Source organism: Onychomys torridus, chromosome 19 (assembly GCF_903995425.1).
Source record: "Onychomys torridus chromosome 19, mOncTor1.1, whole genome shotgun sequence".
Taxonomy (NCBI): Eukaryota; Metazoa; Chordata; class Mammalia; order Rodentia; family Cricetidae; genus Onychomys; species Onychomys torridus.
Window position 1 is genome coordinate 53,576,851 of NC_050461.1, and position 72,089 is coordinate 53,648,939.

The 72,089-nt window shown below is 43.4% G+C and overlaps 2 protein-coding genes across 3 annotated transcripts in view; both read right to left on the reverse strand.

Annotated features, from left to right (window-relative positions):
- Window positions 1-2,290: 2,290 nt before the first annotated feature.
- Rsph3 (radial spoke head 3) lies at window positions 2,291-50,319 on the reverse strand. Of its 2 annotated transcripts, XM_036168521.1 has the most exons (9): window positions 49,578-50,319; window positions 39,147-39,234; window positions 31,394-31,535; window positions 28,792-28,937; window positions 27,637-27,840; window positions 25,806-25,968; window positions 22,675-22,761; window positions 22,209-22,330; window positions 2,291-2,399 (listed from the first exon to the last, which is right to left on the reverse strand). In XM_036168521.1, the coding sequence occupies exons 1-9, from the start codon at window positions 50,105-50,107 to the stop codon at window positions 2,346-2,348; spliced, it is 1,536 nt and encodes a 511-aa protein (XP_036024414.1). In that variant the 5' UTR covers window positions 50,108-50,319; the 3' UTR covers window positions 2,291-2,345. The 2 variants fall into 2 exon arrangements, with proteins under 2 accessions (XP_036024414.1, XP_036024413.1); XM_036168520.1 differs by lacking the exon at window positions 2,291-2,399 and having other exon boundaries at window positions 21,326-22,330.
- Window positions 50,320-68,082: 17,763 nt separating this feature from the next.
- Window positions 68,083-72,089, reverse strand: part of LOC118570485 (T cell activation RhoGTPase activating protein) — an 8,980-nt gene continuing 4,973 nt past the window's right edge. Inside the window, exons 8-10 of the mRNA XM_036169012.1 lie at window positions 71,359-71,554; window positions 70,671-70,785; window positions 68,083-70,016 (exon numbers count right to left, since the gene is read on the reverse strand). Of these exons, the coding sequence (XP_036024905.1) occupies window positions 68,809-70,016; window positions 70,671-70,785; window positions 71,359-71,554 (1,519 nt within the window). The 3' untranslated portion in view covers window positions 68,083-68,808. The remainder of the gene's footprint in view (window positions 70,017-70,670; window positions 70,786-71,358; window positions 71,555-72,089) is intronic.

Here is a 72,089-nt window from a genome sequence, read left to right on the forward strand (position 1 = left end):
TGCAACCTCTTCCCTGACACTGTGACTGCACCTAATGCATGATTATGCATCCCACCCCCTAAGTGCTTCATTCCTGGATCACAATACATGTTCTTCTGCAGCCTTACAATAGGTCCCACCTGTGGCATCTAGTTGCATCTCCGTTCTGCCCACCAGGAAAGTGCTCTTTCCTACCTCTGCCTTACTGATGCCCTTCCTGAACCACTGGGGGCCTCTCTCCTGCTGGGTCTAGCCACACACCAGCTCTGCTTACCTTCAGGTTTTGCTTGTGTTCACTAGGAGCAGAACTTCTTCTGTGCCCATGCCCAATGCAGTCATCCCTCCCAAGTTCTTCATCCCCAGCTGAGTTAGTGACTGCTCATGATTCCCATCACCTTTGGGCTCAAAAGTTCAAACCCTTGTTGTGAGATCCATGGAGCATGTTACCTCAACTTTCTTCACAAATGTTCTTCTCTGGTTCCTGAGTTCTCACTCTAGCCTCCCCATGTCCTCCCTGCCACCACTGTCAGGGGCTCCCTCCACCCTTCCCAGGGCCTCACTCCAGCCTCCACAGTCGTCAGCTCCCCGCATCCCTGTCAGGACCCCACTCTCTTCCATACCCTGCACTTCTCTCCATGCAGGTGGTCCCTCAGCCTGGGGTCCTCTCTCTCTGTTTGGTACTCCCATTTAGCTCCTGCCTACTAGAGTGGACTATGGGTGTCACTCTGGTATCGGCTCTCTCCAGAGATACCAGTCTAAGCCCTATGTCTGTTTTCCGTGTTGAAACAGGTCACTTTTCATATGTGGCTTTTTTGTTAACTTTTCTCCACGATGACAGTGAGTTTAACTGAATCAACCGTCAGTGGCTTCTCTCCCAGAATCTCATGGGGAGGTCAAGGAGGCAGAGGTGTGAGGCAGCTGGTCCCACTGCATCGCCAGTCAGGATGCAGAGGGAGATGAATGCCATGCCAGGACCTTTATTTTCTTTCTTTATTTTGTGTGGTACTTGATCTCCACCCAAATCCCCGATGGACTGTACCCATGGGCTGCAAGCCAGAACAAACCCCTTACATTCTTGTGACTTTGTTAGAGTATTGTACAACAGCAGGAAAAGTAACGAAGATAATCATAAGTGAGACATATTTCTGGCATTTGCCCCCAAAGAGCTTGAACTCTCAAGTACTTTTAACTGAGCCTCTTATGCAATAAATGTCTCAGGGAGGGGTGGAGTCAGCTAAGCCACGCCCCTTGAGGGCCATGCATAATTACCGTATTAGCTCTCATCTCTGATCTGAGGGTTATGGAGCAGGCAGAGATGGTTGGAGTCTGGTCTCATCACTTAATTCATTAGTTCCACCTCCACTTTTCTCTAACATTTGACAATTATAGTCTAGGTAAAATGGAAACAGGAGGCTGGTGTTGAGAGAGGAGATGGTGTGCAGAGGTCTTCACCTGTCCGTCTGACTGCACATCCCACTAAAGGAAGATTTCAAAAAAGTTCAGACCCTGCCCCAGACTGGCTGATCCATAACTTGTATTCACTGAAGGAAAAAAAAAAAAAAAAAAAAAAGGACTGCTTTAAAAAGTACTTTCAGTGGGGCTGGAGAAATAGCTCAGTGGTTAAGAGTACTGGCTGTTCTTCCAGAGGACCCAGGTTCAATTCCCAGCACCCACATGTTAGTTTATAATCATCTGTAACTTCAGTCCTGGGGATTCCAAATCCCTATTCTTGGCCTCCAAAGGCACAGGCATATACACAGTGAACAGATATACACATAAAAATAAAGTACTTTTGGGGTGCCCCCTTTTTTTAAAAAAAATGTGGTCTTGGTTATGTTATCTTCAGCACCCAAGTCAACCAACCAACAAGAACTCCTTTTGGAGTACCTCACCTCAGCCATAATGAGGTTTAAGAAGTTTGCCTAGGGAGGGAAGCAGGACTGTTAACAATGTTCAGGAGCTGTAGGCAAGGGCGGCAGCCCCAGCTGTTTGCTCACTGTTGTGTTCTAGGTCACCACAATGGGTCCCAACACACAGCACACTACACTGTATCTGTTGACTAACTCAATGGCAAAGTATATACACCAGACACACCTACTTTAAGTGTGCAGCTTGCTCTAGCACAGTGGGAGATGGTCACAATTCACAGGCTATGGTTTTGTACAGATGTTTCTTCATTTTGAAAAGAGTAGGTGGTGCTTTATGGCTTTTTTTTTTTTAAGCAATTGAAAACAATGATGTTTTAAAAAAAGGTTTTAATGAATAATCTACAATAGGTAAATAAAACCACAAAAGAAAAAAAACCCTCATATTTTCATTTCTCCCTTCCCCCATTAAAAATGAGCCAGTGGTTTCTAAGACTGCTGTTAGAGTCTTCCTGGTGACAAGTGTGAAGCTTGGTTTTGGAAAAAGACGGACCCCTGTAAGACACAGATACACAACATTGGATTAATGAAGGACAGCATTTGTTGACAAAAGCTACAACAGCAGGCAGGTAATGTAATTTCCCATGAGTCCCCCTTCTCAGAAACTCCGAAAAGGAGACCAGGGGATACACTCCAGCAGAAAGGAACACACAATCCTTCTTTGTCTAAGATTAAATGAATGTTAGCACAGTAGACTAAGCCTGCTGTGGTGACGTACGCCTGTAAACCTAGGGGCTGGGAGACTGAGGCATGAGCCTCATGAGGTCTAGGTGGAGTGGGGCTATGTAACAAGTCCCTTCTTGAAAATCCAAATCTGGAACCAAAAAGGTAATGACTTATATTTTATGGATGACTAATAATGGAGCAATTCTGATGAGGTAATGAATGGATCTTCTAAAATCATTCTATACTTTGAAATAGTTCATACTAACATTCTATGCATTGTGGCTTTGTTGGGAATTATTACAGCAGGTACACACAAGAAGTGAAAAAGTGTTAGAAATAAAATTTTATATATTGGTGAGTCCTTTATATAATTTGCAAATTTTGAGTTTTTTCCTTAGAGGAAATAAAGTTAGTCTGTCTGTCTGCCCACTGGCCCATCTGCCTATCTGTCTACCTGCCTACCTATCTTCCTACCTTATTTATATAGTGATCAGAAGTAGGTGAGTAGGTGAGCCATTTCAGGTAAATCTTGTTACCTTTATTAATTAAAAATAGATATCTGTGACTTAAGGAGGTTTGAAATGAGGGAACGGGGATAACTCAATGGATAAATTGCCTATTGTGCCAATGTGAGGACATGTCTGGATCTCTGGCTTTCACAGAAAAACCAAGTGAGTGTTTCAATTTGCCTGTAATTGCAATGCTGAAGAGGCAGAGACCCAGGACCCCCAGGGTAAGCTGATGAGCTAGAATAGCTGCTATCTCTGGGTTCAGTGAGAGACCCTGCCTCAGTGAATGAAGTGGGGATTAATCAAGGGAGACTGACAATGTCAACTTCCGGTCTCTGTAGGCACATACACACCTGTATAAGTACCCCACACATGTGCACCTCTATACATATGAACATCCACATGCTTGGAATGATAAATATTCATTAGAACCAGGGACATTTTATTTACAAATGCTATACAAACAAATTAAAGCCATATTTCTTTTTCTTTTCTTTCCTTTTTTTCCCTTAAGACAGGGTCTCACTATATAGCTCTGGCTATCTTGGAACTCACTATGTAGACCAGGCTGGCCTCAAACTCACAGATATGCTTGCCTCTGCCTCCTAAATGCTAGGATTCACACCATCAAAAGTCACACTTCTAGACAATGTCTCTTGACATGGTGAAAAGTCTAAGTTTGTAAGTTCCTATTCCATTTCTTCACAAACATGGAGATAATTCAGTCCTGTGTGAAACATGTGGACATAGTCAGTTGTCAATTTCAAACAAAGTCCACCTGACATTCTGTTCAGTCTGCATATGGTTCATAAGCAGCATCGTGGGAAGTCTGGAAACACATGGTGCACATGCTGCTTGTAAGCATTAGCAAGTCTCTCAAAATTAACAGTACAATTTCTCTAGATAGTTTCATGTTTCCCTAATTCACATAGATGGTTATTGTGGAGTTGACCACTACTGCCCAGCTCAGTAGGGAAGGGCTGGAGTCAGCTGGAGGTGGGCACTCTGGCCGTACCTCTGAGTTGACCAGTGGGGTTCCTCTCCTGCCCCACGCTTTCCCACTATAATGGGATGTATCCCTTAAATGGTCACCCAGATTAATCCCTTCCCTCCTTAAACTGCTTCTTTAGATATCCTGACATAGAAACGAGGAAAGAACTAAGACTCTGTCTGTCTGGATCATCTGGGGTCCCCTTTCCATTTCAAAGCTGTAACAATATCTCTTTGCAAAGTCTCCTTTGCCATAAGTGCGCATAGTCACAGATTCCAAGGATCACATAGTAGCTTTGAGGAACACTGTTCACATTGCCAGTCACAACCATTTATTTCTTCTTTGGGGGACTTATGTGGCATAAGAGCAAAATGACAGCTCTGTCCCGAGTGACAGATTAAACAGAGCATGTGCTAAAACAAAAAGCCACTAAGGACTTCTTGCTGAAACTGACATGGATTCACGGAGATCAAAACTTTCCTCTTATATTCTGACAGAATATTATTTTGGACCTCAAAATGTGACACATGATGCACATGATTTCTTCTATGAAACCTATAAATGTGTCGTGATTTATATTTATAAATCTTATATTTTATTTATAAATCTTACATCTCATGTCTCATGAGATGTGATTTATAAACATAAATCTATTTATAGAAAGATATCTCCTTTATAAAATCTGTTTTTTTAGGTGCTTGGTTTATCATAAACCATTGCCTAAAGGCACCCCGCCCGAGTGATCCCTTAAAAGCAGTGTCCTGCAGTCTGCCCCCTCCTTGGTCCCGGCTCCTCCTGCTCTTCCGACTAGGTCATCTGTCTGTTCAGCCCTCTTCCCACCTCATGTCCTTAGAGCGTTCTACAGCTGTGCCCCGTGGATGTCTTCACTCTTCCAAGAGCTTTGGTTTCAACTTCTCTCCTTCACGGTTCAATGCCCTAGACCAGTCCAGTGTCTCTTGCCCAACACTCGTCACTGAGCAGTTTCCTTCCTTATCCATCACGTGTTCCCCCACAACACAAACCCTTCAGACTCCAAGATAGCAGCTGCTGTCTTCCCTCCCTGAAAGCTAGTTGCTGCTGTCGCTGCCACAAGTGCCCCATTCTTTAATTTTCTGTCTCTACTCACAATAGGGATCTTTCCAATGGTTGTCCTCAAGTGTCAGAGTCTAGGGTATACATATCATTAGGGTGGAGCTCAGGTCCATTTCCATCACTGCTATCGTCTCTGAAACCAGAGGGTTAGTGCCCAGCTTGAGGCAAACACAAAAACACGCTTAGGGCACCAAAGATAGCCTACAGCATCTGTAAATGATACACCTTTGTTCTGGCACAGAGATTTTTTGGGAAAAAAACATTTAAAGCAGAAAATAACCAGTGTTTGCTTTTCACCTCTGAAACTGCAAGGCCATTTGACTGGCTTCTGTTTCAATGACCAGGAAGCCTGATAAGGCAGATGCCACACTGTCAAATCTTGACTCCAGGAATGCAAAATCAGACTGAATTTGGAGCCAGATTCTCTACCAGAACTTAGCTCCTCCCGGCCCTGTCTCTCAGATGGACATCTTCCCTTCCCCACAGCTGTGTGTCTGGCCCTGGCATTTAGCACCACCCTAGCAAAGTCTCACTCCCTTGTCTCAACAACTTGAATAGTACCAATTAACCTTCTTATTTCCATTCTTTTTCCAACTTTTACAGATTTGCTATAGTTATCTTTAAAAAATACAAATATGATGCCATTTCCTGCTCAAGATCTACTCTAATTGTCTCCAGAAAATGTCAATCTACACAAGACAGAACAAAATAATTTTTTTCTACAACTCAGGATGAGGAGTGAAGTAAAAGTAATTTTAGTATACACACATTTTAAACCAGTCTTCATGAAGTAGACAGTCTTTGGAAAGAATTGGTATTTCTCCACTTAATCATTTGACAATGCAGCCCATCAAATGGATTCATTTATGTATGTAGCCGACTAACCAAACAATCTGTAAATTGCTTAGGCCTAGTGGGTCTACCTAGGTAGCAGTTCTTATGATAAAAATTAGCATTTTCTAACCATGCACAATGTACTAGAATGGTCTGTACAACCCATCAGAGATAATATTGCCATATTCCTAGACCTTGTGCAGATAAAGCCATAGTGTTTTATGACTTCATTGTCTGGATAATGTAGGCCAGCGCTGTGACACTGGTCATGCCATGTTTGCACACTGGTGTTGGGTTCTTATGATGTAACTGCCAATCACAGCATGGTGGTTGCCTGTCCTGCATCTCAGGGCTCATAAATGTTTTTAATGTAATTCTCATGTGCTCAGCTGTCAAATCTTTTTTTTTTTTTTTTTTTAATATTTTTATTTATTTATTGTGTATACAGTGTTCTGCCTGCACATATCCCTGCAGGCCAGAAGAGGGCACCAGATCTCATTACAGATGGTTGTGAGCCACCATCTGGTTGCTGGGAATTGAACTCAGGACCTCTGGAAGAGCAGCCAGTGTTCTTAACCTCTGAGCCATCTCTCCAGCCCAGCTGTCAGATCTTAAATCTTAAAGTATTATTTGTTCTTGTAGAGCCTCAGCTACCTTCATTTCTGTCTATGAAACCTCAGGCTATGAATATTCCATTCAATTTTCAAAAACAGTGTAACCAGATGTAGTTCTACAAAGACAAATAATAAAATCTCACAAATATCATAAATGAACCCAGTTCAGCATTGTACAAAATGCTCTGAGTTCCCGTCACACAGGGAGGAAGGTGTCTAAACATCTATGGAACCTTCCTGAAGCGTCAGTGCAAAGCGTGCGAAGCCACACTTTGTTTCTCCCATGGGTTACAATGCCTCTGTTACAAAGTTAAAGGACCTGTTGGATGCCAAGGGTTAAAACTGGCATGGTAAGGTGGCAGCCTGGTGGCACTGTCTGGGTCTCTTTGTCCCTCTTTCATGTTTTCGTGTTTAGAGGAGATCAATGGTTGTGAACCACAGATGTCAGTAAGAGTTTCACTTTCATCGCTGGCTAACAGTACACTTTGAGCTATATCACACAATCATGTTATCGGACAGGCTGGACTTGAGAAGGGGGCTGGCAGCAATTAAGTGTCTGGAGAGCTGCTTCCTCTTTCCTCTTAGATGAAGTGCTGGACAGAGTCTACAACCCTTCTGGGTATTTAAAAATAATGGTAAAATACATCATTCATACATACATACATACATACATACATACATACATACATACCCTCCCCCAATCTGGCTGGAAACTCCCTGCTTCTCCATCAGCTAGCTGCAGGCAGGATGCTGTCTGCTTTCTCTTCCCACCTTGCTGTACATGCTTGTTGTTTCTGATCTCTCAGAAGCTAGTGGACCAGAGGCAGGGAGAATCTGCCATCAAGGGCCTCTAGGTGAGGTGATGGGTGTACAGCCTTGCCGCTTCCTCTCAGAGAGAACATTTGGAAGCTCCTGCCTTGTACTGCCCCCTCCTGTGGGAAGGCACTGTCTGCCTGGAGCCACAGGGAAGGCAGGACAGGGTGAGGCTGGTTTGGCAGTTGCCAGTGTTCTGGTGGCAGCTGTCTGAGGTTCTTTTGAAGCCATACATTGATAGAACTCGGCTGACACTAGTGATTGGGAACCTAGCCCCTTTGGCTACCACTGCTGGCCACTTGATGCTCTGCCAGCTCTGCCACAGTGCCCATGAGAGATGGCCAAAGCCAGCAGGGACCATGGGAAACAGGAGGTCGCCTTGCAGGGTGGAGCAGCTGAAAGGTCCTGCTGTGGGATGCCTTGAGTGTGGCTGGTCACTTCTTACCTAGTATATACATGCATTATTTATTGTTGGGCATCATTTTAAGCTTTGCAATAGACCTGTTCAAGGGCAGTGAACTCAAACCATGGGAGATTAGGTGTGACTCCTGAGCACTGCCCTTGAAGCCTCTCCTGCCTGGACCCGGTACGACACACAGCACCTTCTACACAGGCTGCACCCTGCTCTTCTTCTCTCCTGCTGCCTCGGGAAGCCAGTACCTTCCAGTAGGACAGGCAGCACAAGGCACACAGCCACATGATGCTTGGCCTCTGGAACCCTGCTTCCCTTGGGAAGGAGTCCCATCTAAACACCTGGAGACATGGATGATGCAGGGTGGAGAACCCAGTAGTGGTATGCAAACACCTTTATAGCACACATCAACTTGGTTCATTCCAGCAAGGGGACTGAAAAGGGAGGCACGACTTAATGGAAGATTATCTTTGAAGAACTTTAAGATGTGAGTAATCTCTAAAGTAAATTGTTAGTAGTAATAGTTTTAGTGTGGAGGCAAGGTCTCATGTAGCCCAGGGCTAGACTTGAACTCACTAAATCAATGAGGATGACCTTGAATTTCTGATCCTCCATTGCATCCACATTATCCAGTGTGGGGAATGAAACCCAGGACCTAAGGCCTGCTAGGCAAACACTCTGCTGACTGAGCCACATCACCAGCCCCTGAAATATGTGTTAATGACTTGTCTCAACAAGTGGAAGCCAGTCGGTGGTGGCACACACCTTTAATCCCAGCACTCGGGAGGCAGAGGCAGGTGGATCTTTGTGAGTTCAAGGCCAGGCTGGTCTCCAAAGCGAGTTCCAGGAAAGGCACAAAGCTACACAGAGAAACCCTGTCTTGGAAAACCAAAAAAAGAAAAAAAAAAAGTGGAGAACAGATTTAGGGAGAATCAGAGTCATGGGAAAGATTTGAAAATCAGGCTGACACAATAGAATTCTAGGAATTATAAATTCTATGAAATGGAAAAAGTGAACGATTCGGTCATTTGAGCAGCCGTCATCTGCGAGCTAAGAATGGGGCTTGGGAAATGAAGTAAGCCAGAAGCCCATGTTATCTGCAGTCTAGGGGCTAGAACAGCACAGGAAACAAATGATGGAGTTTGATAGGATTCAAGGCTGACTGCACTAAGGGCGACACTGATTGGTTAATCCCCCTCTCATTTATTCAACAAATACTGTAGATCCCTGTTAGGTGGATACTGAGAATTCAAACGAAGTGTGTCTTGGTCCTCAAGGGCCTCACAGGTTAGTGAAACTGGTAAAAAAACTGGCAGATAAATGCTGATAACTGTGGAACATAGCTGAGACTGCCTCCCTGCTTTGGGAGGGCACTGCAGGCCCTGAAATTGAGCAGGCCACACTCATCCTGTCAAGATGCCATCCAAGAGTGCTCTGTGGCAGCCCATTCTCAGGGTCTCCTAGATGCCAGCTGAATTCAGCTTCAGTGGGCACAGGATAGTGGAGAATGGGCATTGTTTCTTATGATTCTACCTGGTCATCCCTTGGGCCCAGTGTGACCAAGCAACCCCCTTTGTAATGGCAGAATTTTCTGGTGGAATATAGAAGACCCCTCCATTCTACAAGTGGTTTCATTCTTAGTTCTGTCTGAGTTGACCATAATGATACCATTCTCAGCTGTGCTTAACCAATGGCTCGGAAGACTTTCCAAGTCACTGCTATCGAGTGGATTGGACTGGCCATGGTGGTTCTAAATGACAAGGACACTTTGGACTTAGGGCCAGTCATGGGTATGTCTGCCCTGTTGTGTTGGATAGGGTCAATATCAGTGGTGACAAAGGAAAATCCAAGAAGAAGGAAGAAGGCTGGATGCTGCCCTACAACATCCTGGACAGGCCTGACTACACCATTTGAAGAGCTCTTATTGAAAGATTAAGAATTTAAAGCCATGACACAGAATATCAAGTCTTGTTGGGAAAGTCACATGAGGCTAGCTAGCTCTCTGAGCTGTGAGGGAAAAAAAGTAAACTAAGTGGCCACTGTGGACAACCATTAATAGGAAACAAAATATGAAACAGGACATGTGATAAAGGCCTGGACAGCTGCAAGTCACGGAGCTGGACACACAGGTAACAGTTAGTCAACTGATGTAACAGGCCGTGTGGCTCATGGTCTGCCTGTAGTGCTGCTTTAGAGCTATGAACGGCCTAGATGATGGGGCATCTAGGAATGGGGAACACTTTGGATTTGGGGTGAATGATGAGGTCAGAGTCAACTTATCCAGTACTCATCTCCTGCAGGCTGGCCTTCCAGAGACGCAGCTAGCCTTGTGGCATGTGAACATCAGGATCCAGTCTCTGCGCCAGAGGTGCTGGCTATAGGCAAGGGCTAATACAGTGATGTAAACCCTGGCAGAATTCACTGGAAGTCACTGACCTACCCATGTTGTACAGCTATAGCAATAAGGCTTGTTGTCCCAAGAACAAGCCAAAGAAGGCATGGTACTTCTATCTGCAGTAGGCCATGTCTACTGAAGGGTGCAGGACCAATGTCCCTCTCCTGGAATCAAAAAGGCCAGCTCTGCTCTGTCACCATCAGTCACCGACTGTAAACAGTGAGGAGACTGTCCTTGCATCTACTTTTTTGTTCCTGAGTTCCCCTCCTTCCATGAGCTATGTGTGGGCTGCCGGATGCTGGAGCCCCAGGAAGGCCTCACAGAGTGGCGGCCCTTGAGCCGAGTTTGTTTAGTGGACAATGGGAGGCTGGAATGGCTTTTCAGTTCTAGAATATCAATTGTTTCTTTCTTTAATGCTGAGATTTCTTATTCTTTTTCATTTTACTTCACCAAAGACATTTCTAAGAGCTGTTTAAAAGCACCGTTGCCAGTTCCAGGAATTGGCACATCTTGGCATAGGATGCAGTTTTTTCTTTAGAACATGTTCTTTTTCTACCTATGACAGGTAAGTTTATTTTTATTGACATATTAAATTACATATTTATGAGAAGTTGTGTGATAACTTGATATATGCACATGATCTGTAATGATCAAATTAATAATTAGTATTTCTGTATCCTCAAACATTTATCATGTTTGTGTTGGAAGCCTTTAACTTCTTTTCACTTATTTTTTAAAAAATATTTTATTCTTTGCACACACACTCCTTTTATTTGCAAATGTCTAATAAGCTGTTACACTCTATAGTCTCCCAACTGTGCTATGCTTAGAACACTAATACTCCTACAACTGTAGTTTGGTACCCAGCAGCCAACTTTTCTCTCTTCTGCCCCCATTTTTTTGATTTTGTGTACATTGGTGTTTTAGCACCCTAGGACTGGAGTTACAGACAGTTGTGAGCTGCCATGTGGGTGTTGGGAATTGAACCCTGGTCCTCTGGAAGAGCAGTCAGTGCTCTTAACCGCTGAGCCATCTCCCCTGCCCTCTCTCTTCTGCCCCTTTATCCTTCCTACCCTTCAGTACCCACTGCAAGATCTCTACATTATAAAGGTTAAAATCTCAGCTTCTAGATCATGAGGACATGTATGTATCTTTCTGTGCCTGGTTTCATGGTGTCTCCAGTACTATCCATGTTGCTGCCAATGACAGAGTTTCATTCTTAAAGATTTATTTGTTTGTTTGTTTGTTTATTATGTATTCAGAAGATCTCATTACAGATGGTTGTGAGGCACCATGTGGGTGCTGAGCCATTTCTCCAGCCCCCAGAGTTTCATTCTTTATGTGGCCGACCACCATAACATTATACATACATCCCCATTAAAAAGGCCTCTCCCTCCATCAGCGGCCCCTAGGCTGGTCTGGCATCTTGTCTACTGTGTGTTGTGCCATAGTGGGAGTGTAGATGTTGTTCTCTGACTCCCTTCGCTTCCTCTTAGCGAACAGAGTACCAGATTGCTGGCTGATCAGTAGTTCTGTTTTCTCTAAGGATCCACCATACTCTTTCTATGTCTGTCTTAGTTTACCTGCTCAACAACAGTGTGCATGGGCTTCCCTTCTTCTCCTTTGCCAGCACTTACCTTTGTCTTTTTTTTTTTTTTTTGTTTTTTTCAAGACAGGGTTTCTCTGTAGCTTTGGAGCCTGTCCTAGACTAGCTCTGTAGACCAGGCTGGCCTCAAACTCACAGAGATCCACCTGCCTCTGCCTCCTGAGCACTGGGATTACAGGCATGCGCCACCACCGCCCGGCTCTTTGTCTTTTTTAATGGCCACCTTACTGGGGTAAAGTGCTATCTTACTGTGGTTTGGAACTGCATTTCCCTGCTGATTAGTGATGCTGAGCATTTAAAAAACAAAACAAAACAAAAAACATGTTGGCCAAAATGACCCTGGAGAATGCTGCATGGGTTCTGTGGTTGAGGGAGTGCTCTACCATACCCAAGGTTATTAGTCTATAAAGGATTTCATCCCGGACACTTCTTGATCTTCTGCTAATACTATCCATTGTTCAAAGTAGGGGTTTGATTTAAAAATAAAAATCTGAAGATGGCAAAAGATTAAAAAAATCTTCAATGACAGAAAGGTATTTGACAGTTCTCATTCTTGTATTTGATAGATTAATTCTCACACACTTGTAAGTACAAATACATTTTAAGTGTTGTGCTTTCCTCATGGAGAAATTAGCATTCTAAGATGGTTTATTTCTCGTTATTCTTTTAAAGTCGGTGCTGCAGCTGCCTATGTATGTTCCCTACAGGCTCATGTGGAAGACCTGTTCTCCAGCTGGGAGAGCCCGTTAAGGAGGTGCTGGGGACCTTTCCAGGGGCCCCTCATTGGAAGAAGTACATCATGGAAGGGGCATGCTTTGGAGGGGGGTAGCTGGTTCTAAGATCCTTCCTCTTCTTCTCTATGGTTGTCCTGGCTGCCATGAGGTGAGCAGCCTGTGCTACATGCTGGTTACCATATCTCATTTCAGGTCCAAACAATGGAGTCAAGTGACTGCAGATGAAGACCTCTACAACTGTGACCCCAAGTAAGCACATGCTCCGTTGGAAGTGCTGAGGTGTCTGCTGGAGGCTGACTGCTGCCTATGGTCTGTCAGTAGAGGCCCTTCAGCTCCGGCTTTGCTTCAGTGTGTTGTTGTCTTCCATACTTTTCCTTTCAACTTCTGTGTCCTTGAATCACAGGTCTTCCCTAGGCATGCAACTTAAACAGAGATTCCCTGCGTGTGTCAAATTGTGTCTCTTGCAGACAGTATGGTTGGATCATTTTATTTTATACTCTGCTAGCTGTTGCCTTCTGAGAGCTGGGCGTTTAAACCATTTCATGCAATTGCTTATGAGACTTCCTCTGTCCATTCTGCTGCCTTTCTCACAGTCTTCTCGATCTTGTGCTTCTATCCCTCCATGATCGCCCCCTTTGCACTAAACACATGTCTTCAACTACACAATATAAGACTTCTGTTCCTTTTTACTATTCTTTCAAAGTTATTTTCTCAGTGGCCGCTCTGGGGGTTACAGTTCACTTTTTAGTTGGATGTAATCTACTTCCGATTAATACAGGCTTCATTTTAATAGTACATGGACATTTCCTTCTAGTATCATCCTGTTTCCCTACCTTTATATTGCTAATCTGAAAATTATATCTTGTAGGAGCCAGCTGGTAAGTTTATAATGACTGCTTTATGATGCAGTTCTCTAAGTGGCAAGAGAAAAAGTTACAAAGAAAAGTTAGTCTTTTTTTTTTTTTAACCCTTCTAGAGCTTTATTGGGGAGAGGGGGGAGAGAGAGAGAGAGAGAGAGAGAGAGAGAGAGAGAGAGAGAGAGAGAGAGAGAGAGAGAGAGAGACTGTGGAGGAAAGAGAAAAGGGAAAAGTTAGTCTTTTATATGCATTCATATGGCTCTTATTGATACCTTTTATTTGTGTGCATCTGAGTTACTATCTTTTCATTCAGTATTTAATATTTCTCTTAGGATAGACCTACTAGTCACAGATCTTTTCGGTACATGTGTACAGTGTGTCCATGAGGTCTGTTGAGACTGATTAGTTTTTCACTATCTGGCAAAGCCTTATTTTTCGTTAATTTTGAAGTGCAGTCTCACTGTCCTTTAGACAGAGCCCTTGACTAGCAATCTTTTTCTCTCTGAACACACCTACCTCTCCACTGCCTTCCGACCCCATGATGTCTGTACACTGTAAGGTCAGCCGGTGATTGGAGGAGCCCATGCACATGAGTGGTGTTTGTCTTGTTACCCTCCAGATTTCCTTGGTCCCTGGAAGTCTATGGCACATCCCCAAGTAGATGTCTTTATTCAGTGAGAGTTCACAGAGCCTCTTGGATATGAAAACCCAGTAGTTTCCACTGTGTGTAAGTTTTTAGCCATGTGTCTTCAAATCCTCTTCTGGACTTGTCTTTCCATCTCGTATTCTCTATGCACATTTTGATATGTCTGGCAGATTTGCACAGGTCTCCGAGGCTCTGTGCATATCCTGTTATCCTGACAGCTTTGCACAGATCTCTGGAGCTCTGTGCACATCCTGGTATGCCTAAAGGCTTTGCACAGGTCTCTGTGCACATCCTGGTATTCCTGACAGCTCTGCACAGGTCTCCGGGGCTCTGTGCACATCCTGGTATTCCTGAAGGCTTAGCACAGGTCTCTGGGTCTCTGTGCACATCCTGGTATTCCTGACATCTCTGCACAGGTCTCTGAAGCTCTTTTTATTTTCCTTCACTCATCTTTCTTCCTGTTCAGATTAGATTTATTTTATTTGGCTTAACTTCAGTTTCAGGGATTCCTTCTTCCACAGATCAAACCTGCTATGGAAGTCCTGGAAAGAAGTTTTCATTTCAGTAACTGTACTTTTGAACATCAGAATTCCCACTTGGTTCTTCTTGGTCCCGACTCCTATTTATATTTTTAAGATTTCATTTTTATTTTGTGTATATGGGTGTTTTGCTTGTTTGTATATCTGTATACCACATGTGTGCCCGGTGTCTGAAGAGGCCAGAAGGCGGCGGCGGCAGATCCCTTGGGACTGGTGTTGCAGACTATTGTGAGCCACAATGTGGAACTGTAGTCCTCTGAAGAGCAGTGAGTGCTCTTAACCTCTGAGCCATCTCTCAAGCCCCACTGGTTCTGACTTTTCACTGATTTTGCTATTTGATGAGACCACATCCTCATATTTTAGTCCTCCGGACATTTTTTGTTTCTTTCAACTCTTTGAACATGTAGAAGATTCAATTATTTTTTTCTGGTAAGCTGAAAATCTAGACTTCCTCACACAGCTTCTGCAGACTGCCCTGTGTTCTTTCACTTGGATATACATTCTGATTTTGTATGTTTTGTAATTTTTTTTGGTAAGTATGGTACATGTTGAGTAAGTATAACATAGTATTTTGGAAGGTAGACTCTTGTCCCACTCCTATTTTTGAGTTTTTGTTGCAGTTTTTTCTATTATTCTTTATAATAACCCTCCTATAAAAATGCTGTCAAATTCTCTTCTCTGATGTCTGTGACCACTGGGGTCTGTTTAGTAAAGTTAGTGGGTCAGCAATTAGAATACATATTAAAAATGCTTCTTTAAGAAAACACTCTTCTGTGTGTGTGGGTGTGTGTGGGTGTGTGTGGTGTGCATGGTGTGCATGCCACTGTGCCTAAAGGTCAGAAGACAACATTCAGGAGTCGTACTCTCCCTCTCCTACATGGGTCTTGGGGAACTGAACTCAGGTCATTATGCTTGGTGCAAGTGACTTTCCCCACCAAGCATCTGGCTGGCCTCTAGAGACTGAAGAGGATCATTAAGTCTGCTTTGCTGAGAGGCTCTAGATGGGGTGGGGTATGCCTTCATTTCCTACCTGTGTGACCCTCAAGGTCAGTCAGGTGAGGGACCCATGCTGTCTCAAGTCTTCCCTGGGCTGCATAGTCCCCCACATACAGTTCCCGGGAATATGTCTACGCTGTTCAAAGCTCCCCATGGCCATCCCATCCACCTGCTCCTGATCCTGCTCTCACTGCTCCTGCCACCGGCTCTGTCCTAGGTAAATGTCATGTTACACTCACTGCTGGTGTAAACTAGGTACTAACAATGCCCTGGTGTTAGGGCCTTTGTTAATGAGCAAACTCTGAGTCAAATCAAATAGAGTCAGGCCCTAAAACTGGGCTTTTCCAGGGAGCTGACACGAAGTCAAACAGTGACAAGTGTCTTTGGAATGTGGCTTGGAGGGACACTGAACCTATTCTGCTCCCTTGAGTGGAACAAGTGCTAGGCTACTTGTTATGTCAGCTGGTATGGCCTGAGTCTGCTGGTCTCCATGGCCATGGGGCCGAAACAAGCCTGCGACAGGGCAAATGCCATCGAGTTTGCTGAGACGTCGTCTCCAACAACAAGCAGACTCACTGCTGCGAATCCTTGACTCAAGTCCAGACTCTCAAACATGCTGATTTGGGTAATTTTTGCCTGCCTGCCTCCATCACTTTTGTGGAGGAGCAGACTTGGAGAAGTCCTTATTCCACCATTTGAAGTGCTGGTGCTGGTGTGTCCCTTTTGTATTTGCTAATTCCTCTTCTCTCCCATAATATAATGGTATGCTTAGGATGAACTGCAGGACGTTTGCTTTAGCCTAGACTGTTATACATTAGGAAACATCTTTCTATGTCTTTTCTTTTGTGACTGTTAGCTCCATTATGCTCATAGCAAGAAGGAGACCTTATAATGTCACCTTTAACTTGCTGTGGAGCCAAATGGTTAGTAATTGTGGAGTAGGCCATGGGGATTCGAGGCACTGTGTGTGTGTGTACTTTGTGATGCTGTACTTACTCAAAATTACTTTGATCTTCTCCCTGTGTTCTAGAACAATGGTTCTCAACCTCCCTAATACATGTCGTGATGATCCCAACCATTAAGATTATTTTCTTTGCCACCTCATAATTGTAATTTTGTTTCTGTTATGAATTGTAATATAAATATCTGTGCTTTCCAATGGTCTTAGGAGAGCTCTCTGAAAGGTTGGTTCAATATCTCAAAGGGAGTCATGACCCACAGGTTGAGAACTACTGTTGTAGACGCTTGTTTGCATATATTGGAGACAGAGGATGTTCATTTAGATGTCTATCTAAATCCTGGGTGAGGAGAGTCTTATAGCACTCCTTAGTGAGTTCGGTCACAGCTATAACAGCATATGGACAAAGACACACGCGAGAGGAACCTGAGAAAACAGAAGCTCCATGGCAGTAGTTAGAGGAGAGGGTGGGAGGTTGGAAAGCTATGCCATATGAGGAAAAACTAGGAGAGTAATAGTTCAGTGAGAGAGCACTGAAGGAAGAAAGAGAAAATTACTGGGGTTTGTAACTGTGCTGATATGATCATGGAGGCATGATCACAGCCAAAGTTAGAAATGGGAGGCTTTAAACACTTTTATATTTAGTGTACATGTGTATGTGTGTATAAGTTCATGCCACAGAACCTATATGGAGGCCAGATGACAACTTGCAGGAGTCCTCTCTCTCCTGCTGTGTGGGTCCCAGAGTTTGAACTCAAGAGTGTCAGGCTTGACGGCAGTTCCCTTTTCCTGGGCTCTGGATAGCTTTTCACTTGGTGTACAAAGACTGCTACTGATGAATGTCAAGAGTAAGTAATTGACGAAGCATTTCCCACTGCCTGGGCAGGGGGCAGAACTGAATTCGAAAGAGTAGTTCCCTAGCCCATGAAGCAAAAACTCTCTCATTGTTAGAGCGAATAAAGCAAGCCCAGGGCTGGAGCTCACTTAGTCTGTGAAGGTGCCGGCCACCAAGTCATGAGGAAAGGAGAGAGCTGACTCCGGCAAGCTGTGCTGACCTCACCGGGTGCCCATGGCATGTCACCTCCCATGTGGTAGTAACAAGGGTAGCTGATTAGAATGGCCATCTCTTAAGGATCCAGACTTGGGATAAAGACTGGAGTTAGTGAGTACAGCAGAAGCCTAACCTCAAATAATCATTTTAAGAGTCTGGCACCCCAACAAAGCTGGCAGACAGCATTAGAACAAGGTAACTACTCGATGAGGGGCTGAGCCTCCAAGGACTGCAATGCATTTTGAAACACTTTCCCTAGTGTACAGAACAATGAGGCTCATGGCATTTCCACATCTATGTCGTTGTACACTCTCCGCCCTCGTCCCTTCTCCCTGTGCCCTCCTCCCCAACACTGTCGCCTTTCTGCTTTCACCGCTCACAACTCTTCACTCCTCCCTCCCTAGAACCACTTCCCTGCCTCTCAGCTCCTTCCCTACATCACACACAGCACAAACACAGACGCACACAGATGGACACACCACAGGTTTAAAGCTGAAGTCTACATGCAAGAGGAAAAAATCTGGGACCTGTCTGAGTCTGTCTGATTTCGCTTAACATGGTAACAGCCAGCTGCAGCCCTTCGCCTGCTGCTGCGAAGATTCCATCTCTCTGCGGCTGAATAATGTGGCACAGGTACATGATGAATTGTGTCTGCATGTCAAGCTTTCTTATGGCCATTAAATTAGATTTGAAGTGGAGCAAAGTTAACTTTGACACGGAGCTTTACTGACCTCTAGTGGTAAATATGAATATTAATATACTCCAAAGTTTATTTTCTAAAAACCACGAACAATATACTAACAAAAACTTGAACTCTACTTTTAAAAATGAGTTAAAATTGCCAGACTCTGGTTAGATCTGGACATTACTGTTGGAAGAGAACCATGTCGACTGTTGGTTCCATCAATGGGGAAATGAAGCCTTCACGTTAGATCTAGTGAGGAAAATGGCCAAGGCTACTTAGCTATAAAATACACATGAACAAAGGATGAGGGAGAACATGGCAACTTTCTACAGTAGGCAGAACATACGGGATCAGAATTAGATACAATTGGCTGATGTGTTTGATGGTTTTGCCAACCTAAGAAAATGAAACTTTGCTGGGGTAGAAGAAATAGGTGCCATTAACATTTTGATAGAGTGTATAAGGTAGTCCTTTCCCAGTTGTGACCCCTCATTGACTTTAAAAAGAATCATATGCTTCAAATGTTTTTCCTTCTGTATAATTAAAAAAAATTTTTTTTTATAATTTAAATTTTTTACTGAAAGACCAATAAATGAGTTCTCTTCCCAATTTTACAAAGGAAAGCTTTGAGGAAGGAAAAGTCCTCAGAGGTGAGGCTTAGCTCCTTGCAGGTGCAGAGTCCAGCCTAGAGGGTCTAGCTTGGGCCAGTTTGCACCCTGCAAGTTCATGGAGGGACTCCCAGGCCATGTTAGTCCCCGTTTCATGGCTTAAACCTAGTGATTAAGAAAATGACATTCTAGCTTTGCTCTGTTTAGTATTGTGGGGATTACTGCCAAGATTGCAACCTCTGTATGCTGAGCACACACGCGTCACTTACTCGCTGTCATCTCAGTGCCAGCTGAAAGAGGAGGAAGGACGGATCCATGGAAGGAGCGCAGCAGACGTTGGTAAATAATGGAGATGAAGATGTCTACACTCTCCCCTATTTGTGCAGCTGCTTATGGCTATGGCAAGTCTCCCAGACACACATTTTCACAAGACCCTGAACATGCCTGAAATAACACTTCATAAACTTGATTCAAACTTTTCACTTAGGTCTTATTTCCAGATGATATAACTGGTTTCTTTTTCTTTCGGGTACAATACCTTGAACTCTCACTTATTTCTCTCTCTAGGATGGAGCGGGTTGGGGACAAGGCTAAGCCTGTCTCAGTGTGGGGTCTTTGGATTCACATGTATTTCAATAAATCATGGAATTACACAGCATACATTGTATGTCTAGCAAAACATCTGTAAAGTGGTCAGAGCACATGGCTGGGGTGGTCATAAGCCCTAGCAGTGACTGACTACTGTTTAACAGCTCAAGCTGTCTTCTAAATACCTTTGTTCATATCCACAGACAAGACAAAGGGTATTCTCAGCCTTACCAGAGAAGTCTCTCTTTGCAGAATCCCACGGCTGTTCAAGGTGTTGAGAATAACTGATGGTTGAGAGGTCAGCCCTAAACAAGGTATTTCATACCCCAATGAAGAGCCACTCTAGAAGGGGTGCAGAAAGACTGTGGGAGCTGGAAGACAGACAAGGGCTATGAAACGCCATCTTCTGAATACAACACAGCTATCATAATCCTGAACTCACAGCAGCTGCCATGTTCTGTCCTGAGGCTGCACGAGACAGGCCCTGTCAACAGTCATGAAGAGGGAGGGGGTCATAGGGCCTCTAACTCTTGGCTACTGAGAGATCTGAGAGAAGGGGAGTCTTTGGTTCCATCAGGCTCCAGTGGACAGTTCTAAACCCATGGACACACAGATGACCTTAGTTAAACTCAGTGGGTCACAAAACACACAGATTTGGGAAAGGGTTTTGTAGGGAGGAGGAGTGGGCCGGTGGGGTGGGAGGGAGATAAAAGAGAGCGGGGGATATAAGTAATTCTAATGAATTATGTACATTATACACACACACACACACACACACACACACATATATATGTTGGAAGTTGTCAAAGAACAAATTGTTGTAAAATGTTGAATGGACTAGATTTTATAAAGGATAGTAACAGTTGCAGAAAGTAGTCAGCTTCAAATTCAGTAATAATTTTAAATTATTTCATTTAAAAATTATTTTTTACAATTAAATTTATTAAATTTAATTAAAATAATAACTAGCAGCAACCCTAATCAGAGTTTTTTGGTCTTTTTGTTAATATCAGTATGTCACAAATTTTAGGACAATGACTGTTTAATGTGGCTGAAGTAGCCCAGAAGTGGATAACAAGGGTGACATGAATGTTTGGAGTTCTGCAGTGCAGTACCTCAGATTTGTAGTCTGTGCCTCCCCAGGGCAGAGGGCAGAGGAGGCAGCACGTCAGGTCAGAGTCCTGGCTGGGGTCTGGTGGCAGTCCCGTAACACACTACACTGCTGTCTGTGGCCCATCACTCTACCTTCCTAACTCTGCCGGGGGTCTTTTATCATGCACTCGAGTCAACTCCATTACAGACTATGAGAAAGGGAACACATTTCATTCAGGACTGTTGGCCTCTATGGTCTGTCCTCCTGCTTGAGACCTGACACAGCAGGTACTCCACTGTGTCTGTGGCAGAGTAAACTACAGGAAGATGGGAATAGAAACATCATTCTATGACTCAGGAAGTTTCCATGAGGTTTAGACAGTGTTGTGATCTAATACACAGGGAACTGGGTACACTCATTTATATTTATAATCACATACACATTCTTGTACTGGTCTTCAGAAATTACAGTAGATATGTAAATAAGTCAGACCATTTCAAATGACTGCAGAGTCTATCTCCTCCAGCATTCTAAGGCTAGACCAAACGCCTGCCTGCCTGATGTAGTTAAGACTGATGAAGTCATCTGTGCTTTTCACTACTTCAGGAAACGCTGTGAATGAGCTGAGTGTACTCCGGTGTACACCGCAGCAATCTATAGCACCCAACACCCTGCCACATTTTAAAGAGACAATTTATGTAAACACTAGTATGGAAAGAAGACATACTGTTTGGTAAAGGATAAACTATGTAAACAACACATTTATTAGCTACAAAGTCAAAGCCTATACTTTCTAAATGTTGGAACATGAATAGACCTAAATAACGCACAAAAGGAGCTGGCTACAATGGAGGCATGTGCGTGGAGGGAGAGACAGCGGCGTTGGCTTTTACTGGTGTTGCCTAAACATTTCCTATGGATGAAATGCGGAAAAAGACAGAAGCAAGAATGTAACCCGTTGAGAGCAGCTAGTAAGCCTGCCTTAAATACCGAAGGTGGAGGGGTGGTGCTTAGTTTTACACAAACCAGAGCTGGGTCTTTGCTCAGCCTTCAGGAGCACTCAGGTATTCTTTACAAAGTGAGTGGGGGAGTTTCCTACAGAGAAGACACACTTAAAGCACTACTATCTGCCAGGAGATAAGAGGCTTACCAAAAAGGAATTAATCACGAAATTAGAATGACTGAGAAAAGATGCACTTCCTAGTTACAAATGACAGTGATAGGGAACTAGTAATTAGACAAGACTCTAATTAGTATGACAAATGGTCTTCGAATAGTCTGTTAAATAAATGAAGTGTCTTTATCAGTTTTATTTTGTGTTATAATTGATTTGATGGATAAATATCACATAATTTCTAACGTCTGGGGTCGCATGCACCAGTACCTGACTATATATTACTGACCAGCTGCCGAACTGCTTCTTGCCTCCTAGAACTCTTCTGACTGTGAGCGCCCCTCGCCCACAGGCTCCTTCAATTCCTCTTGGTCAGTCTGCCAAGAAGGCTCCCCCTCTTCCATGGGCTTCTTCTCTTGGGATGGTGTTCTCTGTGTGGAGTCTCTCTCTAAAAATGGCTTCTGGCTCTGGGATATGGTTGGCTCCTGCAATTCTAAACTCACCGAGGGATCTGTCATCGCTGAGTCAGCACCACCAAACACATTACCCAACCTCGCAGAGGGCTGTACGTCTTCCTTACGCTCGTAATTGTTTAGCCTTCTCTCCACCACTTCACGGATCAACACTGAAAAGTTCAGAGGTCATGAGTTTCCATACTTTCCTTATAGATGGGTAGAAAGCCTCACTTAGGCCTTTCCCCCTTCCCGTTAACCTTTATAAATTTAGCACATACAACAGCTCTCAATCAATGCATTGAACAGGTTATGTCCTTTGCATCTCTGGAAAGCAACACCAGAAGGTATTACATGAGGCAGTGATAGGAAACCCAGACAACAGAGGTGGAGCCCGCACCCTTGTTAATACAACTGATATGCCAAGTGTAAGAACCACTACCACCACTAACATTCCTTCCTCACTCCCTCTCCCCACTGACAAGTTTAGAAACAGCTTTTATCTCAAATAACTTACTGTCAAGCATGGTTCTTCCCACCATGCTGTGTTCCATGGTTTTTCCAACTTCATTCATGAGCCACGGAAGGAATCCTACCTCAATATCTGCAATAAAGAGTTGCATTAAGCCATTTCTGCAGGTCATTAGACAGTATGTGCTTCCCCGATGTAATGCTGCTCAGCAGCACTGTCTTCTCAACAGAAAACATCAGACAGACTCTTCACACAGCCTGACTTTGGCTGTGTTCTCTATACATGCCCTGCTCAGTTTCCCTTTACTGCAGAAGCGGTGTTAGCAAATCATGAGGTTGCCACAGAGTCAAAATACAGCTATACCCACAGGGTACAGATGGGTAGAGAGAAGAGCTGATCTGGGGAAACCCTACTCAAGTGGGACACAAGCCTGGGCATGAGCATTGTTGGGAAAGAATTCCTTTGAGGCCAGAGCCAATGGAATGGACCAGCTGAGAGAGTATCTGAGAAGGGGCATCTAGAAAGCACTGCAGATGAGGTGGAGACTAGGCGCTTCTGTTAGCAGCACTCCTCCAACTTCAGTGGGAGATCCACTGTGCAAGACTTCACCAAGACTGCCCATTAAATCTACACTCTCAAGGTGGTTTTTAGGGAATCTATTTAATAGGATGATAATAGAGAGTGAGAGAATACAGTACTTGCTATTATAAAGTATCTCACGTAAGATTTTTATTTTCAAGCTTTAAACTATGTAACAGACAAAAACAAAAACAAAAACAAAACAAAAACAAAACAAATGTTACTTTTCTCTGTGACAAATAGCAAGAGGTCAACTCTTATGGTTTGAATCTTAACTATTTCCCCAAAGTTCATGTTTCCCAGGTGATGGTATGTTGGAAGGTGGGGCCTAGTTGAAGTACATCTTCGGGAAGTATGTGCTCTTGAAGGGCTATTAGGACCACGTCCCTTTTCTTTACTGTAACAGTTTGGATTTCCCACAAAGGCCCAGAAACAAGGGAGTCAAATGCCTGTGTATGGATCTGTATTGAAATTCCTGAACCCTGCATAAAATCAATCTTTCATCCCTTTAAGGTGATCACCCCAGGTGTCTTGTCACAGTGACAGATGAATGACACACTAGGTAGAAGGAAAGGCAGGATGGGAGGAGAACAATGGAGCTGCAGTTCCATGTTAACCTGAGACCTAAATACACCTGAGCTGGCTATTCTCGGTTGTCAACTGGATTACATCTGGAATTAACTAAAGCAGAAGCAACTGGCCACATTTGTGAGGGCTCTTTTCCTTGATTGGATTATTTGAGGTGAAAGACCCACCTAAAACCTGAGTCACACTTCCTGGTGGCAACCTATACAAAGGACAGGGAGGGAGGAAGCTTTGGCTTTTTGTCTGCTTGCCCTCATGCTCACTGGCAAGTTCATCCCATCCTTGGCATTAGAGCCTTCTTCAGGATTCCAACATATACTGAAGACCAGTGAGACATCCAGCCTCATGGACCAAATTACTTATTGGATAAGCCGCTCTGACAAATACCATTTTTATATGCATAGATTCAGTCTATTTATCAGTTCTGTTTCTCTAGAGAACCCTGACTAATACAGATTTTGGTACCAGGAGTGAGGCTACATCTTCTGCTAAGGGTGCAGAGGCTTCCTCAGGGGAGATTCAGTTCTCAGCCTCAGTGGGGTTCTCCCACACATCTCCATCCCAAGTTACAGGATGTCCTTCTTTACCAATGAATGCTCAGGTTTCAGCCGCTGTCGCCCTGAAGCTGCACTGGAATTTCTGTTGGATTTGGCCAGTGTTCTAATGAGGGCTTCAGCTTGATTTCTGCAACTTGAGCTCTGTGGCTGCTGGAGAAAGACTCTCTTCTGCACATACTCAGAACCCTCTAGACTTTTATACACATCTTGAGCCAACCAGTTTTATCACTGAGTTCACTGTTATCCTTCGCCACCTGAGATGCTAGCAGCTGGTTAATTTTATCATGGAACTCATCGTTTTGTCAATTTATCCAGAGAGGCTAGGAGCAACCAACTAGCATAATCATTTTTCTTATTTTTCCCCAAATTATCAAAGTTTCACATACAGTGTCACTAAATTCCTTGCTTCTCACAATAGGTCACTCAAATGCATTTGTTTAGATAAGTCTGTTAAATAGTTCACATCACAGGTCTCTACTGCTCCCCATGCTTCTAAGAGAGGCTTTAGTAACTGTATGTGTTGGCAACCAGAAAAATCTGTTCCAAATACTTCCTTCTTCCTCTTCCCTCCTTCCTCCTCCTCCTCTTTCTTCTTCTTTTTGTTTTTTCAAGACAGGGTTTCCCTGTGCAGCTCTGGCTGTCCTGGAACTCACTTGGTAGCCCAGGCTGGCCCTGAACTCAGAGATCCACCTGCCTCTGCCTCCTGAGTGCTGGGATTAAAGGACTGTTCCACTATTGCCTGGAATGTTCCAGATACTTTTAGAAAAATCATCCTTATACTTTTGTTGCTCTAGAACCACATTTAGTGCCAAAATATGTGGTAGTCAAGGTTCTCTAGAGAAACAGAACTTATAGAACGAATCTATGCATATAAAATTTCATGTACTTTATGATTTAATTCCTAAAAATTTCATCATTTCAAAGAAGAAACTGGAGGTCATAAAGCTAATGAAACTGAGACCTAAACTCATGTTTCTGACATCAAGTCCATTGTTCATTCTAATATATAATCCTACTTCTCAATAAACAGATGCTACTATCCTCAATCAACACCTTTATAATACACTACTTTAAATATTTAAGATTTTCTTTTGATATCTATCTAATGATGGTACATATTCAGAGGGTGTGATACAATAAGTTTCATAATAGCAAATTTTCATCATAATAAACAATATTTAAACAACTATAACTGACTTTTGTTTCAGAAATATAAACATTCCAATTTAAAATAAAAATGGTCATGAGGCAATGCATGGTGGCACATACCTGTATTTCCAGCACCCCTGGGGAGGAGGAGGAAGAAGAGAAGGAGGTAGGAGGATCATGAGTTTGAGGCTGGCCTGGACAACAACAACAACAACAAAAAAAAAAAAGTTTGGGCACATGAAATACATTTGAAGCAGTGAGAGTATTCTCAGTGTAACAGTGAATCTAACAAAAGTTTCCACAAACCTCTTTCAACTGGATCATAAAAGTAGCCACTGTTCCTGAGACTGTCAAAGACAGACGGGAGAAGGTCAGCCAGGTACCGCTGTGCAAACGCACGAGCAGAGATCTTCTGTGACGTCTCATTGTGCTTATGTACAATTTCCCACTGCTGTTTCTTACGGCGTTCCTGCCAAGAGAAAGATGTCATTGCATGAGGATATCTGAATATTCTGTCTTCTTGAGCACTGGAACTAGTGAGGCTAAGTATATGGAAGAGTCTACAGCTGTAGAAAGTGGTCAGCAAGGTGTCTGTCAAGGACTCAGTGCAATGAGCAGCTAGTGGGCATTGAGTTTCCAAAGAAATAAAGGGACCTAAGTAAAACTCATCTCCTGACCCATTTTCATAATGTCTATGCTTAACTGTATGCATGCTATTAAAAAGACAATGGCAGCTGGATGCACTGGCACACACCTTTAATCCCTGAACTTGGGAGACTGAGGCAAGAGAATGGCAAGTTAAATGCTCTCCTGGGTTACACAGGAAGACTTTGTCTAAAACAACTATGATAGAAAACGACATACATTTTTATTAGTAACATCATAGAGTAGTACTGACATGTGATTCTATCCTTCGGTATCTTCCACCAAAGACCACAGGCCAACGGTCTGACGTGTTTAGTATCTCTGAATTGACAAAGCTGAAATGGCCTTGAAGATCATGAAAGCTTGTTTTGTGTGGTTGTCGCCTGTAGGTCACATAACATCTATAAAGCTAATGAATGGTTTTCTATGTGCTTATACAGAAGTGGGGGCATTAATATATTTGTCAAATCATCTATTTTCAAGGTGTAAAAACATATCCAAATCTAGATGACTTATATTCTAGAGTTTTTCCCATGACATCTATTTTTTGGTAAATTTTTTATTACTTTAATATAGCTTCTATAGTCAGTATCTATTTTATATATGCAAGCAAAGGTCTGCACAGGAACATTTCTCACTATAAGTCCTATGTTCATGTAAAAGATTAGTAATTTTGGAAGAAAATATAAAATATAGTTGATTAAGTATTGAGTAGAATTTTCCAAAAAATTTTCTTCACAGTACTGTGGGCTGTTTGGGAGACAATTCTCATTGATTTAAGTATTCTGGCACTACTTTGTGTTTATTCAGTGGATAAGAAAGAGTGATAGCCATTGTCAATACCAGAAAGACCCTTAAGTATGATTAAATAGAGATTTGTCTAGATGCAGGTTGATACACTTTATTAAAATGAGTTATAAAACCTTTCTTATTGAAGATTCATAAACATAATTTGGAAACCCGAGCCTGACCACCAAGAAAAAGACTTAGCATTCTCTGCTGATTACCCCCCATTGACCCCCAGCACCCTACTTCTTTCTGTCCTTTCGTCTTTCAGCTGCCAGTGATGGCAAATGCAGGCACTTCTTCCTCTAGTACTCCTTCCAAACCCTTGGTGTTTAAGAGCACCATCTAGTCTAGACACATGTAACATAGGAACCTAAATCTCATCGGGAGCTTTTGGAAGTTGACTTAGATACATTAACAGAAGGTGGAATTTACAAAGTGTAAGTCAACCATGAAAGATTTATGCTCTACAGGAGAGACCTGAGCAACAAACACTGTGGGTCTTTTTCATGTGTATTTCAAAGGGTCACTAGCTTCATGATATCACGATATACATGATATATGTAAGCCAAAAGACTACAGAACAGCTTTGGATATCACACATAAAGGGTGGAAGGCCCTGGGTTCATTCCCAAAGAAATAAGAGAGGAAGGAAAAGAGCAAGACAGACAGACAGACGGACAGACGGACAGACAGACAGCTCCACCTTTTCTTCTCGGTGCCGTCTCTCCTGCTCTTCCAGCCGCTGTACTTCAGCCAGCTCAACGTTCCGGATCTCCTCATATGCATACTGACTGGCCCGCAGGTTGGCCAGCTCCTCCTCCTCCATCACTTCCAGAAGGGCCTGCTCAATTGTCTTCCCCACCAGAACTTGTAACATTGGTTTGACTTCAAGGTCAAAGTCAAAGAGCTGAAACACAAGAGCGAGCAAACAGGATCTGAATCTTGAGCCCAGTGTGTAACGAGAGAGTGAAGGTGGGTGTGTCGTCTGTGCCAGACTCTACACTACCACTGTGTGTTCACTCTCAGAGCAACCCACAAGGCACACAGAAGAGCATCCTGATTAAGTCAGAATAATGAAAGAGGTCTACGTTCATCAACATGAACTCCAATTCTCATTGAGTTTAAGATAGAATTCTGAGACTAAAGGGAAATGTCCTGGTCTTTCATACTGTCTTTCTTCTGCTACATTTATTGACTAAGGACCGAGAAGAACAGTCCCATCTGCAGTGACTCTTGCCTAACAGTCAAAACTGTCTATGCAGTGCCTTCTTCTCACTTCTCCACACCACTGTTCATGTCATCATTACCTCTTATTCCATAAACCGACCTACTCACGCAGTCCACATGTACACGAGAAGGTCATCCAGAATTTTTAAACAGATAACACCTTCATAAAAGTTGGATACTCCATAGTGACTTGTGGAGTCACCAAGAGTGGACTCTCTTATGTAAAGAGTAGTAGTCTTCCTTATTCAGGACAAATCTTAGGTACATACGTAAGTAAGTATGTAAGCAAAATGGAATGTGTAAAAATGTGTGTAATGATTTGATTTTATTTTACTTTTTTCAGAGCTGAGGACCGAACCCAGGGCCTTGCACTTGCTAGGTAAGCTCTCTACCACTGAGCTAAATCCCCAACTTCGATTTTATTTTTTAATCTGCAAGTAGGAACAATAAAAATTGTGTACCTAAAACCATTTCTTGGCACTACAGGATAAAACCACTTTAGGTAATACCTTGAAAGAAATCCAAAAAGTGAATTTGATTGTGAAATAGCTCTTGCATCTATGAAGCTTTACCTGAGCCTAATTGTATGCCATCTTTGAAGGAAGAGGGGAGCCAGAAGGATGTACCATACCTCTCCTTCTAGTATTTGAGTGGCCACATCTTTGCCAGTTTTGGCAGGAATGAAGAGTGGAGTTGGTGGTCTGTCCAGAAATGCATCTGTCTGGCATTCCATGTCGACTTCCACTATACGGTCAGCAATTTCTTCAAGGTATAATTCTAGGAAGAACATTATGTACATTGGCTTACAATTAATTACGGTTTATTTTAGGCATACACATATATTTGAAGTGTCAGCTTACCACAAATAGAATTAAGTTATCAGGCAGGGTGACACACACCTGCAGCCCCGGCACTTAGGAGGCTGAGGTGGGGGATTTCACATTGAAGGCCTACCTCGGATCCACAGTGAGTCATAGGCTACATCTCTAGTAAATACAGGATTTGCTATAATAAGTGGGTCAAGAGCCCGGGAATTTTAAGAATCATGCACCAAACCAACTTGCTCTTTGGTATGGTATGCCCTCTATGCATAGTTTAGAAACAGACACAAATAAATGTCACATTAATAACGTGATGAGGTGGGGCAATGTGGCAGCACATGAAGAACTTGAACACTGGTATTGAATGCTGAACACAGGATCCAGCCAAGATATAGCTCTCTGCCCTCAGTTTCTCATGTGCAAAAAGGATCAAAGTTACTTGTCACACAGACTCTTTTTAACATGAGAGTCACAGGTAAAGGGCCAGAGGCAGCAGTAAAGACAAAGTAGGGCTGTATCATTTAATATTTCATTTGGTATGAAGCTCTGTGGCCAGTCTTCTGTGGTTATGACATCATGTGGCATCTACAAAGTTAATGCTTGAGATCTGCACAATTAAGGTACAAAAAAAATTAGTAAAACCTCTCATGTTTTGAGTTTGCAGTTTTGTATTGGCCACGTTTGTGGCTTTTTGACACACCTAGGACAAGACTAAGTCTTAGTTGTCAGAATCACATTGACACTGACTCATTCTAGGCTTGGCTCAAGGGCAGGGGGAAGTAGAGTACTTTATTCTTTTTGCTTTTTCTTCAGATATTTCGTGGCGAATCTGCTCATGGTCTTCACTGGATAGGAGAATCCCAAGTCACATCAGTCTATAGGAAACACCAAGCGTACCAAGACTCTGTCAACAGGAAATGCCTTGTCCAGCATGGCTTGGTCCTGGAAACTTGACTGGGGCATCAAGGGAATGAAGAAAGGACAGACAGACATATGTACAGAAAAGTTGGGGTCCGGTGGGCCGTGTCCACTCTGATGGAGTGGCAGCTGCTATCACAGCAACCCAGAATCTCAGAACATTTATTATGGACCACATGGGTGGGGGTGGGAAGTGGTTCTCGTCGTCTCTGTAGAAGCTGTCTGTAGGCAAGCAGTCTCAGGATGTAAGCATCTGGGAGGAGAATCTGCAGCTGCTAGTCTTTGCCCACACTGGTCAATCACCTGTAAACACTCATTCTTGCACACTGTCAACATTCACACTCAGACCAGCAGAAGGCTTTGCCAATTTCCTGTGGGTCTGAAGCATTAGTCCTTGACACGGTGGTGCCCATGTCAACAATACACATTTACTCAGAACTTCATCTGCTGTTTACACACTCACTCAAGGCTTCCTCTGCTGTTTACACATTCCCTGAGGGCTTCCTCTATTTACACATCCACTCAGGCCTTCTTTTGCTATTTACACATTCAATTCAGGGCCTCCTAGCTCCCCATAATGAAAGTCTGCACAGCTGAGTAGAGAGAGAAGCAGCAAACCTTGGAAGCTGCTTTAGGGGTATCTATGTGCACTCATGGAGCACAAAGGTGAGAGAGGCCAGTGTGAAGGGCCGGTGACTAAATATGAGTGGTTTTCTCTTTCTGACAGACAAGTAAAATGTCCAGACAGAGCTGCAATGCTCTCCTGGCAGTCTTGATGAAATTAAGTGATTTATGTTGGGTTGTGAGTAATAATTCCAGTTTGAAATTGTGCTGGCTAATTTTGTCAACTTGACACAGGCATCTGAGAGGAGAGAACCTTAACCGACAAAATGCTTCCTTAAGATCTGCTGTGGACAAGTCTGTAGGACATTTTCCTAATTGGTGATTGATAGGGGAGGGCCCAGCCCATTGTGGGTGGTGCTGTCTCTGCAATGGTGGTCCTGGGTTCTATAAGAAAGCAGGCTGAGCAAGCCATGAGGCGTAAGCAAGTAAACAGCACCCCTCTGTGGCCTCTGCATCAGCTCCTGCCTCCAGTCCCCTGCCCTGTTTTGAGTTCCTGTCCTGACTTCCTTCAGTGACAGACTGCTTACAGTGGAAGTGTAAGTCAAATAAACCCTTTCCTCCTAACTTGCTTTTGATCATGGTGTTTCATGATAGCAACAGCAACCTTAACTAAGACAGTCATATAATACAGGGGAAAGGCTAGGAGAGAATGAAGTCGTCGGGAAACTCTTTTATCAAATCAAATCCCTACTTCTAGCACTCCCAACATTATAATAACATGTGCTCTGTGTGTCTGTTTCCTGAACAGACTTCCTACCATGTAACTAGGGAGGCACCGACAAGCACAGTAACATGATCCCTAAGTACCATGAAGGAAAGAAAACCTAAGTCCCAGCAGGCCGACATGCTGCCCCCGGCATGGTCACGTACCCGTCTGCACGTCCACATGCTTTCTGCCCTCCACAGGCTCAGGTGTTCGTGGTCGGAGCTGCTCTTGGGCTCTTTTTCTGGCAAGAGCCCTCCTCCTGGTCTGCTGCTGTCGCTGAAGCTCTAGAGGGTCAGGCTGTCCGGGCTGAGAGGGACAGACAAGGCTTAGAAATATCAGACATCAGCTCTCACAGCAGGCAGCCGCTGCCACTGACCAGGCATTCCCGGCTAGCACCAGCGTGGGTGTGTGTCAGCCAGTGCCTCCTGAAAACTGCTGGTAGGGCACAGCCATGGTGCTGGAGTGTGGTCAGGCCACACCAAGCTAACCACAAATCCACCCGGGACACGTGGGTGTAGAGTCTTAGCTAATTACTCGTTTTCCCTCAATCAGCACATTTACCGCCAGTTCCTCTGGTGCCTGGTATAATGGACTGTTTGTTACAGTAAACTTTAGAGGGTAGTTAAACTGAAAACCACCAGGATTTTTTAAAATCTGAATTCAATTGAATATATTTCCCTTAAAATTTTTATCAGTTCAAAGAGAAACACCCTGAGTCCAAAGAAAGCGTCTTCTAGTACACAAAGTAAGTTGGTCAGAGGGCTGAAAATACTGCCTGTTTTAAGTCAAGACAATTATGAAAAGAAAAATTGGAAAGTATTTTGTATGAAATATTTCAATATTTAAAATTTGAAATTTAAATAAATTTAAAATCTCATGTTTAGTGTATGAGCATGTTCATGTATGTGAGTGTGGGCATGTAGTATGTGTACCATAGCACATGTCCATGAGTGTGGGCATGTAGTGTGTGTGCCACAGCACATGTCTGTGAGTGTGGCATGTAGTGTGTGTGCCACAGCACAATCTGTGAGTGTGGCATGTAGTGTGTGTGCCACAGCACATGTCTGTGAGTGTGGCATGTAGTGTGTGTGCCACAGCACATGTCTGTGAGTGTGGCATGTAGTGTGTGTGCCACAGCACATGTATGGAGGCAGGAGTACCAACCCTGGTGTCATCTTCAGAAACGCCATCTACCACCTTGTGACAAGGTTTCTCCCTGGCCTGGAGTCACCCATTAGGTTGGACTGATGGCCTGAGGCCTCAGGGACCCTCCTGTTTCTCCCTCCCCAGTGCTGGGGTTCCAAGTGTGACCCACTATGCCCAGCATTTTCAGGTGGGGCCTGGAGTTCAAACTCAGGTCCTCACGCTTGCAAGGCACACACATGACCAATCATCTCCCAGCCCCCATGCTTTTATTTTTAATCAACATAAAGTAAATGTGTTTATTTACAGGTCACAGTGTGACATTTCAACACATATATACAATGTACCGGGATCAGATTATAACAAGTATCTGTGTCTTTTCTTTGAGTTGGGGACACTTGAAATCCTATTAGCTATGAAAAATGTTTTAAAAGATGTTACAAATAAGGAATTCTACAGCATATAACTCCTTGAAAGAGACTTGCTTTTACTAAGCACTTCCCTGAGAGACATCTAGGTTTGTACCATGTCCCAATAACCCACCTGCTTGCCCCTTATAAAGTTATTTATTTTTAATTATGTGCATATGTGTGTGGGAATGTGCATGTGTGAGTCTAGGTGCTGAGAAGAGGGTACTGGGTCCCCTGGGGCTGGAGTTAAAAGTAGTTAGTTATGAGCCACCCAACATTGGCACTGGGAGCTAAGCCTGGGTCCCCTGAACAGCTGAGCCACCTCTCCAGTATCCCCAGCCCCAATTCTGCCTTCATTGAGTAGTACAAGTTGGCTGGATGGACAAACCAGTTTGTTTTAATATTTACCTCATGGGGAAAAACATTTAGAATGTGCTTTCTGTTTTTGTACACTACAAGTGTTACTATGAATGCTCACATGCAGGCTTATATGTAAAGGTAAGTCTCCATTTCTATTGGATAGAATTGCATAGATTCAATTGTAGGTTTGAATATATCTTTCCCTTTGCTATGTGCCCTTGAAGGCCCTATTGCCAGTTTTTAAATGTTAGTGCAATAGTGGGTATATCAGCACAATTGAAACTTCTTTCCCCAATGGCTAATGCTGAACATCATTGGATGGGCTCACCATCAGTATCTTCTTGCTGCTGAAAGATCTGCTCTCAACTTTTGACATAGAGTTGGTTTGCACATTGTTTAGCTTTCAAGCTTTGAGGACTATATATTGTCAGTAAAAGACCTTGGTCAGATGTGAGGTTGGGCAGAGTGTGGCTTGCCTGCTGAAGTATGATTCAGTAGCTTGCCCTTCCACTGCCTTCTAAGGCTTTTCATCAGTCCAACTTGGTTTCTGTGCCTGCTACCCTTGGGGTCATACAAGCTCTTCACTCTTCCCAAGGTTAGAGAGGTTATCTCCTATAAGTTTCGTTTCTCACATTTAAATCCATGATCCACTGACAAGGCCTCCCTAGGTAGCTCAGGCTAGCCTCAACCTCATGATCCTTCTGCTTCAGCCTCCCCAAGTACCCTGCACTTTGTACGTAGGGATTGCTTTGGCATTTTGGGGTTTGTGGTGATTCCACAGGAATTTTAGATTTATTTTTCTATTTCTGTTAAGGATGTAATCTGTTGGTTCTTTCTTTAAGGTTTGGTATAATTTGGCAGTAACTCCATTTAGTCCTTACCGTTGTTTGTTTGTTTGTTTTTCAAGATAGGGTTTGTGTGGCCCTGGCTGTCCTGGATCTTGCTCTGTTAGCCCAGGCTGGCCTCAAACTCAGAGATTCACCTGCCTCTGCCTCCCGCAGGTTGGGATTAAAGGTGTGCGCCACCACCATCCAGCTCTTAAGGCTCTCTTTGTGACCTAGAATGTGGTCTATTTTAGAGACAGTTCTAGGGGCTGCTGAGGGTGTGTGTACTCCTTTGTTGGATGGGATATTCTGTAGACATTCGGTCCATTTGATCCATGGAAAAGGTTAACCCTGAAGTCTGCTGACTTCTAGTTTGGATGATCTATCTAAAGGAGAGTGTGGGGTATTGAGGTCACCCACCATTACTGTAGCAGGCCTTCTATGCTCACTAGTGTTTGTTTTATGAAACTTTTGGTGCACATGTATTTACAACTGTTATATCTTGGTGGATTGTTCTCTTCACTAATGTGCAGTGGCCTTCTTCATCTCTTCTGATTGACTTGGAAGTACTTTATCACATGTCAGAAAAGCTACCTGTGTCAGCTTCTGTTTGGCTTTCATCTAAATTGACTTCCAGCCTTTGGTTTGTGGTCTATGACCACTGAGCTGTCTCTTGGAAGTAACAGATAGTAGGAACTTATTATTTTTTTTCTCAATCTAATCCGCCAGTGCTCTTTAGTTGAGTCCATTTACATATAAGATTAATGAGGGATGTTTGCTAATTCTTGTGACTCTACTGGCTGTTTTATTAGTTGGTTTTAGGTTTTTATCAATTACTATTAGAGGTTTTCTTGTTTACTGTGTTGGATGAGATGGATTCCCTCCTAGCTCTCCGTTGTTAATCTATCCGATATGAGATTTACTTTTTCCTGTGTGCTGGTGATTGAGACTTTCTTCTTCCACCGAGTCCAGTATTCTAAGTATCTTCTTAAGTGCTGGCTTATCCTCAGATGGCCTCATTTCATCATCACTCGAGTGACAGATTTCCTAGAGACAGCGACCTTCTTTTCTTTTCTTTCAGGGCTTAAACTATATACTCGATGCTTCTAGGCCTTTAGGGTTGCTGATGAGAAGTCCTGATGTTTCTCTGATGTATCTGCTGCTGTAGGTGAGTTGATTTCCTTTTATAGCTTTTTTGTTTGTTTGTTTGTTTGTTTTTCCAGACAGGGTTTCTCTGTGTAGCTTTGCGCCTTTCCTGCAACTCACTTGGTAGCCCAGGCTGGCCTCAAACTCACAGAGATCCGCCTGCCTCTGCCTTCCGAGTGCTGGGATTAAAGGCGTGCACCACCAACGCCTGGCTTTCCTTTTATAGCTTTTTAAATAGTATTTCTCTGCTTTGTTTTTTGTTTTTGTTTTTGTTTTTGTTGTTTTTTGTTTTTTTGGTTTTCAAAGACAGGGTTTCTCCGTGCAGTTTTGGTTCCTGTCCTGGATCTTGTTCTGTAGACCAGGCTGGCCTTGAACTCACAGAGATCCACCTGGCTCTGCCTCCTGAGTGCTGGGATTAAAGGTGTGTGCCACTGCCGGCCGGCTAAGCTTTTTTTTTTTTTCCCTTGAATTTCTATGGGCATAGTAAGCACTTATAATTTCATATTGACTTGGTATCTATTTTTTTTTTTTTTTTTTCAGAGCTAGGAATCAAATCCAGGGCTTCATGCATGTTAGCCAAGTACCCTATTGCTGAGATGCACTCTCCCTCTGGCAACTAAGACCCAGCTCCACCTAGCTGGCCAAGCACCCTGCCTTCCTGCTGCTTCCTTTATGTGGGATTCAGATGTTCACTCTGAATGCAGAGTGGACATCTGATCACAGCACACGCTCCTGGGCTTGACCCCAGCCAGTCAATCAAAGCTCCCACAACCTGCTAGCATAACACCAGAGACCTGTTCACTTAACATGTCCTTTCTCTCCAGCTCCTCTCTGACTCTGATTTTCACAGGTGCATGCTGATGTGGCTTGGCGTGGATTTGACTTCTCCTTGGGGTTTACTTAGTGTCCTGAATCTCTTGACTCGTAAGTGTCTCACTAAGTTTGTGGAATTTTCAAGCACTATTTATTCAGTTTCTTCCCCATGTGATTTTTTTTCTTCTGAGTTCACTAATTCCTTCTGGTGTTGTCTCCGATGCACTACCGACTGTCAGTGGGTTTTTATTCTGGCTATTTTAGTTTTCAGTTCTATGGTTCCATTTGGTTCATTTTTTTATTCCTATTTCTCTGCTGACTTGCTTATTTGTTTGCATAAAGTATTCATAATTTTTTACTTCTGGTTAAAGTAATTTTGACTCCTTTAAAATTCCTACGTCTGAGTCATCATCTAGTGTCATCCTGCTTTGTCTCATAAGAGACCATCCTGTTTTTATGCTGAGTAACTTGATTGTTAGAGATTTGGAGCCCTGTGCTGTGCAGCGACTTCAGGTCTACTTCATCCTTTCAGTAGGAGGTCACTCTCTTTGCAGGAGGTCACGGTTGAGTTTTTAACTCCCTGCCAGGCTCTACTGATAAGGCCTTAGCAGTATCTCAGGGTGTAGGGGTGTGGGGTGGGGAGGGTGTAGGTCTGCTGACTCTGGTGTTTGGGTGTGGCAGGGGTGGGAGGGGCTGCAGCACCCACTGTTACCAGATTGTTTCTCCTTGTTATTATTAGATAGAATACACTTAGCTCCACATTGGTTTTGTTACCAGCATGCAGAAAAAGTAGGGCACCACCCTGTGTTGTCTCCTACGTACCTACCTCACTGTGGCTGTGTGAGGGTGGAAAGTTCGCTTCCTGCTCCACTTTTGTGGACAGTGCCTCAACATGGGGAACAGTGTACAGATTTGCACTCTTACTCTGTATGTGGGGTGAGAGTGCTTCCTACTCAGCCCAGCCTCACTGGCAATGTGGGGAGGGACTGGCAGCTGTCCTTTAGTGTCTGGCTGAGGTACGGGTCTGTAAGGCTGTCCTTTCCACTGGGGGTTGTGCCTGCCAGCGGTATGCGCTTCTCCAGCATCCCAAGGATGATGTAGGAGAGGAAGAAAGGAAACCTGGAACACATGGCTGTGCTGCTTCTCAACTGAGTCCCTGACCAGGCTGTAGCCTTCCATCCTTTTAGGGTTTCTGAGAGTGTGTCTTAGGGGATTTTAGTCTTAACAGGGAGGAACAGGAAGGGTTGGGGCAGGGTTTTATAGTAAGGTGCTGATTGTTTGATTAAAGAAGTTTTAAAAAGAGGATCATTTTCTTTTCTACTAGGTTTGTTTAGGTATATTGTACTCGTCGTACTGCTAAAGAAAGTGATGCACTATGTGTGGATCTTCTTGCACTGGCTGGACCAAAAGTGTGGAGAGAAGCTTCTTGAAAAATGCAGTCCTGATAGTGAGTCTCTGTCTCTGGGGAAAACAGCATAGTCTGGTGTCCAAGCCCTAGAGGTCCTGATGCAGGAGACTGGGGCAAGGGGCAAGGCTCACACCCATCTTTTTAATCAGTCTTCCAGGTGACGCTGATGCAGAGCCAGGCATGGGATCTACTGCGTAGACTGTAACACTCCACAGATGGCCATCTGTAGGGCTTACAGAGTTACTGTATGTGACGTCTATGCCAAGGGACCACCACCACTGTGGCATGTCTCACTCATCTCTGTACCCTAGCTATTCAGTAACTACTTTTGATTGGGTAAAGAAAAGATATGCAATTCAGACTTTTCAGTGAAATAATATCAGCAGAAGAGGATAAGACAATCTAAACAAAACGAAATGTGTCAGATGCCAGCCAGAGCACGGCCTCACACTAGTGGTGTTTGTGAACTGCTTAAATTGATCTGCAACAATTGAGTACAAAAATCCAAAGCCAAAAGTTTATAAACTTTCAGAGGGTCTACTAGGATCCTGTTGAATAAAAAATTAGGACTTACTTTAGTAATTATTTATAATTGTAGAAAATATGGAAAATGTAAAAGTTACGACTTTTTCTTTTTTAACGGTGGGGAATAAAATGGTTGGTGAAAGGATTCACCCTTTAGAGCAGACCAAAGGAAACAGGTTTATCTAGTACGGCAAAGAGAGCAGCAAACGGGGCAGAAACAGTGAGCTGCCACCACATCCATTGTCCCTAAGTATGCAATGCTATGGTACTGCGCACAGCCACACTGCTGTGACCACTGCTCACCCTCAGAACTGCTTACTCTTCTGTAAGTCAGACTCGGGCCTGTCAAACAGTAACTCCTTTCTCCTCTAGCTCCTGCAAGTACCACTGGACCCACGTACGTGTGCAAATACATACACACACACATATGTACACTTATACATACAGACAAACATACATATGTACATACATACATACACACTCATATATATATACATATACAGACATACATACACATATACATATGCATGTACATACATACACACACACATATGTACACTTATACATACAGACAAACATACATATGTACATACATACACACACACATATGTACACTTATACATACAGACAAACATACATATGTACATACATACACACTCACATATATATATATATATATACATATATACAGACATACATACACAATACATATGCATGTACATACATATATACACACTTATATACACACATACATACATACTTTGGGGGCATGTTGGGGACTGAACTGAGGGCCTTGCACATGCTAGACAACTACTCTATCATGGCCCACACCTCCAGCTTCTATTTGTATTTAAAAAATTCATTCTTCAAGTCATTTTTTATTTTATTTTCTAAGTGTTTTAGGTGATAGAAAACTGATCCTTCACCACAGATAATGTGAAAGCTGTGTTAGACAATTATCCTGGTTAGTTCTTATTGTCAACTTGACACAAACCCAGAGTCACCTGGGAAGAGAAAAGCTTAAACCGAGGAACTACCAAGACTGAACTGGCCTCAGTCTTGTCTTCGCAAGAGCGTTTTGGACTAAGCATTGATGTGAAGGGCCCAGCCCACTGTGGGAGGCACCATCCCTAGGTTGTGGAAGCCTGAGCTCCTGCCTGACTTCCCTCAATGATGGGTTGTGACTTGGAAGTGTAAGCCATGTAAACCTTTCCTTCTCCAACACTTTTGGTCGTGGTGTTTGCGCCGGCAATGGAATTAAACCAGGACAACTACGCAGACTGCTTACCACCTGGCCTGTGGGCAGGGCATAGGTGTTGCCTCGGATGACCCTTCTGTCATACATTATGTTTCCGTAATTCAAAGGTTCCTCAGGTCTGAAAAACAGAAAATCCTAAGTGAATAGTATAGTATTTGAATCCATTAAATGAACCTATTTTAATAGAATTTAGATTAAAAATGTTTTACAAGGGCTGGAGAGATGGCTTGGCAGTTAAGAGCACTTGCTTTTCCAGACGACCTTGGTTTGGTTTCCAGCACCCATATGGTATCTGACAATCATCTATAATTCCAGTTTCATGGGACCCTTTGTCTCTGGTAACATACACACACATACACATAAACACTCATACATATAAAATAAAAATATCTGAAATTGTATAAAAGAAAGTATAGTATAGTCCATAAAATAAGGAGACAGATAGCTATCATTTAATAGTTACTATATGGCTGGACCTCAAACATTTTATTTATTACTAAAAGTTTTTATTTATTATAATTTCATGTTGGGAACTATTAATCCAACTGAATAGAAGAAAAATGGAAAGGAATCTGCCCAGATTCCCCTCTTAGTAAGACACAGAGCTGGGCTCAAGCATAAACACTTAAGACTGTTCAGCAAATAGGAAAAGGGCCCATGAATCAGAGTCTGTCCTAAGAGACTAAAAAAAGCCCCATTCAGGGATTGAAAATGTACGTTTAATAAAAGAATCAAGTTTTAAAAGAAAGTCAAACTTCACATTGTTCTTAAAACCTAAAAGAACTGTCAAAATGTTAACAAATTTTGAATGTCAGGAATTATAATGACAATGAAGAGCTCAAACATAAAGGTGACCCCTGTGGAGTCCTTCAGTGCATTTTTGTTTATAGCGGTGAGGCCCACCTTCAGCCTACATCCATGACAGGCTCTCAGAAGTGAGTGAGAGCCGCTGACACAGACTGAAGGTTCTCCTGAACACACAGGCATGGTTTCTGTCCATGTTACTTGGACTCAGGTTGTGCCAGTTTTAACACCAATTGCTAAATGGTCTTATTAATAAAAAACAAAAGAAACAAACAAACAAAAAAACCAGAGCCAGATATTGGGGTGAAAGCTGAAAGATCAGAGAAATAGAACAAGCCAGCCACGTTCTTACCTCTACGAAATCCTCAGCCTCAAGAGGGAGACTTCCTGTTTACTCACATCTTATACACCTTCCTGTGCCCTGCCGTCTTCCTTCCTTCCTAGTGCTGGGATTAAAGGCCTGTACTACCACGCCTGGCTCTGTTCCCAGTGTGGCCTTGAACTCACAGAGATCTGGATGGATCTCTCTGCCTCCTGAATGTGAGGATTAAAGGTGTGTGCTACCACTTCCTGATCTCTACATTTAATATAGTGGCTGGCTTTGTCCTCTGATCCCCAGGCAAGCTTTACTGGGGTACACAATATATCACTACAACCAGCTCCTGGCCCTGTGTGCTACTTTTAGAGTTGTTTCCTGGCTACTTATCTGTGGTGATATTTTGTTTGTGCTCTAACAATATATAGCTTGCCTCAAGATCAGAGGGTGGAGCTAGCCATTAGTTAACCATAGAGGTGTCTGGAGGTCTGTACAGACAGGAAGTGATATGGCTGGGTGGAGAGAGGAATATAAGATGGGCAGAGACAGGAACTCACCCTCTTTCGGGTCTGAGGAGTCTGGAGGTAAGAGGTGAGATTGGTTGCTCCTTTACTTCTCTGATCTTTTCAGCATTTATGATATCTGACTCTGGGTTTTTATTATTAAGATCAATTAGAATTCACACTACATCTGGTATCCAACTTTGGTGCATGAATTCACAAAAAAGCCGCTTGCCTGTGTCTTTACAGCCACTGGCACACACAGGGGCTCCCTCCAAAGTCATAGCCTTGCCAGCTAGGTTTCCTCTCTTTTTGTTAAGCCACTGAGCAAGTTTGGAATTTTTTTGTTGTTGTTGCAACCTCTCTGCAACAATCTCCACAGGCATGTGGACTCAATATACGGCTGCAGTTAGCCCCTCACCACCAGCCAGCTCTGCTTTTAGGCATTTCCTGCCACACGTGTTTCTTCCCCACAACCTGTGTGTGTTTTTCAGACAGTGGGGTCCCTCTCCCAGTGGATTGTGGGTTTTCACTGGACCCCCCTCCTTGGGCTGTTGCCATGTTAGGTAGCTGCCTTGACACCCTCTCTGGCTTCTACTGTTCTACGAAGCAGCAGTCAGCCTCACATTTCACCATCATCTGAATCGTCATTGTGGGCAGATCTGGTGAGACAATTGGGAAGTCATAAAGGGAGAAATTAGTTAAAAGAGAGTTTTTTCCACATTAAAAAAGGGGAAACACTATCACAATGGAGGGAGTTAGGTCTCTGTGTGATAATATGCTGGACGGTTTAAAAATTGAACAACTAAATGAGAGGATAATTAATGGGATTTATGTAATGTCAATTATAAACATTATTGGTTTTATTATTTTTGTTTTATCACTAAAAAAGTTGGCTAATTTGAATGCTAAGATACAAGTTTTAGAAAAACTTATTAAAATAGATCATAGAGATATTCAGATCCAGACAGAGGAATTTAAAGGAGAACAAATCTCAGTGTTTCATTATAAGGTTAGAAAGGAGCAGCCTAAGGTTTTCAAATAACCAACTTTAATTTATCTAGTAACCTTACAGGAACTGCCAAATGACAGATATCCCCAAGGCTGTGTAAGAGCTAAAGGGACTCCTGTGGAAATGTTAGATTTGAGGAAATTTAAGGAAGCAATAGTCTCATATGGTATGAATTCACTTTTTGTGAAGCAAATGTTAAACTCATGATCAACTTGTAATAGAATTATCCCTCAAGACTGGAGAGATTTGATTACAGCAGTATTGGAGCCTGGTCCTCAATTACAGTGGAGGACCTGGTGGAAAGATGAGGCTAAGACCATTGAACAATGAAGTAGGGCTAGAGGTATGAAAATATCCCAAGTCCAACTTCTTGGAGAGGGAGATAATGCTAATGTACAAAGGCAATCTCTATATGATGACTACATCCTGGCTTTATGCCACAAAGCAGCCTTAATTGCTTGGGATAGAATTGAAGAAGTAGGAAAGAAAACTGAGTCATGTACTAAAGTTATACAAGGCCTAAAAGAAACCTTCACTAAACCTTACAAAGATTGACTATAGTAGTAAATAGAATGATACCAAATTCAGAAGCTAGACAAATAATAATTGAATCTCTGGTTTTTGAAATGGTAATGCACAACCAAAAGGGTATTTAGGTCATTAAAGGCAAGATCAGCACCCTTGGAGAATGGATCCGAGATACAGCCAATATTGACTCTCATAACCATGATGATGCTTGGATAGGAGAGGTGATTTCCAGAGGTTTGAAGAAAAATCAAAATGTCAAGTGCTTCAATTGCGGTAAACAATGCAACCTAAAAAGGGATTGTAAACAGGGTGTTCCTAAAAACAATGTTTTTCCTAAGAATAATCCCAACAGAATGCTCCTCCCTTCTGGAGTATGCAGAGGTATGGCAAAGGCAGACACTGAACTAGAGAATGTAGATCAACAAGGGACAGACAAGGTAACCCTTTGCCATTAGGAAATGCCTTGAGGAGCCTCTCGAAGGCCCCCATGTCAAATTCACTTCAGTCATTTCCTGTCATTGTGGAAGAAACTCCTTCCCAGAGCAATTAAAGAACCCAATGCCTATTGTAAAATACCATACTGCTCTAGATGATAGAACAGCTTTAGAAAATAAAACAAAAATTTCAGGAGAAACCATAAATCAAAATTGATAAAGATTAGATTTGAACAAGAGAGACCTCTTGATTAGAAGAGATGATAGATAATTCATTAAACAGTGTGACCATCACTCAATCTAAACTAACTTATAAAGCTAACAAATGCTTTTTATTTGATCAGATATAACTTGTCAAAAGGGAAACTCCCTGAAGTTAGGGTTGAGGCAGTGTTTTATTTTTGTCTTTCAGGAGAATTAAGGCATCCAGTGAAGGAATCTGAAGGCCAGTGGACAAATGAGATGTGAAAAAAAAAGGACAAATCATCCAAAAAAAATGTTCCAAGAAAAGGAGTAAATTGGCCTACTGGTATATCACATCTCCACCAGGACCATGATAACGCCACTAAGCTGACAAACAACATCCAAAGATCTGCTTTGGACTACAAACTGCTCAGGACAACTTCAAGATGGCTGGCTGAGATGATCCAGCCTCACAGACTACTTTAGCCAGGACTTGAAACAAGCCCTGCACTTTCTCATTATGTAGCAATTGGACAATAAATGATACAGCTACCTTTCCTAGGACTTGACAATTAACTTAAATTTTTCTTTTCAGGATCCCCTAAAGATGGCATTTCCCTTAGACAGCAGGAAGTAATTTTAAGGACACCGTACCCACATTCCCCAGAGGTGGGGAGGGTGGTTTTTGGCCTTCAGTGGGCTATGGCTATTTGTCATTGTTTAGGATGGTTGGTTATAAGTTGTTATTGGTAATAGTTTAAAAAAACTGAACAAAGGAGATTAGATTCAGGGTTCTCGTTTTTGGAAAAAAAAGGGGGGATATAGAAATGATAGGATAAAAGGGTAGATTATTTGAATCTGCTCTGAAACAATGTAACACTAACTTATCTATTGCCTTCATTCCATCCATGGTTGATATGTCCTCTGCCTCTGCTGGCAAGGAGAAGCATGAGAATAGGCATAAAGTGAAGGAAAGGGATGGAAAGAGAGAGGAAATGATTGCGGCAGCACCTAAGCCTATACCAGCATCCCCTCTCTCTGCTTCCCCCATGCCTCAAGTGGCTACCCCCTCACTGCAGTATCCACAGAGTGATTTGACTGGATGTCTGCCTGCCGAGACAGCTGCTGCATACCTCCCAGCCTATTCTACCTATGGTGCTGCACATGCCCACCATGGCATTTCCAGTTAATGTGTGCCCTGATGTGGCCAACCAGCTAAGGATACCTACCCCTCTTGCAGACATGTCTTTGATCTGTAAGGCTGCTAATGAATCAGGTCCTGACTCGACATATTTTGAGCAAGTCCTATGGCAATGGGAAATGCATTTACAGACTTATTATGACTGGCACCACTTGATGAAGGCTGTGTTGGAGCCTGGAGAGATGGATATTCTTAATTGGCGAGCTGCCTATGATGACCAGGCTGAGGCTCAGGCTCTTTTTAATATACAGCACAACATTGCTATTTCTCTTGAGATGCTCACAGGCTGAGGACCATGTGTTAACCCTGTCACACAAGCCCAAATTGGACAACACACTTATTTACTTGCCTTGGGAGGCACCATTGCCTTTGGTGCATTGAAAGGATGCCATCACCCTTCAGTGGCAATACTCTGTTCCCCTATTAACCCTGGGGTGAGGATATGCTTGCATTTTCCCCAGAATACCACCACACCAATATGGGTACCCTCCAGAGATGTGCATCCGGAACAGACCAAGAGACTTTGGACAAAGAAGAATCTTCAGAGGGGTAATGTATGATTTGTTCCACTACTGTGGTATTAGTAAAGGTCATGTTATTATTGGCATGTGACCCTAGAGATTAAGCAATTGCCTCACCCCCTGCAAGTTCACATCACCAGAAGGACTCGATTGGTGTGAGAAAAATGACTGGGATCCCATTTATGTCCTTGAGATTGAAATTTTTGACTAATCCTTCTCTTGTTCAAATATCTTCTGCAACAGGTTCACCAACAGAAGGTGGTACCAAGGCAACCCTACAGGTTTTAATGGCTCTCAGACACCTAGATAGGCTCTAGTCCTCCTAGAGAGATAATGCATGCATGGCTCACTGAGATACAGAAGGCTACTGCCTAAAGCCCACCACCCAGACAGCTCTCCAGGATTGATGCTCTTGCAGGGCTGATAGTCAGTGATGGATAAGAGCTTGTTTGGTAAGCCAATCTAAGACAGGCACAGTCCATCATGCTGAGCTCTCCTGAGGTGGGATCAACAAAGTTAGGGCAATGCACTCTAGCTCCCACTGAGCATGTCCTATAAAATAATAAAAAGGGGTGGATATGTGGGATGACTCATCCCTAACAGGCTTGGGGGCCAGCCTGCCCAAACAAGTAAAAAAGATACTTTCTGAGGGCCAGCCTGGGTCTGTCTAAGGGCCTTAGCAACAGCAGCTGAAACATGATCTGGAGATGACCTGGACCAATGAGAGGCAGCCATGTCACACCAGCTGATGCATATTCATCAGACCTTCCCCCCCAGAGTGGGGGTGGAGGATATATAAGGCTTGTCTCTTCCTGAATAAACTGAGCTTGTTGTTTGGACATTCTCCAGTTGTCTGTGTGGTTTGACTCTGCGCCTACTTGGCCCCCACCCCCAAAGGGAACAAAAGAAAGGACCCTGCCACACTCTCCCTCCTCTGCTAGTTTTCTTGGTCTCTGTTCAGTCATGTGAAGTTCATTCACACACACACACACACACACACACACACACACACACACACGAGAAAGAGAGAGAGAGAGAGAGAGAGAGAGAGAGAGAGAGAGATGAGACAGCAAGAGAGCTGTTGTTGTGTATCCATAAATAAGAAGCCATGAATTCGAATATAAATACAGAAAAATGCATACAAAACTGTAACATGGTTTGCCTTAAGGACAGGAGTGGGCCATCAGGCAAGAAAGGTGGGGAGGGTTGAGATGTAAGTCCTAAGAATGCCCTAGGCATGAATGGATTCTTTTGAATGCTTTTTATGAATATTTATGTGCATGTATAAGGAGGAAAATAGATTTAAAGCTTATTTAATAGGGGGAGAAAGCTAACTGTACAAAACATTTACTTGTTTATTTTATTTTGGAAAGAAATCTCTCATATAAATATATGGTCATTTATATGAATACAAACAAGAACAATAGAAAATGGTTAAGTCTGATTTTAACAGTGAAGCAGAGTGGGCAGGAGATGATTTATTCACCTATTTTTTCTGTTGGTTCTATAAGGATATTCTGTTCTATAAGCTGGATAGTTTTTAAGCCCCCCTCTTTGCTATCACCCTCTGTCTTCCTCTGCCCTTCTGCTTCCATCACCACTAGCATAAAAAGGAACCTGAATGTAGCCCCCTGGCTTCACACCTGTTCCCGCCGCTTTCCATGCCTACTTGGGCCTGTCACCTCCTGGGTCTTCCCATTTTCTTCAAAGAGACTTGATTTCTTTCTTTCTTTCTTTTTTTCTATGGGCATTTTGAACATGTGATTTCTTCTTTTTGAAACATTTCCCTCCCCTATGTCTTGGCCTAATCTCCAAACTCACCTGGCTATTTCCTCAGGTCCTACTACACTTCCTATGTCCCCACAGGGCTGGTGGCCTTCTTGTGCCCTCCCAGCATGCCTTGCTTCTCTCTTGGTGTAACAGGGACATGTTTAGTGTCTGCCTTTCTCGGTATTTGGTAGACTTCAAGGGTAACAGCACAGTCTTTTTTCATTAATGTTTCTCTGCATGCGCCCGTACATGGTAAGCACTGCACATAGACGGACTTAAGAAGCGAATTGCTTTGATGCACAGCTAACTGGCCCACAAGTGGTCTAGAAGGAAGAAGAATCATGGACAGACTGTCAAATCAATCTGCGTGTAGACTGGGCTGTACCATCTTAGTTGCCTGACCTTGGGAAATGAACGTAATGCCACCTACTTCTCTGAGCTATTGTGAGGGCTACAGTATCCGGACTATAGCAGTGTTTAATAAACAGCAACAATTCCCATTGCAGGGGTCTCTTCAAATCTGAATTAAAAAGTTACACAAACCCATGTCTGTCCCTGTGGATGGCATTCCACCGTCTAGGGTCCCACACTGAATAAAAAGGAGAAAGCAAGCTGAACACCAGCCCTCATCTCTCTCTGCCTTGTGACTGCAAGTGCCATGTCACCACCACGCCACTTTCCCTGCTAGCATCTGCATCCCCTTGAACCAGAAGCCAAAACGAACCTTTCCTAAGTTAGGCTGCTTCTGTCGGGTATTTGAGCACAGCCACCAGAGATGGAGCCACTAACAGCCCTCCTCTGGCCTGGACGTCTGCCTGCTCCTTTTACTTGTACGGGCTCACTGAGATGACTCCGGCCCACCCAGACATTCAGGATAACCTCCCCATTTGAACATCTGAAATTTAATTATACTGATAAGTGCATCTGACCATACAAGGCAATACATTCACAGGTTCTGGGGATTATGGTGAGACATCTCTAGGGAACCAACAATATTCATCATCATTCACCATGATGATATTAAGCTTCATTTGATCAATTATTTCATTTCTTTGTATTAAAAGGTTTCTATGCTCTTTACTAACAGATTGGTAAGAGGACAATGTCATATTTTGGTTTGGGCACAAGCCTATAGGTAAATGTTACTACGTTTATGTATTTGTGATCGCTTAACTATCAAATATATAAAATATGTACACACTGATACTCTTATTTGGAATACTTGGGACTACAAGTATTTTAGATTTTTCTCTCACAGTTTGGACTATTTACTCATATATGACTCAAATGTAAACATGTTCCATATATGCCTTACATACATAGCCTAGAGATAATTATATACAATATTTTTTAGTGTACCTGCATTCTGACTATGACCAGTCACATAATGTCCTATGTGGAATTTTCTATTGTGGCATCATGGCACTCAAAAGGCTTTAGGTTTGGGGACAAGAGAGATGGCTCAAGGGTTAAATGTTCATTCTGCTCTTGCAGAGGACCAGAGTTTGGTTCCCAGCACCCATGTTAGATAGCTTACAACCCTCTGCAACTCCAACTCCAGGGGATCTGACACCCTCTTCTGGGCTCTACTAACACCTGCGCTCCTGTGCACATACACACAGAGACACTCACACATACATTAAAAAAAAAAAAAAAAGCTTCATGTTTCCAGATTAGGGATGCACAAACTTAAAACTTCTTGTTTGTGAAGAAAAAAACTTGTATTCTAATGGTTTCTTTCAGTTTTACAATTTATTGTGCTACAAAAAGAGAGATGCCTTTGAACCCCATCAGGCTTGTATTATCTTAAAATGTTAAGTTACTCTTGAGAGAAAAAAAATGAGATAGTCCTCTTTTTGTGTTGATGAAATTGGCTTCTCATACCTAAATATAAAACTGGGATTCAGCCCAGTCATACATCTCACTAAGATAATTTGTAATCTTGACTCGCTTTAGACACATTGTTATCCAGTCTAGCCAAGTGTTACCTGGAGAAGTTATTTACTATGGTCAGTACAGGAACTTCTGAATGAGACTGGACTAAGGACTTTGTAGTACAGAGGCAAACTGACCTAAAGACATTCACTCTTTGGACACAGTTACATAGTCACTCACTAGCAAGTTTGGCTAATGGCATTCCCCGAGATATGCTCATTTATTGTTTTTTTGTTTTGTTTTTTTTTTTTTTTTTCGAGACAGGGTTTCCCTGTGTAGCTTTGTGCCTTTTCTGGAACTCACTTGGTAGCCTAGGCTGGCCTTGAACTCACAGAGATCCGCCTGCCTCTGCCTCCCGAGTGCTGGGATTAAAGGTGTGTGCCACCACCACCCAGCCGATATGTTCATTTATAAGGGTATAAGGTAACCATTCTTATGGTAAAGGTCTCACGTATTCTGGGTTGTAAGTAACTACATTCATATGAAATGTTTTACTATGGTTTCTGCGTTACTCTGATTCACTGATCTATTAGTCAACACATTATTTCAACATAAAAATGAACTACCTATAAGAAAAATTCAGCTATTCTATTGTTTTTACTTCCAAGTGAGCTAGGATAACAGGTTTGTGCCAGGCCTGGCCAAGAGTTAACAAATGTTCAATCACCACTTCAATTTACACTGAGAGCTTCCTGTGTGGCGGGCAAGGCCCAAAGTGAACAAAAGGTCCAGAGATCCCTGCTTCCATGAAGCTCTCACTCTTATGCCTTGCTATTCCAAAACTTGAAGCTTATAGAAAGAACTCTCAAGAGCACTATAAACTCTGTGGTCTTTTACATATACAGGGCTGAATACTGCAAATATTCACTAGAGTCACAATATGTTTTGTGGTCCTGCATGGAAAGCTAACCTAATTCCACCCAGACCGGTGTGAAAATGGCTTTATGTGGGCTGGCTCTTTCTTTCGGTACATGCGATCCCTGTACCACTCCTCTGTGGTGAAGACCTGTCTGCATGATGAAACCAACTTGGCAGAACTGTGGATTAATGTGTATGAGAATGCCCCACCCTGTGGTGTTTGGGGGTGGCTGTGTATAACCATTTGTGTACACGTCACGGCTCAAGCCAGCTGTGCTTCTGTTTAACCACACCGTTGTGTTTGTTGTTTGGGGACAGGGGTTTTGACTGCGTGTAGACAAGGGAAAGCAGATGGGATGCAAAGCGGAGACCGGGCAGGAATTAACTTTGGTCACTCACGACTGTAACAGGCTGTCCCGGTAGCGGCGGCGCTGGCAAGGCACGGCCCGGGGCCTGCTGGTATAGGTGTAAGTGCCGGAGGCCTGGGTCGCCCGAGGATTGCGGTCTGTCATCGCCGACGCCATGTCGGGGGTCGAACCACCACCCCTGCGGTGGAGGCGGGCTCTGAAGCAGGTGGGGTTTAAGGAGTCGTGGGAGCCGGAGACGTGTAAATAGTGCCAAGGGCAGGGATGCCGCGACGCGCGAGGACGCGACTCTCGGGGAAGCGGGCGCGACGCGAGGAGGCCTGCGCAGCAGGGAGCCGCTACCCTAGGCTTGCTCCGGGTAGCGTGGAGCGAGTCCGCCGGGCACGCACCGGTTGCCGAGCAACGCGAGGTTCCGTCTGGGGGCAGGAACTCCAGGCAGTTCCGGCCCGCCGGGTTTCCGGAAGGGCCCGTAGTAAAAGGCACTTCCGGATCTTGACCCCGCCCACCTGCTGGTCCTCGGGTGCGCCTGCGCACTGCCTGCTTCTTGGCCGGCAGGGCCGCCATGGTCGTGTTGGCGGCGGCCACTGGGACGGAGGTAAAGCCGTCTGGCCCGGCTGCGGGGCGCCGCCTGGCGGGGCTGCTGTCAGCGCCATTCTCGCAGGCCCACGTGCTCTTGCTCTTTCAGGGGCGCCCTCGGTTGTTTCTTTTCTTGCCACGCCGCAGCGCTTCCCGCTATCCGGGCGGTGACGCGCTCCTGGCAGTCGGGCTCCCGGCTCTGTTACGCGCCTGGGCAGGGGCGGGCTGTCTCCTGTTTCCCAGCTCCTCCTCCGCTCCCTGGTGTGAATTCGTACCTGCCTTCTGCACTCACCGCTCTGTGCCAGCATGGTAGAGGACCTTTGGGCTCCCACAGAGCGACTTGGGCCACCTTTTAGACACTCGGGGAAAGGGCTGGGCAGGTTGTTGATTCGAGTTCCCTTACGCTTTTCATCCTTCAGGCTCCAGGTGCCCAGGAGCGGAGCGTTTTGGAATTAGTTTTAGAACTAGAGATGTTAAAAATCTTGTTTGTGAAGTGTATGCATCCCTTGTGGTGGATTACTTGGGTTTGCAGTTACCCCTTCAGTGCAGCAATCACTGTCTAGGCGTTAATCGAGTTTCTGCAGAGTACCAGCCCAGCAACACGTGGGCAAGTTGTAGTTTTTGTGCATGCATGCTTTTTTTTTTGTTTGTTTTTTTGTGTCCCCCCCCCCCCAACTTACAAAATGGGAGTAATAGAATTTATCCCTTTGGATTTGTGGGGATTAAAAGTGTTAATGAAGCTTCAATACTTAGAATTGTACCTGGTAAATGTAATTTACAGTTTAAAGTAGATGGTCACCATTGTATAAGTAGTACGGTTAAAAAAGGTTATAGTAAATGCTATAGACAGAGACTGCTTAAGACTTTCGATCTGACTAATTTTGAGGAAACCTGAGAAAGTGACATTGAAGTAAGTGGATATAATGCTGAGGTTAGCGTCTGGTAAAAGATTCCTTTAGAATGGCTCTGATGGGTCATAGCTTAGAGGCTAAAAGCAAGCTTGTTGACCACTGGGTTGGAGCACCAGAACCCACAGTAGGATTGACCCAATTCCTTATATACACCTTATATACTCACACACTAATAAATTAAAAAGTGACTGTGATCAAAGGTTCAAAAGTCCGAGCTGTAGAAATCCGGAAGGGTTTGTGTAGATGAATTGTAGAAATACTAAAGAATAGTTGGCATTATTTCATACAAATGGTGGGCTAGCCTATCAGAATGTTTTCACCCCTTTGGAGCAGAAAACCAAACAGCAAACAGCCGAAACAATAAGGAATCCTTTCACTTAAGTTCAGAGGTAGAGTGATAAGCTGGGGTTTCAGCAGTCTGTCTTCCAGGAGGAAGGAGGTACAGATTGGTTGCTTACATAGGGAAGACTGGGTACTAAATGGGTAATCAATAGTGTCATCCCAGGCATAGCTGGGATTTATCAATAATACGATAGCTACTGAAAGTTCTGTAAGTTTGTATCCTCAATCTGGTTCTCTTTATGTGACTCCCAGGGCAATCTCATTTTACTTTTTTGGTGATAGTAGCATTTGTGATAATAAAATCTTTTGTGTAAAGTCTCTCTGAGTTGACAAGCCCATATATCTGTGTTCTATATGACTGTCTTGGATGGTCTGAAATGCAATGATTTGGTTGAAGGGTTTTGAGTAACTACTATATGCCAAGCAGTGGTCAATGGGAACTAGAGGTATAGAAGTGAAAAACAACAACAACAACAAAAATTTAACATCCTTGCCTTTGTGGAATCTATATTTTAGGAGCTGAATCATAAAAATAAGGCAAGGGAGTAAAATTTGTTTAAGAACTAACCAGAAAAAGAATCGTGGAAGGCTAGGTCTAAGGAGACAGAGACTTTAGGCTGGTTAGAGAAGGCCCTGGAAGTGACAGAGACAGGGGCATTCCAGCAAAGGTGAAAAGGGGGTGAAGTAGTGCACCTTAAGGCTAGCAGAACATTCCAGATCAAGGAAGCAGCAAGAACAGGGTTCTCACATCAGGCGTGTTCAAAGACAAGGCTGAGGAGTATGAGTGGGTGGAACGGAGAGGAGAAGAGAGATGACATCAGTAACCAGCTTGTGTGTCCCATGAAAGTCAGTGTGAAAGCGTGGACATTTACTCTAGAGTTTTGAGTAGAAATTTGACAATTTGATTAAAAAGAGCCACACCACTCCAGTTTATTCATTGGGAATAAACTGCTGTAAAGCAAGCACAGGCAGGTAGACCTGACAACAGATCCCCACACATCCAGAGATTTACCCACACCCCAAAGATGACTCTTAAGGCGTGTGGGTAAGTAAATATTGCACAATGAGCAGGAAAACTTGCCCTAATGCCTCGGCTGACATGATCTGTCTCCAGAGTAATAAATTAATGACTTGTTTTGATGCCGAGGATCAAACTCAGGCCCTCAAGTACGCTAGCTAGGCAAGAGCTCTAGAAGCTGAAGTACTTTCCCAGCTTAAGCCTTTGATTTTACTGTAGCTGACAGAGGAGGAGAAGATCGCCTTTGAAAGGAAGGATGCAGACATTGTGAGTCTGAATTTCGTTGTTGTGTTTTTCCTAGTTGCTGTTACTCTAAAGCATAGGTCTTCCTGTCCTTCCTCAAGAAAGCCAAGGATGTTCAGCAGGTCCCTGTCTTTGGATGAGCTTGAACTCTATGTATTTTTTTCCAGGTTTGGGAGATTGTTGGGAGGTCTGTGGAGCTCTCTGGCCATTGAGTAGCTTCTTTGTTTCTTGTTTGCTAGTGCCTCTCTAGCATCGAATTCACCAGGTAACTCCATTAAAAGCCCAAGCAGACGGTCAGGCTCCCCTCACTACACGCTCCACATCTCTGGGCCTCGTCCCCTCAGGTCTTGTCTGTTGTTCTCAAGTGTAGTTTCCCTCTGCCTATTGGAAAGACTCCTGAAGCCTTTGTGCTTCACTCACGTGCTCTGCACAGAAACCAAGAAAATGCCGCGGAGGGAAAAGAACAGAAAATTGTATGCTACTCTCTGTGTTTCCATCCTACCTGGGACTCTGGTCCTTTGCATCCTGACCACCACCAACGCTCCAGAACCTTTAAAAAACTTGTATGGATTTTGTGAGGTTGGATTAAAAAATACTCTGTTTTCTTTTGAACTTTTACAGTTATTCCTAAAGAATGATTATTCTGATTGGGAGTCATAGGTAGAGACCACTCAGATTACAGACCAGAGAGACTGGAGGAAGAGTGAGTTGTCATTTACAGGAAACTCTGGAGCAGAGCAGGTTTAGGGGTGGTCATTGGAAACTCAGTCAGTTCATCAAGATAGAGTTGTGCATCTTCATCCAAGTGGGGATGACTAAGCAGACGGTGGGTAGGGATTGGGCTAGGACAGAGAGAAAGATGTTTGACACAATGGCATATAGATGGTATTTAGAGTTGTAAACCTTGGTAAGATTACTAAAGGAGTGTAGAGAAAGAACAGGGCCCTGAGCTCTTCCAATACAAGTCAGGAGGCCGAGGAAAAACTAGCAAAGCAGACTGAAAAGGAGTGGCTGAAGAGATGGAAGGATGCAAAGTCTGGTTACCTAGGAGTCGGGAGGAAAGTGAAGGAGAGGGAGAAGGACCACAATTTCTAACATCCACTGGTCAAGCAAAGCAAGGACACCAGCAAGAGGGAAAGAGTCGATCTGTGCAGTTATGGACGAAGAAGCTCAGTTACAGTGGGTTCAGAAGGGAGTGGGAGGCGAGGAGGCTGTGTCCAGGAGACAGAGATGAACTGGACCAAGAGAAAAGTTCCTATTTTTAATGGGAAAATTGGTTTTGTAGGTGCTTATAGGGATGACTCCATGGGGGTATGGAGGATGTGGACAGGAAGGGAAGAACTGGTGGGATGATGGAGTAAGAGATGGGCCCTTTAGCACAAGCAGAGGAGAAAGGTAAGCCATCTAAGCGTGAGTCTGTAACCAAGCCAGCCAATGCATTCCCCCATGGTTTCTGCTTCAAGCTCCTGGTTGGTTTCCTGCCCCAACTCCCCTCAATGGTGGGCTAACCTATAAGATGACATAAGCCCTTTCCTTCCTAAGTTGTTCTTGGTCATTGTATCTGTTACTACAACAGAATGAAATTAGAACACATAGTAAAGGCTTAGATGTGGGAATGAGGAGTAGATGGGTTTAGGGATGGTCACTACATTTTTGGCTTTAAGGAACCCCGAGTTAGTCCCATGCTGAAAGAAAACTACCTTCTTTTATATAGGAGACATTAAAAACAAAACCAAACTGTTTTAGGAAGAAGTGACTTAAAACAGTCTTTAGTTAAAACATACAGAAAAAGGAACACTAGAGAAATGTATCTGACAGTTGATAAAATGTATTCTATGCAGGTGGAAATTTTTGGGCATATGTCAGTTTTCTGAAGTTTATAATTCATAACTTGGGTTTTCATCCTAGATAAGCATCTATGTTTGTGACTTAATTTGTATTTGCAAGCATTTCTTTTTCCTATAGAGAAACTCCAGAATCATGTAAACATTCGGGCCTCAGAACCTCATCCTGGCCTGAAGGAGCCGGGCTTTCAGGCTGATGGTGTTCTGCATGGTGGTGGTTCCTTGAATCTGGTGGTAATACCCAGAACTGTAGACATGCTGCTTTTCAGTTTCCTCCAGACCTGAGAAGCAGAGATGATGTTCCGATCATTTCCTTTTGATCTAACCATTTCAGAAATTCTCTCTAGTAAGAGCCAGAGGAGCACAGATTCACCAGTCAGAGCAAAACCATGACTCAGAGTGTACAGAATAGCTCCCTTCTTGGGAAGTTTTCAGTATCAAAACATGTTGTGTTTTTAAATGAAAAGTAAAATTCTATCCAGTGGATGGAAATTTCTTATAAGAAGACATAAAACCCCCTGGCACTTTCTATTCTTGAAAATGAGAGTTATTTTTGTCAAAGGATCTGAGACCTGAATGCATTTTTTTTTCTTTAGTTTGTAGGTTATGATAGTGCCTGCAATTCTGTAATTTCACTCACTGGTACCCTCCGTCCCCATATGCCACCCCGATACGGCCCCAAACTGTGTGCTGCAGTTTAAACCACAGGAAGTGTGGGCACGAGGAATGAAAATACTTCAAGGGTTGTGAGATTTTAATTTAAGGCCGTGGGCTTCTTTGTCTTAATACCCGGTCAAATGTAAGCTTCATCGGTGGGACTGTTCCGTGACTTTAAAACCATTCCAGGCTTGTAAAAATAGAACAGGTGTACTACAGAAGGCATGTAGAGTCAGAGTCCAGCCTAGAATATTGCCCCTTCTCTTCAGGAGCATGTACAGTGAGGGCTGTGCTGTTAGGTGATAGGGCAGCTCGCTGATTCCAGTTGTTTTTATCAGAGTATTTGTAGCCAAATGTTAAAGGATTTTCATCATGGTTGGAAATGACACATAGTATGGTATGGCACTTGAATTATATTGTTCCTAAGAATAACTTCATATTATGACTCAGGTGCCTACATCTTTGACAGGCAGTAAACATCCACAGGCCCCAGAGCACACTGAGATGTATGTAGCTGAAATCTGTTCCTTTGGGGACTCCTGCTGAGAAAGATTGCCCAAGAACTCTTTTAAAGACAGGGATCTGGTCAACAAAACTTGTAGCAGATCCTAGTAGCAAAAAGAATCGTTAAGTTGTAAAATTGTGCATCTTGTTCCAGAGAGAAGCCCCTCCCAAGCTTCTGGGCTGCTGTTTCTAAATCTAGCTGTCCTTCGGAAGCCTTGTCACAGGTGTTGATTTGCATTTACGGGATTCCTTCTGTTGCTTGGATTTTTAGACAGGTCGCTTCTAGAATGGTTTCAGGTCTGGTTTGTGGGGACTGATGTCTGACTGTTCATACCCACCAAAGAGAGCACACTCTCCAAATGTCTTGTCACTCTTGGAGATCAGAGAGATCGTAAGTCAATGTTTGCTGGACATGAAAAACCACAGAAAGCTGCTGGGAGAAGCCCTGCAATGGCTAAATGAGGAATGTGGCATAGTCCATCGCTAGACCAACTGCCCCACATGCGTGAGGCCGTAGGTTCAGTTCCCAAAACTATGTTTTTAAAGGACCTAAATGAGCCGGGCGGTGGTGGCCCACGCCTGTAATCCCAGCACTCGGGAAGCAGAGGCAGGAGGATCTCTGTGAGTTCGAGGCCAGCCTGGGCTACCAAATGAGTTCCAGGAAAGGCACAAAGCTACACAGAGAAACCCTGTCTTGAAAAAACAAACAAACAAACAAACAAGGACCTAAATGAGTGGAAAGATACATTGTTTTCATGGAATGGAAGACTCAGGCATTTTAGGGCACTAATTCTCCCTGTTGATATATAAATTCAATGAAACTCCAATCAGAGTTTCTAGACAGTATACTGAGAATGTAGCTCAGTTGGCAGAGTGCTTGGCTAGTGTACACAAAGCCCTGGGGTCGATCCCAGCACCACATAACACTGGTTGTGGTGGCACAGGGTGGTGATCCCTGTACTTTGGAGATAAAGACAGGAGGACTAGACGTTCAAAGTCGTCCTTGGCTACATTGTGACTTCTGAACCAGCCTGGGCTACAGGGCGCCTTGTCTCAAACAAAACAAGAGAACCTTCCTAGATATTGGCAAACAACTGAAAATGCATAAGGATAAAAGGACTTAGGACAGTCAAGGGAAGGAAAAAGCTGTGGCAGTTTCAGGAATTCCTATAAAGTTCTGGTGTCTACACAGTATGATACAGCAGGATAGTTACAGAGATCAAAGAAAGAGAATACAGCCCCTAAGGAGATCTGCATCTATAAAGTCAATTGTTTACTTTTGGTGTAGGGGCTGCTGGGGATTGAACTGATACATCCTCAGCCCTCAGTTTTTGGCAAAGGCACTGAAACAAGACACAGGGAACTCCTTGTTTCCTTTTTTACTGCTGTGATAAGACACCATGGCCAAGGCAACTTAGAAAACATTTAGTCTGGGGCTCACAGTTCTAGAGGATTGAAGTCCATGCTGAGCATGGCAGGAAGCATAGCAGCAGCGGGCAGCAGGCAGCAGGCGTGGTGCTGGAGCATTAGCTGAGAGCTTAAATCTGATCTGCTAATTGGGAATGGTGTGGGCTTTTGAAACCTCAAAGCCCCACTCACCCCCCACCGTGACATGATAAATAAATCAACTACATATTGGGACAAAACCTTACGAACCAAAGAATTTGTAGAGTACATAAAGTTCCAGAATACCTAAAGTACCTACTGCGGTTTATTACTCATAGATTTAAGTAATAAAAATAGATTTTAAGGAAAATGGGCAAAGGTTTGGATAATTCCTAAATAGACAATAAACACACAAGGAGGTGCTCATCATCGTCAATGGAAAATTCAAATGAACCACAATGAGATGCTAGTACACCCCCACTACAGTGGCTAGCTAGAGTAAACTAGCCAGCCAAACCAAACTAAGCCAAGCAGGCAGCGCCAATAATTTATTGATAACACTGTGCCCCATGATTTGATTGTGGCAGCATTCTCATAGTTATCTATTGGACATAAATTAACCACACTATGCATTCTGAATAGATGAGATTTATTGTATGTTTATACTTCAATAAAGTTGACCAAAAATAATAAGCCAGTGGAAGAATAAAATCATTTACTATCTTGATAAAGGACCAAGGATGTACAGGTGCCTAAGCAGTTATTAAAATGCTGTCTTCATAGTAAATAGCTAGAGTAGACTTATGTCTCACCCCAGGTTGTTTTCCTTTAAATCAGATCACGGTGGTGTGCACAGAAAACGGAAACAAAGGAGAGTAAGTATCAAGGAGGAGGAGGAAAGTAAATGTCCTGAGAACCGATCTTTTGCTCTCCAAGTCCCCAGGCTCGCCCCGAACACTGACATCAAATACCACCTCAGAACGTTAAGACAGGTCTTTATGAACGATTTCAACATTTTAAAATAACTTCCTCATTTCCCTTCTCCTTCCCTAATAGAAGACCATCAATTAGAGTTATATACAGGAGTTATGTATTAAACGAGAAAGGCCAAATGGTATATCATTTTGGAATGGGAACCAAGCTCTTTGAATGTACCACTTCCTAACAACTTTTGCAAAAACAGCAAAATTTTTGTTTGTTTAATTTTGGAGTTTTTAAAAATTATCTAACTAGACTAAAATTAAGAATTAGGTGAATCTAACATGGCACAGAATGCATGGAGTTAAACTTTTTTTTTAATTTAGAATTGGCATGTGGATCTGTCAACATTTCTTTTAACTAATTACTTTTTTTTTTTTTTTCTTCTCGAGACAAGGTTTCTCTGTGTAACAGCTCTGGTTGTCCTGGAACTCACTCTGTAGACCAGGCTGTCTTTAATCTCACAGTGATCCAATTGCCTCTGCCTCCCCAGTGTTGGGATTACAGGCGTGCACCACCACCGCCTGGCTCTTAACTAATTACTTTTAATATGTTTGTTTCCTATATATTTTGCATTGAGTTTGCCTAGTTCTTTGGGTGTTTAAAAACCATATTAGTTGAAATTTGATATTTGGGGGTTGGAGAGATGGTTCAGCAGTTAAGAGCACTTGCTGCTTTTCCAGAGGAGCTGAGTTTCCGGCATTTCCATGTTGGGAGGCTCACAAGGGATCAGACGTGCTTGTCTGACCTCCGTGGGAGGCATACATTCACACACACACATACATAAATAGCATTAACAGTAGATCTTTTAATAATTATTATTTAATTTTAAAAAGTCTTATAAAAGGAATTTTGATGTTTTTCTCCAAAGGATAATTTTATCATTTTGAAATTATTTACACGCTAAATTATTATTATATTTGATATTTGTTTTGGCTTTGTTTTCTTTTGAGACAGCATATTTCTATGCAAGTCTTGCTGGCCTGGAGTACACTGTGTAGATCAAGATGGCCTTGAACTCACAGAGATCTGCCTGTCTCTGCTTTTTCAGTGGTGGACTGAAAAGTGTGAACTAGGCTGTCTTTGACATTTATACTGAGATTACCCTGTAAGAAAAGAATGAAAGCCTACTCAAGGGAAGAGTTTGTGATTGTGTGGCTCATCACTCTTTGCTGTCTAGACAAAGTTAAATAGTTCCATCTTTCACACTTTGTGGTGCTGAGCTGTGTATGAAGAGCCTGAGTTGTATAGGGCACATTTCTGGAACTCCTCAGCTTGAAATAGCAAAAACCTACATTTGTTTGAGGAATTAAAATTACTTTCCTCTCTGAATCTGAATTTGTATAGTTGACTTGACTTTATGAAAATAATATAATAAGATTATGGTAAATATTCCTAATTTTATGTTCACACAAAAAGCTGACATTTATTAAAGATCTGTGGGGTTCTGGGTGTGCATCTTCTCATTCAGCATCAGAGTAGTCCTGCAGAATCATCATCCTCCAGCAGATGAGGATGCAGGCACAGAGTGCTTAGTAGTGTTGCCAAGGTCTGATGGTAGATTTCATATGTGATCTCAGCCAGCCTGTCTTGAGCCTGCCCATGTCCCTGGGCTCTGGTGTAGAGAGCTGCGTGAAGCCACACCCTAAAGATGGCGCTGGCTTCCACCCTCTGCCTTCCCGATGGCAAGTACTCTTTGTGGTAAACAGCTCCTTATTTGTCTATGGCTGGATTCGTGTGCTGCTGGCATATGCGTGAGCCTGTGGACAGTGCCCACATGGCTGCTTGGGGTTGGCAGCCCAGCCCTACTTAGGTGCTGGGAGAGGCTTGCCCCAGAGGAGAGAGAGACACAATGCAACTAAACAAAGGGTCCTGATTAAACTGTATTAAGAAGAATCCCGGTGTTGCGTCATCTTTGCTGGTCGAGGCGGGCGCGACAAGTGGTGGCCCGTACGGGGAAAACGAAGAAACGAACGTACGGGGACACTCCCACGTCTCTCCGTGGGACTCAGAACTTTTTACAGTCAGGTGGTATACCGGTAAGTCCTCAGAAAAAACTGAGGATCCTCGACAAAAGCGGGTTTTTATGCTCACCTGTAGACAAAGGGGGAGCGGGATAGTAGAGCCGCGACCAAAGCGGACAGGTAATTCAATAGAGCCGCGACCAAAGCGGACGGGTAATTAGAATAACAAAGTCAACGAGTGAAACTTGCTTTGCGACTATAGCGGGCGGGTAATTTGCATAACAAAACAAGCAGGTGAAACCGGAGGGCTGGGGCTGTTCCGTAAAGGCTCCGAGGAACCTCCGAGAAACTTCTCAAATTCAGGAAAGAAAAGAAATATACTAACATGGGCACTTCCTCCTCGCACCCAATTTTTCTGGCTCTTAATGAGCTGCTTCTCCCTAAGAAATTGAAAATAAAAAAACACACCCTAGAGCGCTTTCTGGAACAGTGTGATGTAGTTGCTCCTTGGTTTGCAATTTCAGGAAGCCTCACAGTGCCTTCCTGGGAGAAATTGGGAAGAGACCTAGATTTTGGATACTGGAGCAGATTGCAGTATCATAGCTAGCAAAGATTGGCCTCGAGGTTGGCCTATACAGGCTTCCTCACAAACATTGCAGGGATTGGGTTATGCCAGTGTTCCTAATATTAGTGCAAATTTGTTAAATTGGCAAGATTCAGAAGGTCACTCTGGCGTTATGCAACCCTATGTCCTTGAGCTTCCAGTGTCCCTCTGGGGGAGGGATCTTATGAAATCCATGGGCTTTCAGTTGAGTAATGAATACTCCAAAGAATCTAAAAATATTATGAAAAACATGGGGTGTCATCCTGATTTTGGCCTGGGAAAATTTTTACAAGGCCGAAAGGAGCCAATACAAACAGTACCTAGGAAACCCAAACAAGGGTTGTTTTTTTCCTAGGGGCCGCTGAGGAGGGCATTCCCATATCCTGGATAACGGAGGAGCCAGTGTGGGTTCCTCAGTGGCCACTCTTCTCTGAGAAATTACATGCTGCATATCAATTAGTGAAAGAGCAATTGGAGGAAGGGCACATTAAACCCTCCCTTTCTCCCTGGAATACACCCATATTTGTCATCAAAAAGAAATAAAAAAAATAGAGATTGTTACATGATCTTAGAGCTATAAATGAGCAAATGAGAATTATGGGACCCGTACAGCGTGGTCTTCCATTGCTGTCAGCCTTGCCTGAAAATTGGCCTATTATTGTGGTAGATATTAAGGACTGCTTCTTTTCCATTCCACTGAATAGCAAAGACAGTGAGAGATTCGATTTCACTTTACCGTCCACTAATCATGAGGAACCTGATAAAAGATATCCGTGGGTTGTATTGCCACAAGGCATGGCCAACAGTCCTACTATGTGTCAACTATTTGTAGCTACTGCTTTAGAACCCTTGAGAGCACATTTTCCTGGCTTGAGATGCCTCCATTATATGGATGATATACTGTTAGCAGCTAAAGAGGAGAGCATTCTTCAAGAAGCATATAGCTCACTTGTAGAACTGCTAAAGCAAAAGGGACTCTGTATTGCCCCTGAGAAGGTGCAACAGAACAAAGTTGTTAATTATCTTGGCTCTAAAATAACTAATCATCATATCATGCCACAAAAGGTAGAGTTAAGGAAGGATCATCTTTGCACATTGAATGATTTTCAAAAATTATTAGGAGATATAAATTGGATAAGAGGAAGTTTAGGAATGGCCAATTATGAGTTAAAACCATTATATGATATTTTAATTGGAGATGCAGCCTTGGATTCACCAAGGCAATTAACCAATGCAGCCCGGGAAGCCTTAACAAAATTAGAGGATAGGCTACAAAGAGCTTTTCTTCAAAGAGTACAAAATAATGATGATATTACCCTGTGCATTCTGCCTACCCAGTTACAACCTACGGGAATTTTATGGCAGAAAGGACCCTTGTTATGGACTTATACTAAAATCTCACCTGCAAAATCAATTGAGTATTATCCTACTGCTGTAGCATTACTTGCGCAACAGGGTATTCAACAATGTTTATAATATTTTAGAACATCACCACAAACGCTAGTTGTTCCTTATGATTCTGCTCAAGTCAAGGTATTATGTGCTGCCATAGATGATTGGGCAATACTGCGTTGTACCTATCCAGGACACATAGATTGCCATTATCCTAAACATCCACTATTAACTTTCTTTAAAGAACATCCTGTAGTTTTCCCTAAAGTAACTGCTTCAAAGCCCATTCCAGGAGCAAGTGTTATATTTACAGATGGATCTAAGACAGGCTGTGGTGCTTATATGGTGGATTCTAATGAACCTGTAAAACATCAATTCTTGCCAGGTGCACCTCAACAGGTGGAGCTTTCAATAGTTCTTGAAGTTTTCAAGGCTTGTCCATTTGCATTTAATTTAGTGTCAGATTCTAGTTATGTTGTTAATGCCTTGAATGTGCAGGGCCCATCAAATCTTCTAGCCCTGTTAGCTCATTGTTTGGCCAATTACAGAAACTGATCTGGCAACGTAAGAATCCCTTTTTTGTGCAACACATCTGCGCACATACCAGTCTGCCAGGTCCATTGGCTAAAGGCAATGATATAGTGGACCAGTGTACTAGACAGGAATGGATGTTTGTGGCTTCTGCCATACAACGAGCACATGCCTTCCACAAAGAATTTCATGTTAATGCAAGGACATTACAACAAAAGTTTTCTATCTCACGTGCAGATGCACGAAAGGTGGTACTAGATTGTCCTCAATGTGTCATTTTTCATCATCCTTCTAGATTAGGAGTTAACCCTTGTGGTCTGCTCCCCCTAAAAATATGGCAAATGGATGTTACACACATCTCTGAATTTGGACGTGTTAAATATGTACATGTATCTGTTGATACCTGTTCTGGAATCATTCATGTCACCCCAATGACAGGAGAGAAAGCCTCTCATGTTATTGCTCATTGCTTAGAAGCTTGGGCAGCATGGGGTAAGCCTCAACAGTTAAAGACAGACAATGGTCCTGCATATACTGGACAGAAGTTCGCTTCCTTCTGTCAACAGATGAATGTGCAACTTGTACATGGCCTACCATATAATCCACATGGTCAAGGCATTGTGGAGCATGCTCATCGCTCCTTGAAGGAGTTGCTTCAAAAACAAAAAGGGGGAATAGGCTATGGCCATACCCCTAAGGACAGACTCTCTCTTGCATTATTTACCCTTACCCTGAATTTTTTGAATTTGGATGCTTCCAATTGTTCTGCTGCAGATTTATCTAAAAGGTTGTCTAGTTATCTTTTAGGCAATTGGACCGGAGAGTTTGATAACCTGATGGACCAGCTGAGAGTGGCTATTGTCACGGTGAATTCGACCCGAGTGGATACCAGACTGGTGGAGGGATTGTCTTCCTGGATTGCTACAGCCATGGATCACATGAAGGAGTGGGCGGGAATAGGAGCCCTAGTAGGCTTACTGGTGCTCACCTCCCTAGCATGCTTGTGGTGCATTTGTCGCATTAGGATCTCACAGCGTCGCCATGCAGCCATGATTGTCCAAGCCTTTATGGCCATTGATGCAGGACAGTCTCCCCAAGCCTGGTTGGCTACTTTAAAAGATATTTAGGCACAGGATGCGAGGCCTGCACACTACACTTGAGGTTATGATACGCTGACCTCAAGAAGAGCAAGTCTGATTGCATGTGGGTTGGTACCCTAACTCCCACCTCTGTGAAAAGGGTATCGGACGGGTCTAATGTTCTCTGGGTGGACGACGCCTGGACAAACATTAGTACATGTTCCATTTTAGCAGAGATCAGACCTCTACTCTTGCCTGTTGCGTTTGTAAAACAAAAAGGGGGAAACTGTAGAGAGCTGCGTGTAGCCGCACCCTAAAGATGGCGCTGGCTTCCACCCTCTGCCTTCCCGATGGCAAGCACTCTTTGTGGTAAACAGCTCCTTATTTGTCTATGGCTGGATTCGTGTGCTGCTGGCATATGCGTGAACCTGTGGACAGTGCCCACGTGGCTGCTTGGGGTTGGCAGCCCAGCCCTACTTAGGTGCTGGGAGAGGCTTGCCCAGGAGAGAGAGAAACAAAGGGTCCTGATTAAACTGTATTAAGAAGAATCCCGGTGTTGCATCATCCTTGCTGGTTGAGGCGGGCTTGACACTCTGGGTTTTACTGTTAAATGCACGCACACCATGCCTGTGCTCAATCCTATCCCAGTATCGGTTTCCAACAGAAGTGAATGAGACCAAATCATCATCAGCACAGAACATTGACATTTTTAGATTTGTACTTATTAATTAATGGAAGAATGATCATCCTCCCCTAATTCTACTTTTTAAGGTAAGAACAAGTTTAAGGGATAGAGGTGTGGCTCAGTGCTAGAGCTGACATTAGCCTATCATTTTCCATATCATTTAATAGGAACTGTATATTATAGACATTTCCTTTTTCTGTTAAGACAAGGTACAGACCCTCCATCAGTTTTTATTTGGTTTACAGTATTTTACTGATATTTTTTATTTTTTCAGTTTTAACGTGTGTCTTTAGATTTTAAATCTTGTTGTAAAGGCTACCTAAGAAGTTTTCCCTTATTTATTCTAGAACTCTGACTTTCTCACTTCCCATGCTCAGGTATTCTGCCCTTCTAGAGTTCAACCTGGCAGGCACCGTGAGATACTGTTCCAGCGTTTTGATCATTTCCCTCTCCAGCCATTTATGAAACGCCTTTGTGTTTCCCGCTGTTTGGACTGTCAGCACCATGTGCTGCCTGCCCGCCCGCCCACCCGCCTGCCCGCCCGCCTGCCCGCCCGCCTGCCTTGCCTCTGCTCCAGTCTGTTGGTTGGGGTCTGAGCTGCCATCTCTCCTGTTTCCTCGGACACGGCCTAAAATAAGTCAAGGTCACATTCCTCTAATCTGCCTTTTCTTCAGTTCTCTTGATTGGTGCTGACTGAGATTTTAAAGATGATATTTAGATCCATTTACTGTGTTCTAGTGAGCAACAAACCCCTAGAAAACAAACCGAAACAGCCTGTGTCCTCCTGGCTCTGCTCCCTGCAGATCTAGGGTCACAGGTAGCCACACCCAGCTTTTCATGTGAGTGTAGATCTGGACTGGGCCATCTCTCTGGTCCCCATATTAAACTGTATTCTGTAGCGGACAACATACAGTGTCTTGGTTTCCATTCAAGATATTTCGGGAAGTGATTCATTTTCATCTCTAGCAAACCGTGCACACTTTGGCCTCCCCCGCCCCCACTATTTCTCCTCTTGCAAATGAAGAGTTTAAAATCACATAGTTCAATTAGTGAAGAATCTTCGACTATTTGAGATCCTATCTGATGTGGCTTCCTGCAAGGTTGACCATTCAGGAAGAAAGCATACATTGGCAGCTCTCCCAGTGAGATCACAATCAGGTATTTATCTAATTATTCTTTTTAAGAGTGCATCAATATAGACAGTATTGGACATTCCCATCCCCAGCACCGGGAAGCACTGTGTCCATTAGCCATTGCTTGGTATATTAGTGTTGTAAAACCTACCTGCTGATTCAACTGCTGTGGGACCTGCCAATGTGCTGTGTGGTTATTGGGTTTAAGTTTTAAGCAATTGTTTTTGCCTCTAGCAAGAGTGCCCAAAATTAATAAATTTCTCTAATCTAACATATCTAGGAAAGATTCAATTTATCTAAGTCCTGGGGTCGGGGACAGAATGTGTCTTTGGAAATAATTGCAGCATCTCGTGTGTCTTTATAGGAGGAGAGAAAATTTCTCAGGAGAAACACAAGGCTGGCCATCTGTGTCAAATGGAGCATGGAATGGACCTTGCTAACACCGTGGTCTCCAAATTCCAGTCTCCAGGACCAGAGACAATGCATTTCTGCTGTTTAAGCATCACCTTCCTCCACAAATGAACGCACTTGGAAATGGAATTAGGAAATCCAATTGGAGGGCACCAGTGGACCCTATGGAAACAAGTGGGTCCCATGAGGTGTAACATCTGAAACAGTCGCTGTGCCTTCTCCTTAGTCAGACATCAACAAGAATGACAGGCACTTTCCCACCAGGAGCCATAGGTATCTGACAATGAACTACAGGGCTTCCAGTCTCATTGTTACTTTTTTTTTTTTTTTCTTTTTGTGCCAGAGCTGAGGACCGAACCCAGGGCCTTGCACTTGCTAGGCAAGCGCTCTACCACTGAGCTAAATCCCCAACCCTCATTGTTACTTTTTAAAATATGGGCAGCTAACCTGGTGTGATGGTGCATGTCTTTAATCCCAGCACTTGGGAAGCAGAAGCAGGGCTCTCTATGAGGTCAGCTTGGTGTACATGGTGAGTTCCAGGATACACAGAGAAACCCTGTCTTAAGTAGACAGATATTTGAGGAGGGTTTTCAGGACCCGAGGAAGGGTCACATGGAGGTCGAGTCATTAGTACAGCAGGACTATGTTTAAAACTTCCTGATTGGTCATCCTGGTTAGCCACAGGAGGCGATGATCTGATTCTCATGAGCAAGTCACTAAGAGCCATGCAGCAATGCATTGCCTGTAATCCCAGTGCTTAGCAGGCTAAGGCAGTAAGGTTTCACTTTCTGGTACCGCCTGGGTCACAGGGAAATCCTGTCTCAAATAAATTATACAACACACACACACACACACACACACACACACACACACACACACATATACTCTACCTACCATCCATCCATGCATCCATCAATAGATCGATCTATCTATCTATCTATCTATCTATCTATCTATTTATCTATCTATCTATCTAATCTGCTTACCTACCTACCTATGTATCTATCTCGATGAGAGCCTGGTAGAAGATTATTTTATCCTAAGACTGAGACTCAGCATAGTGCCTTGCATGTGGTAAGTACTAAAGTCATACCTCCCTTAGTTTTCAGCTCTGAGAAGGGGTTACCTTTATTCTCTTACCAGTCAGAGGTGGATGGTCTGCTCTTTGATATTGATCTATTATTGGTGCTTAACAGAGTATTAAAAAAGATTTTATTTTATGTATTATGTTTTGTCTACATGTTCACCATGTACATACCTGGAGGCCAGAAGAGGGTATCAGATCTCCTGGAACTGGAATTATAGGTGGTTGTGAGGAGTTATATGGGTGCTGGAAACTGAACCCAGTCCTCTGCAAGAGCAATAAGTACTCTTGGCTGCTCACCCATCTTTCCAAGTCCTTAATAGAGCTCCCCCACCTTTTTTGGTGGACCAGTTTGGTCTCCAACTCAGAGATCTACCTGCCTCTGCCTCTCAAGTTCTGGGACTAGAGGCATGCACCACCACCACCTGGCTATAATAGAGCATTTTAAATGCTAATTTTGATCATGTTGCTTGAACAACCCAGTATACAACAAGGCTAGCCAAATTCTCAGTAAATCACCTCTGAGGAAGAATCAGATCTTTTTTTACTCATTAGCTAGACCAAAATCAGTAGTGTATATAGTGTCATAAAAATGAACAGAATTGGGCCGGGCGGCGCATGCCTTTAATCTCAGCACTTGGGAGTCAGAGCCAGGCAGATCTCTGTGAGTTCGAGGCCAGCCTGGTCTACAGGAGTGAGATCCAGGAAAGGTGCAAAGCTACACAGAGAAACCCTGTCTTGAAAAACAAAACAAACAAAAAAAGAACATAATTAGGAAGATTGGAGCCCAGTACTATAAAAAAAAATTTGGATAAATAACTGGGTCATTGAGCAGTAAACTTCTAAGATCATAAACATTTATCCTTATGGTTGCCAATGACCAAGGAAGTTGAACATCACAAAAGTGAGAGAAGTAAAGGCACTGGACAGTCCAATCTATTACAAATAGGAAGCATTACATTATCAGATTATCTTGTGTCTTACAGTTTTTTCTGTCCCTGAAAGACTGCTTGCTGAAAAAAGTGTCTCAAATCCCCAGAGAACAGAGACTACATCTCCCGGACACAAGCCTCCCAAGGTGTGTGACAGCCTGAAACAACGAGAATGTAGTGAACAGATGCTAGCTGAATGCACCAGATGTGGATAATGTTCTTGATGGATTCTTATTGACTGAGGAAAAGGATAACACCAGCAAAGAGTGGCCACTCTAAAGGAGGAAGGCAGTTTATTGTAGTGAAACTGCACTGAGGTTTTATACATGACCCCTCAGTGCACACAACATCACTCTACACTGTTGCACAAGACACCACTGAACTGCAGAGGCTCCAAGTGCCCTGCATGAGTTAACACTGACACAACGCATTTCCACCGCTCCGCCCACATTCCATTAGATATTGAAAGACCTCCTCCCAGCCTCTGACAGCTCCCACAGGGCACATAGTGTCTTTCAGTGTACTTCCTTCCACTATGCTAGTTAGTTGTCAGAAGCCTGCTTAGGAAAACCGACTTATATGAGAGGTTCCAACATTTCTACCTACATGCAGCTCTTGGAAAATGTGAACACCGGCAAGACATCTTGAGGTAATTAAGAAAAGTAAAGACAGTAGAAACATGCACCTGGAGACGAAAACCAGCAATATAGAGAGTATATAAATGCAGGCATGCAGGGGTGTATGTAGACGACACCCCTTTCATCTAACACCTTGTCTATAGTACATTTTAGACATTTACCACATATTGCACAAACCCAGATATACACACAATCTGGTGTGTCGCTGTATAAGCCATCCTCACAGAGGAGAGCTCTACACAACGTTCTGAACGAGCTTATTCATGACTTTTTGGAGAGTAGAATTGACAGTTCTCTGTGCAGAAATGTATTCACACACACCACAAGTTAGCCATGGTACAAGGACTCCTTTCCTAAATGTAGGATTCTTTAGCACACTGGAGTTGGCCAACCTCCAAGACCATGTGTTGTTGCCTGAGACAGTCCAGCTTAGCCTCCTGCACGGATTCAGACATGGTCCTCAGTCGGTGCAGCTCAGACCTCCCCCGCGTTTCCACAGAGACACAGACAGTCTGACTCTGTTTCCAGTGCTCAGTCATGGGAGACAATCTGTGTCCACCAGGTGTCCCTTCACTGTGGTCACCTCCAAAGCGAGAAGGCAGAGCTGTGTTCCATTTGAGCATTCTCTCTCTCATACTGGCCACTGTCTGGTTACCATAAGCTGTGAGTCCAGGTGCCTGGTAATGAATGGCCTCTTCGTACGATGGTGGACTTCCTGGCTTCCTCATATCCACTATCTGGAACATGTTATCAACCGAGAGGGCCCAGGTTCTAGACAAGCTGAAGCCCAGAGTTGTTTGGCTTTGGATTTCTGACTCATTTTCCTGGATGATTCTGCCAGCAAGCTGGCTTTCTTTTCTGAAACCCTTCCTGATTTGGTCTCTAGAAAAGTCTTTGGATTTCTCAGACCCCATGCTGGAGGTCCCGGGAAGCACTTTTTTGTGAGAGGCAAAGGAAAATGACATGGAATGCTTTCTAATTTCTCTCTGGGGTTTGATCTTGTCTGTCTTTGTGGTGAAGCTCTGGTGTCTGGTGAAGAAGTTTCTTTTGGGACAGGAAGGAGAAGGCAGAGGTGAGCTGTCCAAAGATTTACCTGGGGCGACTCTGGAAAATGCTTTGGGTACCAGTCCCTGTGATGATGCTAAACCTTGGGTCAAGTTCTTTATCTTTAAATCCACTGGTCTCTTGGGCTTGCCTTCAGCTGCTGGGAAGACTTCTTCTGTAAAAGGATCTTCAGCCTCATCACCCTCCAAACAAGAGGCTTCCTGGGGCATGGTGAAGTTATCCTCACTCTTGGTTAGGTTTTGTTTTCTCATTTGGCCCATGAGGCACTCTTGTGAGGGTGACATGTTGGGTTCAGAGAACCGCCTATCTTGCTGGCCAATGGAACTTTTCAACCTGCCTACCATGCTAACAATGGGTTCTGAACTTGACTCACAGGTGTCCTGTGGGCCCCGGTTATCCAGGCCAGCAGGCCCCTCCAGCTGCCTGCTGGGAGAAGTGGGCTCCACATCTGGGTCATTGCTGTCATATGCTGAGTCATTTTGCAGAGTTGACACATCTGGGAAGAGTTAAGGCAGAGGTGAACATTTTATCTAGGCTCTTTCAGCAACAGTATTTATTACTGGCTACCCTATTTAGACCTATGGGTGATTTGGTAGAAGTGTATTGGGGCTTGATCTGACAATAAATTGATTAAATTAAAACTTTGCTTCTGTCTAAAATGATCTTTAAATGGTGAGAAAATGGGAAAATGAAATGGAGGGAGGAGGAAGGGAAAGACACATACGAGGAAAGGAAGATGGCAACGGCAATATTCTTTAAGGTTTTTTGATCTGAGTTCATAGGATTGACCCTTTGGGTAGCTCTTGTATTGGACCAATTTCCATTTTAATGGACTCACATTCCACTGCAGACCTGGAACTTCCTTACTCCAACCCCATAACTAAAGTTTACTAAGTAGAATTAAGAGTCATTGTGGCTTAGAATAGGAAGGAGAAAATTACAGATTGATGAGAAAGAATGCAGTGTGAGGAGGTGTTGCGGGTAAATCTAATCGCAAGCCTCATGGTTAACAACTTCCTTACAGACTTCTGGCTTGTGAAGGCGAATCCTGCTTCCAATACCAGGGATGCCTTACATCACTTCCTGGAGCATCGAGGACTGGCATGGGCTTCTCCCCAGAACCACAAGCAAGTGACAGAATGTTCCGTACCTGAACTGTCAGTGTGTTCCAGGGAGTCGTCAGAAGTGATGCGGGAATGTGTCGGAATGTTCTCCCCAAATATTTCAAAGCAGTTGTCAATGAGGAATTCCACCAATGTCTTAACCTGTGAGGAAAATGTAAGCAGTTTATCAGCTTAAGTACATTCATAAAAAAGAAAGTAAAAAAGAATGAGAACATATTGGGGTCAACCACTGGGGAAGTGGCAGAAATAGATACTTTTATGTGCCTAAAAAGCACATTGGGATTAGTGGCAATAATACACTTTATTATTTTATAAAGCATGCATTTGTTTTAATTTCAGGATTAAAAAAATTACTTTGAAGTAACTGGAGTTTTCATTTAAGGAAGTAGTTGTCCAGATTTCTAGTTGAACAGGCAGAATGTGATACACAGAAGAAAAAAAACAAAGTGGTTTTCTCAGCCAGGGAGTTAGTGCTGTAAATGTCTGCTACCCTGGCCCATCTCCCAGGACAACAGAGGACGCACATATTTCACTCTGTAGCAAATATGTGTATGTAAGAGAGTGGAACCATGAGAAACACATCCTGCAGTTGAGACTTCCTCTGTGGGCCCAGAGTCACTTTAAGAAACTCAAATCAGAAGCATTTGAGATGCTTAGCTTATACAGAGGGTGGGCTCATGACCAGAAAGTTTTTCAGACAGAGGCAGGACATACCTTATTGTTCAGGTCCTTCTGGGCCTGGAAGGACAGGCTCTGGTCGTTCTTCAGAGAAAGCATATTGGGCCCGATGCAGATTGCTAGGTTGCTGGAGTCCATCTTGTTGACCTCGGCATTCTTGCTGATCAGGTGCAGCACAGAGACCAAGTGCCTGAGCAGTAGAAGGTTGGGCCTGGGGAGGCGATCCGCAACCCTGGAAGAAATTGACAGATGAGGGCTTTTGTGTAACCTTAGCCTGGCCTCTCAAGAGGTTCTCCCCAAACCAGACTTCCTTTAAAACAAGGAAGGTGCATTTCCAAAAGAAACGTTGTGAAACGTTCATTCAGACTCTTGCCGCAGCAGCTGACATAGATTGGGACCAGTAAACCACAAGGTTGTAGCAATTGGGACTCCAATAGTACCTCTCTTTATTATACACACGGATGCTGATTATGAAGCAATGCCTGTGTAACCGCCACAATCCACTTCACATTTTGAAAACAATTTTGTCACACCATCAAATTACTGCATCAGATTTCTATTTTGAGCCCTGTGAGACTGATTATCTCACACTTCTTTGGACTGTAAATTTTAGAGCAGGACCACCCATTTTTATATCATTCTGAGAAATCTTTAGATAGAATCAGTCTATAAAAGCGTGTTTATAACTAGAGGCAGACAGGACTTAAATGCAAACATTGTCCTCGTGGTAACAGATTAGATTGTGTCTTTACATTTTGGTATTTCAA

Excerpts from the sequence above, each read along its gene's own strand:
- Rsph3 (XM_036168520.1), bottom strand. The coding sequence starts at position 50,107 with ATGGCGGCCCTGCCGGCCAAGAAGCAGGCAGTGCGCAGGCGCACCCGA. Across the intron at positions 27,841-28,791 it reads CTCAAATACTAGAAGGAGAG|CTCTTTGACTTTGACCTTGA; the intron begins GTATGGTACATC and ends CTTGTGTTTCAG. Across the intron at positions 25,969-27,636 it reads GACGGCACCGAGAAGAAAAG|GAACGCCGTAAGAAACAGCA; the intron begins GTGGAGCTGTCT and ends TTCTCTTGGCAG.